Source organism: Microtus oregoni, unplaced genomic scaffold (genome assembly GCF_018167655.1).
Source record: "Microtus oregoni isolate MIOR12 unplaced genomic scaffold, Mior012 000034F_ref0000314, whole genome shotgun sequence".
NCBI classification, from domain to species: Eukaryota; Metazoa; Chordata; class Mammalia; order Rodentia; family Cricetidae; genus Microtus; species Microtus oregoni.
In genome coordinates this window covers 21,473,335-21,545,423 of record NW_024543093.1, presented here as the reverse complement: position 1 = coordinate 21,545,423, position 72,089 = coordinate 21,473,335, and the positions used below count along the sequence as shown (strand labels likewise).

The 72,089-nt window shown below is 39.3% G+C and overlaps 2 protein-coding genes across 7 annotated transcripts in view; one reads left to right on the top strand and one right to left on the bottom strand.

The window, feature by feature from the left end:
• The window catches only part of Rbis (ribosomal biogenesis factor), a 4,340-nt gene extending 4,104 nt beyond the window's left edge, over positions 1 to 236 (bottom strand). Inside the window, exon 1 of one of the 4 annotated variants that reach the window (XM_041630476.1) lies at positions 99 to 236. The gene's annotated coding sequence lies outside the window, so the exon portion shown is untranslated. The other 3 variants (XM_041630478.1, XM_041630477.1, XM_041630475.1) reach the window with 3 other exon arrangements.
• A 25,940-nt stretch (positions 237 to 26,176) lies between these two features.
• Ca13 (carbonic anhydrase 13) lies at positions 26,177 to 59,288 on the top strand. 3 transcript variants are annotated; one of them, XM_041630410.1, is made up of 8 exons: positions 26,177 to 26,237; positions 29,346 to 29,543; positions 36,550 to 36,668; positions 48,451 to 48,546; positions 49,835 to 49,897; positions 50,506 to 50,661; positions 57,084 to 57,182; positions 58,402 to 59,288. In XM_041630410.1, the coding sequence occupies exons 1-8, from the start codon at positions 26,201 to 26,203 to the stop codon at positions 58,468 to 58,470; spliced, it is 837 nt and encodes a 278-aa protein (XP_041486344.1). In that variant the 5' UTR covers positions 26,177 to 26,200; the 3' UTR covers positions 58,471 to 59,288. The 3 variants fall into 3 exon arrangements, with proteins under 3 accessions (XP_041486344.1, XP_041486346.1, XP_041486345.1); XM_041630412.1 differs by lacking the exon at positions 57,084 to 57,182; XM_041630411.1 differs by having other exon boundaries at positions 57,084 to 59,288.
• Positions 59,289 to 72,089: the final 12,801 nt, after the last annotated feature.

Genomic DNA, 72,089 nt, shown 5'->3' with positions numbered 1-72,089 from the left:
CACAGCCCCGAGGAACAGGCATCTGCGGAGGAGGCAGAACAGAGCCGTCGGCGCCGCTGCAGCCGGGCCCAAAGCTTTCGCCCCAGCCGCGGACAAACCTCGTAGGCGTCTCACCAAACCCCCAAATTCCACGCGGCCGCTCAGGCTCCCAGGGACGCCACTCACAAACTCAGGACACAGGAAGTTCCCTGAAGAAGCCGTAACCCCGCCCACTGCAAGGGCCACGCCGAGCGGGGCTACGCCCAGCACGTACAATCCGCGCTCCTCTTAGCCCAGCCCTTCACGCTGGGCCCTCAGCGATAGCCCCGCCCCTTTCCCGAGGCCCCGCCCACCTTGAGGGGCCGCCCTGGAAGGGAGCCCGGAGCCGTGGGGGATGGGGGTCGTCGGTTGTGTGCGGGCGCCTTTTTTCCCAGGTTTGAGCTGGTACCTGGTGAGGCCTCATAGCAGTGAGGTCCCACGCACCGTGAGAGCCCCATCGGTAGTCTCACCGGCATTTGACCGGGAGGCGAGCCGGGGCGAGACCGACGAAGCCGAAGTCGGGCAGTCGCGCCTGAGAAACCTGAGGTCACCAGCCGGCTGCGGGCTCGGGGATGTCCGGCAAGTGGCGCTGCGACACTGAAGAAAAAGTTCACATCCTTTTCACGTTCTTACTTCAATGTTCCAAAAAGAAAATTTCTTACAAGATATCTTTCATAATAATATATTGTGCAAAATGAATTCATTAGAAACCTTTGAGAAAACTCTGGAGAAGCCCCTTCACCTTCCGTCTTTGTGCGTCTGCTCGTTTCACATAAGCGCATTTCAGAAAAGTCTATTCACATTTTTCAAGCAACTACTCACATAATTGTTTCCACATGTTTCTACTTGTTTCCCAGACGTCGCGGGGAAAGTTTTCAAATGAATGAAATGTTGGCATGTATATGCAAATTTTGTATCTTAGAAGCATCCTGACTACTGGTTGCTCTGCACCAAAATAAAGCAGTGATACCACTGCCTTCTGTAGGAGAGGGCACCACTGAGGCCCAGGGCAGAACCGCTTCTAAGGTCCACCACAGCTGGCATCCTCTCAAGTCCTCTATGCACCTAATCAGTCCTTCATCTGCTTGTAGAATGATGATCAATTCTGCTGCAATGAATCATTATATTATACCCGTCACAGAAAATGATGGAATAAATTCCGTAAGGAAACATAATTGCCTGTTAACACACATTTATTTTTTAATTTTCTGAAGATCCACCTTTAAAGTACATTAAAATGAAGGAAAATTCGAAATACCTGTGAAGCTCACATATGTGATAATGTCCTTGGAGCAGTGCTCTCTTGTCCCACGCAAGGGAAAAAATAAAAATAAAAAGTCTGCATTGTGTCGTTTGGGGGATGACATCAAAACTAAAGCAAAGCTACAAAAAAACATTAAATTTTGCAAAACCAGAATTATAAATACTGATACAAAGAAGAGAGACATAATTATGTTCCTTAAATGTGAAATCGTTGACAAGTTTGTACAAGACAAAGCAATATATGCAAAAGAATGTCATTAAGGTGGTAAAATCTGTGGAGGGTAGCTTTTAGTCTAAAATTATGATATAAGGCTACATCCACCAAGGACCAAGGAAATAGCATAGTTATACAAGTGAAAACAAAACCTTCTACAAGACAAAAAGACATTAGTTTCTGTTTTATTTTCTATATCCAACAATGCAACCTTCATTTATTTCCCTGTGCCTCCTTTGTAGAAGGCTATTGTCCCTTTCAGACATTTTTTTTTTCTCAGTATCCCTTTCTGGATAACCACTTGTTAAATCAAGTGGTCCTAGCCAGGTAATGAAGTTCTTCTCTAAGGCCTTCCCAACTAGAGCCAGGGGAAATGTTGCCATTTGGACTTAATGATGTTTCTTTGGAATGCTGCAAAACTGGGGCTTCAAACCACTGACCATCTCATTCAGGAACTGGGAAGAAATGAAGGTGCCACAAAGGGAAAACAACTAGGTGTTTGAAAAATGGTCTGGTAGTACAGCTGGTAGTATAACCGGAGAATTCATGATATCATTTGATTCCCTGGATTCAGTAATGGCTAGAACAATCTTCCTCTTCTCAATTATCAAAGATAAAAGATTACATTGGAGAGACCAGACCTAACTTGGACCATTTTTTCCTTGTACTGAAAAGAGTTTTGACTCGCCTACTTACTTCACAGAATTATTGTACAGAGTTCATGAAGTCTAAAACAAGAATAAGATATTACTCTGATAAAGATAAGGCACATGTTAACTTTACAAATGCCATTTTATTCTGTGAACTACATGACCTGTTAAGTATAGAAAAAAGCATGCATGGTGACGTTTGAAAGCCTTTAAAAACATTTACAAAGATCATATTACCAGGGTTTGTTGTCACCCAGGTTGGCTCAAATTTCAGGCTTATTGATTTTGGTCTCCTCACTTGTTGGGATTAGAGGCATACACCACACCACCTGGCTGGCCTGCACTTTTACTGGCAATCTTGGAAATGAATAAAATCATCTTAAAATGCATGTCTGTTTTAGTTATTTGTCTTGTTGTTTCAACACAATACCTGAGAAATGAAACTCAAGGAAGGGGCTATTTTGGCTCGCAGACCAGTGTGGTGAGAAGTCTCCACAGCAGGACCGTGAAGCCGCTGGTCATGCTGCATCTACAGTAAGAAATCAGAGAGAGGGGAATGTACCCCCTCAACTCCTTTTCCCCGTACTCAGTCTGAGACTCTAGGTCAGGGAATGCTATCTTTCACATTCATGGTGGGTCTCAACTTCCCCCATTAACCAAATATAAAATTGTTGCAGGGAGAGGGCTGCTTGTTCATTCCAGCCTCCCAGAAACCAAAATAATCACACAAAACTGAATGAATTAAATCACCACTTGGCCCATTAGCTCTAACTTCTTATTGGCTAAATTTTACATATTAATTTAACCCATGTATTGACACATGACAGTGGCTTACCAGGTAAAGTTCTAACCGGCATTCATCTCAGGCTGAGGATTCATGGCATCCCCCTGACTCTGCCTCCTTTCTCCCAGCATCTCATTTAGTTTTCCCCACCTACCTACGTTCTGCCCTATCAATAGGCCAAGGCAGTTTCTTTAATCATTAACCAAGAAAAGCAACACACAGAGACAGAAGACCCTCCCATATCATTTCCCCTTTTCTGTTTAAACATAAAAGAAGGCTTTAATAGAGTAAAATTACATATAACAAAGCAAATATCAAGCAAGAACTACAGTTACAATATTTATATCTGCTTTATCTTTTATCATAACTAAGGAAAACTATAACTATCTATTCTTTAACTCCATCAAAGAATCTAGAAGGATATGATATTACCTAAGTAAACAGGAAGTACATTGCAAGCAACTTCTAAAGCTCCATTCTAAAACTTGGAAGCACATCCAGGGTTAAATAAGAATAATAAGGAAAAAGAGAGCACACATAATTAAAAACCACCTATAACTGTCTTAGTTAGGTTTCTATTGCTGTGAAGAGACACCATGACTGCAGCAACTAAAACATTAAATTGGAGTGGCTTTCTAACAGTTCAGAGGTATAGTTCATGGCAGGAAGCAAGGCAACTTGCAGGCATACATGGTGTTGGAGCAGAGAGTCCTTACAACTTGATCAGGCAAAGCAAGTTGTCTCTGAGACACTTGAGCATATATGAGACCTCACAGCCTACCTCCAGTGACACACTTCCTCCAGCAAGACCACACCTACTCTAAAAAGGACACACCTCCTAATAGTGCCTTTCCCATTGGGGGGCATTTTCTTTCAAACCACCACAGGAACAAAGCCAGATTTATACTGAGTATAATGTAAGATAAATCCATTAATCTACTCAGTCTTATTCTCCCCACCAGCTTCATTCTCCTCACATAGTCTGAGCATCCAGGCTATGGGACCTCAAAGGAATGTAAGGACACTTTTACTCCCTTCAAGAGGTCACTATAACTTAGATTATGGATGCACAAGAAAAATTATTCTTAGTAATATCTGTAAAAACTATAATGAATTACAAAAGTATGTCATTTATGGAAGAAATTCCAGAAACCTGTTAATGTTTTGATCTGATTATGTTCAAGCAGAAATCTACAAACTGCGGCAAGAGGGACAGATCTAGACTAGTGTTCACATTTATACAGTCCACACACTAAAAATAATTTTGCTTTTTTTAGTGGAGAAGAGTGAAAGTGAGAACAACATGCTGTATCATGTGAGTGTTCTGTTAAACTCATGTGCCTTTGAATGTTGTTTCATGGCACACAGCTAAGCTCACTGTACTATTACCTGCTGTCACTGCCCAGTGATAAAGCCAAGTTCCATCAGGACCACACAGCATGAATACCCTAAAAAAAATATTGTTTTTCTCCCTTCACCAACTTTAAAGCTTTTCAAACCTCCATCCACTACCATAGTAGAGAATGAACAGCTGGTTAATATAATTGGCTGAATTAATCTTCTGTTGACTGAGGATTCTGTCCCACCCAGTCCTGCAGTCATTCAGTTCCAAAGAAATCACACAGAGGTCTACATTAGTTATAAGATGATTTACCTAGTATCTCAGGCTTCTTATTAACTCTTATAACTTATATTAGCCCGTAATTCTTGTCTGTGTTAGCCATGTGGCTTGGTATATTTTTCAGCAAGGCAGTCACATCTCACTTGCTCTGTGTCTGGCTCTGTCTGTGTCTGGGTGACAACTGCAGACTGAAACTTCCCTCCTCCTGGAATTCTCATTGTCCTGCCTTTACTTCCTGCCAGGCTGCCCCATCTATACTTCCTGCCCAGCTACTGGCCAATCAGCGTTTATTTAAAACACAAGTGACAGGTTACAGACCATTGTCCCACAGCTATCTTCCTGTCTTCAAATGAATATAAACTATGATGAGTTAATTATGACAATCCTTCTATATTCTATATTTCATTGCAACTAAAAGTTTTCTCTACCAATTTATGTATTCATCTCTTTTTGATTATATTAGTATGGGATTGTGGCTTCCTCTCTTATGCAGTATCGGGCACCAACTTTGACAAAAATACCTCTGGCCAGAGTAGATGTGATCATGCTGGTATCCTGAGGCTGGCCCCGTGAGAAGCAGTGGTGGGTCACCTGAGGCTTCAGTTGGTCCCCTAGTGGGTGATCCAAGGCTTATGCAGGAGACAGACAGATATGCCATGCAGAGAGAGTTTATGTATAGAGTTTATTTAATGGGTTATGAGGAAAGAGAAGAGGGAGAGACAGAGGAGAGAAAAGCAGCTTCTCAGAAGAAGGGCAGACAGACAAAGAGAGAGGGTGGCAGATCATCTTGACTTGGCAGAAAGGGGAGGTTAAGAGTGGGCAAGACTTGTCTCTTAAAAGGACAGGGTACCCAGGTGACAGACCAGGCTAGCAGATTACATTCCCATCTATTTTCTTATAATAAAAAAGTGGAAGTTAGGCAAAGCAGGTTAAAGGAAATGGGATGGCAGATTCTCAAGACTGCTTCCTGCTTATTTGTGTGCATTGAAGTCTTGAGGGTACCAGAGATACCTGGATGCTGGTTACATCCTAGGCTAGCTGGTCGCTTTACTTCTATCCATGATTTGTGGTATGTAACTGTCCCATGTCTCTTGAACCTGGCAAGTTGTTGGCAGAGCAGAGGACAAAGTTAAGTTTAGGAAGAAAACATTTTTAGGATCAGGGGATTGAGAGGGGGTGTATCTGACCTTTTTAAGGTGAATCATTCAATTTGGCTCCCTAGAATGCACAAAAATTTTTTGAGTTTGTAAAAATATAAGCTTTAGACACAAAAATTGTATAAACAGCAGAATATTTATGTCAGAATGACTGTGACAGATGTTTTTACACAATGAAAAGTATCTTTAAGACCATGAAAAACAGCAAGAAAGAGAAATTTGAAAACTTGTATTTGTCCTCACACATTTATAACTTGCAGATACACATTTTAATAACTTGCATTTGTATATCTTAAGACTATGAAATTTGTTTGGTGAGGCTGTTTTTTTAAACTGACAAAATCTCTCAACTATCAAACTTCATCAGAGATCTTTGAGAAAGATAAAATTTTATGTAAGTTATTGATTTAAAAAATGACAGAGGACTTTCTCAATTGGCTACCTACAGCCACTCCTCAGTGTCCTCCATGGTCATTGAGGGCAAGGGCATGAGGAATGTATTTGTCTTCTGTTGTTAGAAGCAAGGCTTGTCAGGCTCCAGAAGATCTGGTGGGTTAGAAAATCTGTAGGAAGACAAGCCTACCTTGGCCTGAGCAGCTGGCAAGTTGATTCCATTTGATTTTTTGTCCATGTTTGGAGATCCCCAGATATATAAAAGCAGTTTACCTAGTGGTTAGTGCTTTCACTTGCTGAAGTGAATTGTGGATGGACATTGTTCTGTGCCCATCGGTGTCCTGTCTTCTGTCTTCTTTGGAGGGCCTCTCTGTTCTGAATAGTCTTTCAATAATTAAACATTTAAATGCCATATTCCCCAAATCTCTGAGCATTTGAGGGCTCTTTATAGGGTATAGATAAGTTATGATTACAGTATAGAATCTGCCTGGAGAGCTGGGTCCAAACTTGACTGTTCTGTTTTTTCACAGGAAAGATTTATACTTGTGAAAGACAAAGAAGAAAAAACTGTTTACAATAGAAGCTTAATGGTAGAATTGACAATAATGGATAACAGCCTAATTTATCTTAAAGCAGTGTTGAATAACATATACAGTATTTTTGTAAGAGAGTTAAGAGTACATGCCATTTTAAAACATGAGACTTATTGTTTTCTTAGTCTGGAATGAGATACAATGAACAGACTATTATAACATTTAACAGTAAGTATATGTACATTTACACCCAGTTGAATTTAAGTCTTATACACATATACACACAGAGTTAAAGCTAGCTTATGTTATACATAAAGTTAACTCAAAAGTCACATGCACACACACACACACACACACACACACACACACATATAAAACAGGAGTTGGATGAAGTGGATGCCTTGGTGTGCCCTACCAAAAGCATGGCACTCAGTAAAGCACTTATGTAACAGAGTTAGTAAGAGGAATTTAGAGACAAAACATAAGAAAACTGGGAGATAGGGAAGAACTATCTCAGTAAAGATGGCGACTTGGTTGCCTAACCTGCCCTTCGTCAAGGTGGTGGTACTTAGTCACTGACCTGCCCTAAGTCAAGACGTTGGTGAGGTCATCTGACCTGACCTCAGTCAAAATTTTGGTGGTCATGTGTTGTACGGAGAAACTATGTTTTCACAACCATAGAGGGAATTTTATTCTGTATTTTTTGTTATTGATTTTCGAGACAGGGTTTCTCCATAGATTTTTGGTTCCTGTCCTGGAACTAGCTCTTGTAGACCAAGCTGGCCTCAAATTCACAGAGATCCGCCTGTCTCTGCCTCCCGAGTGCTGGGATTAAACGACTGTGCCATCACCGCCCGGCTTATAGAGTGAATTTTAAACAGATACAAATAACCAGAGAGACATAGAGACCGTGTAGAACATGCTGTTAAAAACAGAATTACATCCCTGTGGCCACACTATTCACACATTCTTTCATACATGAAGTAGACAGGAAAATTACTTAGCACTGCCAGCCACTGTGAGGAGTGAGGGCTGGGAGTGGAACAGCCACCTTCGATCTGACCAGTCTTGCCAGTTACTGTGGAACCAGCAACTGTAGTGGTGGCAGAGACAGAATAGGAACAGGAAAAGAAATAGAAGTGAGAAAAAGAGCATTTACAGGCAGGTGGACTGGGGCTGCCCAGTGAAAGGAAAAGAGGATGGATGTGAGACACTGGCAGGACACCAGCAGTGCACAGCAGGGCTGGATGGAAACTTTTTTTAATCTTCCTGTCTGCTGGTAGAAATTAGAAATCCCAGCCTGTTTCCCACAGGTGAGGCAGAAAAATAAACTGGATCAGGCCATTATCCATTCGTCCATAAGATAACAGGGTCCGAGAAAGGGCAGTTACCTGAGGGATACTAGGGTGGAAGGGAATAGTATCCTGGAAAGGATCCACAGATCTGAGGGGCCCTGGACCCGAAAAATGAATGCATGCCTCAATGATTGCAGTACTAGGGGAGAACCTGAGAAAGGGCAGTTGCCTGAGAGGCACTAGAGCAGATGGGAACAGTATCACAAAAAGTTTCCATAGACCCATAGATCCGTGGGGCCCTGGCAGTGCTAAGGCAGAGCCCGAGAACTTTGCTCATGAGATGTGTCAGAGGTGATCTTGTCAATTGTCCCAGAGGACTGATGGAAAGTTGGGAAGTGGGCTGGTAGAAGGTCCAGGTTTAGGATTTTCACTCACTGTGCAGCAGTGGCAGAAAAAAGGCCCATGAATAGACGAGAGACAGATTCCACCGCTGCAGTGGGAGGCAGCATGGGGTATGCTGGCAAAACAGTGTGCCCATTTTGCCATTAAGCAGGGAGACAGAGTCACGCCCACAAGACAGAGTGGAACCCGGCAATGGTTTTATATTGGAAAGACATTGGTGTAGTCTTCATGAGTAATATAAAAAGATACAGAGACTGAACTCCAGCATCGTGGAAACTCAGCATAGTCCATGGCTCAAGCTGACTTTGGGTTGTCATTCAAAGTCCAGGGGCTGTGAGAATGGGTAGACACAATCTGAACCCCTATGTCATCATGTGGAGTTGGAGGCCCAAGCAAGGGGCTTTAAGGCTGGTGGCCAAATGGTTGATCAGTACTGGGCTGTTTTGACGAATGGGAACCACTGCTGAGCAATTGCAATATTATGAAGACATGGCCAGATGTGTGGGAAGAACCTATCGTTTGATGTTGGGTGTAGAATTCCTGCGATTTTAAGTTGGAAAAGCAACCATATAGAAGAAGAGTTAGAAGATTACAGGATTCCTAGCAGTCCTCAGCTGCAAGGGATAACATGCTGAGTTTACAGCACCAATGTTATCATTCATAAAGAACAGGTGAGAAACTGATCCCATGATTGGTGGCGGTGGGTCACCTGAGATCTCCATGGGTCCTCTGGCAGGTGGCCTGAGGCCTCAGCAGGAGAGAGATAGATAGATATACCATGCAGAGAGCTGGGGTATAGAATTTATTTAGTGTCTTGTAGAGGGGGAAGGGAAGGGGAGAATGCTGTGGGGCAGAGGAGAAGGAGAGGAGGAGAAGGCAGAGAGAGGCAGAAGCTGCTTCTCCAGAGAAATGGTGGAGGACAAGGGGAGAGAGAGAGAGAGAGAGAGAGAGAGAGAGAGAGAGAGAGAGAGGTCATCTTGCCTTGGTGGAAGGGAGAAGTTGGGAGTGGGCAGGGCTTGTCTCTTAAAGGAACAGATTACCCATGTGACAGACCAAGCCAGCAGATTATAGAAGGGGCAGAGGGGTTTTAGAAATATTAGTAAAGAATACAAAGACTCATAAAAATAATAGGACAGAAACTATAGAAAGTATCAGGAGAGCATTCCAGTGAGTATTGAAATCACCCGTGTTTAAGTTCCGATTGCTTCAAATACCCTGGACCCAAAAAGATAGAAGTAAGACAAAAAAAAAAAAAACTGCATTAACTTGGTACAAAGAAATGAACAGACCAGTTGAAGGTTTTAGGCTACATCCATAGTTAAACATTCTGTTGCTAGTACAAAACAAGTTACTCTCACACCCTTGACCAAAACATTCTGAAGGTCAACCACTCCCTGGGTGGAATCTAATGCCAACTCCGTGAAGGAGCTGGAACCTTAGTAGGACCCTTAGTCTTTTGTTTGAGATAGGAACATATCTACTTCTCTATTCCTGAAAAGCAAGCTCTGGCTATTAGCCACATTTTTTGACAATAACCTTGAGAGAGCAGAACTCTCTGATCTAAATCTAGGTGTGACCTTTGAAGTAGAAGCACAATAACCTTGAAGGAATAGAGGTAAGTTCCTTCTCTCTGCCCTTTGGTCAGTGTGGAAATAGACTCACATTTTTGAGCCTCCACAATGCAGTAGATTATGATCTTTTTATTATAATTATTTTAATGCTGCTCAGTTTGATTCAGTGGGAACTGTGTCATTGTGGAGCTCACCTACATTCTTTGACCACATCTTATGCTCTAGGCTCATTGGGGATCTGTGCTTTCCCGGATCTAGAATCAATCATATAGCTGTAGAACCCTGACTTCCTTTAATTAAGAATATTTAGAAGCCAAGAACAGGGGTGTATCACTTCCACATCTCAGTGGATCGATCTGGCCAATATATGCCTATGTGTATATATTACAAGTCTGTTATACCTATTAATAAACACAACACAGCTCAGCTGCTGTCTTTTATACTAAATGATTAAAGCATGAGTTCATACCAAATACCTAAATTTTCAATTGAATTCACAAGGTTTAAACTTCTAATTGATCTACTATTTCCTTCTTCACTGGTAAGTGACTTGGTTTTCACTATACTTCATTTATACACCCACTTGGTTTATTTTCCTTAATTCCCATGTAGTTCCTTTACCACATCCCAAGTAGGTACCTCTTCACCTCTCTTTGGCTCCCATCACTCTCCTGGGATTCTGTTATCAGCATATGATGACACCAGTACAGGTGATTTCCATGCACTGTTCAGACTTTATCTTGCCCTTGACTGTTGCCTTTTTATTCTCTTCCTAATCTAAGAATAATGTTTTGTAGACTGAGTTGGGAAGGAAGGAGAGAAGGGAGGGAAGGAAGAAACAGGAAGAGGAGCACAGATTGAGATTTTACATTGTGGTTGCAGAGAAGTCTATGGCTTAGGACACAAATGATGAACTCTAAGGAGGTAAAGGAGCTCCTTGGATGACTATGCACTAACTATGGCTTCTCTTAGTATCCACTGTATGAAAAACAATCGGTATAAATTGTATTTAATCTGAATCTCTATAGTTTTGCTGTTTTATGTTTTGTTTTGGTTTTAGAGTTTAGTTTAGCTTTGTTTTGGGGTGGCATGAGATAAATAAACAGTAAAATTACCTGCCCAGTGAATTCGGCCTTCCTCTTACAAATCTGAAATTGGAGCATGAAAAGGTTCATTATTGGTTGAGGAAATGATGAATCTTGTTTTAAACCCTCATTGACATAGATATTTATTTCTATTAAATGAATGAAGATTTATTATATAATTTCCGCAGAATCCTCAAGCTTGTATTCTAGATCAACTTTCTAGAAATATATGGAGGTAAAAGACAAATTAATGAAAAGAGATGGCTAACTCTTTGTAGCCAAATGTAAAATGACTTTAGCTGACTGATAGAAAGTTATAGAAAGCAGATCATAGACTTTACTCTTAGTTGTGGGCTTCCTATTTTATCTATTTATCTATCTACTGTTTTCTTTTTTCATTTTTTGAGACAGGGTTTCCCTGTGTAGCCTTCGCTATCCTGGAACTTTCTTTGTAGACCAGGCTGGTCTTGAATTCACAGAGATATATCTGCTTGTCTCTACATCTTAAGTGTTGGAATTTAAGATGTGCATCACCACCATTGGGCTCATGTTTCCTATTTTTTTTTTAAATGTACCACATTTTCTTTATTCTTTATTCAGTTGAGGGCCATCTAGGTTGTTAACAGTTTCTGGCTATTACAAATAAAGCTGCTATGAACATAATTGAGCAAGTGTTTTTGTGGTATGATTAAGTATCTTTTGGGTATATGTCTAAGATTGGGATAGTTAGGTCCTAAGGGAGATTGATTTCTAATTTTCTGAGAAACCACCATATTGATTTCCAAAGTGGCTGTACAAGTTCGCACTTTTACCAGCAATGGAGAAGTGTTTCCTATTTTAAAACACCATATTACTTGTGTTTATTTCTCTCATGCACTCTACTTTTAGATTCCCACTCAGATTACTGTATCTTCATCACATAACATGAGCCTTTGTTCAATGAAATAAAATCCTCTCTATTGTGAAAAGCAAAGGAATATGAGCAACAACGGATTACACATTATTTTAAAGCACTTTCATTATTATCATGTGAAAGGCATATCTAGAAGAAAATTGTATCTTCTTTTAGTACCACTGTAGCACAACTATAGCACACAGAAATAAAAAATGTGCTACAACATTTCTAATTTAACCAAGAAATGCTATCCAGAACAGCTTGCCAACCAAATGCCCAGAAATCTTGACCCTTAACTCACTATAGTGATGAAGAAGGGCTTGATTATAAAATAAGTAAAGATTAAGAATAGCCAAATACATATCACAGGGATGATAGAAAATATCCAAGAGGAATATGAAGTCCTTTCATATTTTTGTGGTACTGAAATAAAATTCAGGTAATGGTTTAAAATTAGAGGAATTGTCCAGTGTTTGGCAGATACATATTGTGAACAGAAAGCTGTCAAAAGCAAAGACGGCAGTGTATTGTCAAATTACATTTTGACATCTTAAATTTTAGGATAAAAAAAGGTTTTTAAAAGGGGGATTGTGCAGAGCTTTGTAATTTCCAAGCTTAGTTGAGAACGTAAACTCTCAAGCTAATACTCAATAATATTTGACTCATTGAAAATTTCAGAGGAATATGAAGATGAGCAACCAATCCTAACCACATTATAACTTAGTCTACACTTCTCTCTCTGGCTTTATTAAATCTCTTCCTAACTGGTCTGCTCAGTTTAGTAGATGGAAGGCTTAGTGCTAAAGTGTTGACCAGACCCATAACTCATCATCCCAAACACAGTGTTCAGAATACAGACAAACCTTTCAGGAGTTATTTTGGCCCCTGCTACTTCCTTATTGCTCATTAATCCACATGATACGTTTCTGGTCTTTGACCTTCTGTCTAGAACACTCCCTTATGGCATAGTTGCAATGCACACCATACCTAAAGCAGCTTAGCAATGAAAGGGTTTATGTTAGCCAATGTTTGCAGTACCAAATGAAGGGAACCCAGGGTAGGAACAAGACAGAATCCAAAGGAAAGACCTGAAGCAAAGGCCATGAAGTAATGATGGATGCTTACTGGCTTGCTCTTTATTGGCTTGCTGTGTTTGCATCTCAGGACTGCCTGCCCAAGGGTGGTACAACCCACAGAAGGCTGCATCCTCTTATATGAATCATTTGTCAAGAAAATGTCCCACAGATTTCCTTACAGGCCAGTTGTACAGAAGCATTTTCTCAAATGAGGTTTTCTCTTTCCAGATGACCCTAGTGGGTGTCAATTTGACCAAACAAACAAACACTTTCACTAGCACACACTGTAATCTATGATGGCCTGGAACACTCTATATAGACCAGAATGGCTTCAAACTCACAGAGATTTGGCTGTCTATCTTTCTTGAATGTTGGAATTAAAGGTGATCATTGCCATGCCTGAATGATTTGTGTTGGTGTCTCTTGCTAGAATGTTTTATACAAGCCTGTCTTCTTGTTTTGTTCGATACTGTTTTAGTTTTTAAAGGCTGAATAGCAAATCAAAAGAAAATATTAGTGGCTCAAAAGACTAATCATTATTTTCTATCTTATAGTCTCTGGGCCTAGAGCGTCTCTGTCAGGAAGGACAAAGTGGGCAGGTGGTGAATAGTCTGTGGAGGGAGGCAAGGAACCCATTTATCGAGATAGTGGCATGAGGATGGCCTGTGTGGAGAGGTGGTTGAGCTGTCCAAGAGTCTTGGGTAGGGCACTGAACCTGCTGATGCTGGTGTGCTGTGGAGAACAGACACTGATAATAGCTCAGAAGGAGCCATGTAACTGTCCTCACAGTAGCAAAGATTTCTGTAAAGAAGCACTTGGGCCCTCCTATTGGCTAGCAGACTATTTAAATAATAGTCCTCAAGGAATTGGAAATTCACCCAAGAATCCCTTGCTAGGGAAAGGAAAGGATGAATCCTGGTGTCAGCTAGAGAAACTTGCCTCGAAGGATGAGATTCCACACAGCTCTAACAACTTACCAGGCCACCAAGCGGGAGAGACTGCAGTTAATAAGATAATGATGAGTCAGTGATTGTCAGGACCACACTTGATGGGACTGTTTAGCTATGTATACTTCTTTCTATCCCTATATTTGTGGCGATGCAAATATTCTGAAAATATCTCTTACACTTTAAGGGACTGGAACTTTTCCTGGACCTCACATTCAAAGTTAATAATACACCTTGAAGTCACTTAAGGCAGCTAGCCTGATGTGTACTCAAACTCTTTGTTTAACATACCTTTAAGGGAACAATGTAACAACCAGCCTTACTTGCTTTGGATTTCCCATGTAATCAACTTTTACTACCTAAGCTAATGCATAGATGCAATTAAGTTATGTACTCTTCCATGTCCCCGACCCAGAATAATGCACATGAATCATTTACTGAAATAAGCAAATACAGAAGTTGAAAGTAGGTTCTTAAAATCTACCACACATTGAATGCAACATTTATGGATATTGGTTGATAAGCAATGATGTTTATCATCTGGGTCAGTTGGAATAAGTTGGAGCCAGTGACATAATCCCTTGTAAGACTCTGTTAAAGATTTCTGTAAAGTATCCCATCCTTTCCCCCATGTGATGCTTTTGTACTATTTAATAAATACAGAGCAAAGTACTTTGTGACAGACAAAAACAACTCACACTCATAGATGCACAGATAGTCACACAAGATAAGACAGGTACACATAGGGATAGACACACACAGACACAGGGACAAGCAAATGAATATGATGGCATTTCGGTGCAGTTTCAGAATGATATGTCTGACAGAGCATGGAAGACACGGGGAGTGAGCATGAAGTAGAGAATTCAAATCTAGACTCACTCTTGGTTAAATAACTGTAAGGGAAAGTGCTTTAACTTCTTTCCTTAATGTGAAGCCAATGCACTGTTGGCGTTAATCACTAATGTGTTATAATCTATGCAGTATTTAAAACTAAACTTTATGGCAGTACCTTGAAGACATTAAGTCATTGGACATTTAGTAAAAGATTTTCTATTATTACTTGTTTCTTTGACTGGTACAATAAAGATGCATCTGTCTTATCAGATCTATTAGGGTCCAGACTTTGATCTTAAAATCTCTGGTAATAACAAGAAGAATATATGAAGCTCGCATTCTACAAGAAGTAAGAGTGGTTCCTTTGGCCTGCAACATCCTCCTACTTAAGAAAGTTCAGCATTTTGCTTTCTGTGAAGAAAACGTCTAAAGTTTTATTATCACCGAGTCACTAGCGTGTGGTGAGGTCAGAGTTGAGCTGAGACATGAGTTGTTAGCTGACACAGCTAGTGTTTTTAAAAGATGGATTCATGTCGAAGTGATAATATTTTGGGTCTATTGGATTAAATACACTTACCATAAAGACTAATTTCACTTGCCTCTTTTTTTAGTTTCAAAATTGTAACTAGTGGAAATTTAAAGATACATACATGTTTTGTATTCATAACACAAGTTATTTCCTTTGGATGTTTCTGGAACAAATGTCAAAGCAAGGGGGATTGTTCATATGGAAATTGTTGGCAGTATTAAAGAAGATGCAGTGAGAAAAAACACCCAACTCTCACCTTCTAAATGCAAAGGTTGGTGTGATGATGAATTTTATTTATCAGTTTGCATGGGACATGAGGTACAGAGAGCTTTGTATGAGTGGCTGGGATGAAATTGGTGTTAGATCCAGTAGAGTAAGTGAATAGGCTGTTCCCCTTAATGTGGATGGCCTCTGCAGTTGAAAGCATGAGGGTTATAAAATGAACGACCTTCTAAGTAGGAGAAAATCCCTTCTCTCGGTTGCTCTAAAGATTGGCTTTGCCATTTTTCTATCCTGGCACTGAACTGAAATCTGGTTCTGCCTGCCTGAGTCTTGAGACTACCAGCCTTATCAAGCCTCCAGTCATCAAACTTACCCTGCATGTGTTGGGACTTATTGGCCTCTGTCATAAGGTGAACTGATACCTTAGATACACACACCCCTCTTTCTCTTCCCCTTTCTCTTCTTCGCACTCCCACTCTTCCTCTTTATCTCTCCCTCCCTCTCTCTTTCCTTTATTTCCCTTCTTTCCTCCTTCCCTTTTCTCCTACTCACACACAGGTTACATTTAGTTTTTGATGTTGCTGTTGAGGCAGGACTTTTCTGTGTAACAGTCCTAGCTGTCTTGTAACTAGCTCTGTAGATCAGGCTGAACTTGAACTCACAGAGATCCACCTACTTCTGCCTTCCATGTTCTGAGATTAAAGGCAAGCATCACCACTGCCTGGGTGCTACATTTCTTTAGGGAACTTCAGCAAATATAATTGAATATAAAAAAATTAACCCCAGAAAAGTCATGGAAAATAGGTAGTTAGCAAACGGGAGATGTATATGTATTTAGGAAGAGATTTCTCCCCTAATGAGAAGAACTTGAAATTTGCCGGTGGGAATGGTAGTGCATAGGGTGATGCAGGCTACCCCAGATAAATAGATGTCTTGATGAGAACTGGGGTCATTGGTAGGTGTTTAGGGTTTGTGCAGTATGTCTTCAGTGCTAGGAAGGACATATCCAACGCCAAGCTTTTTGGAATAAAGACAATATCTCTTTCCTCTAGAAAACAGCCTGCCCTGTCCAAGGGTGTTGACAGAGATTTCTGTCCCACCAGGTCCTGTAGTCATTCAGTCCCAAAGAAACACACAGCGGTCTACAATAATCATAAACTGGTTGGCCTATTAGCTCAGGCTTCTTATTAGCCCTTATTATTATATTAGCACATAATTCTTGTCTGTGTTAGCCACATGACTTGGTATCTTTTTTAGTGAGGCAGTCACATCTTGCTTGCTCTGTGTCTGGCTTCCTCTGTGTCTGGGTGATGACTGCAGATGAGCTTTCCTCTTCCCAGAATTCTCCTGTTCCCATTGCCCCATGTCTATTTTCTGCCTGGTCACCCCACCTATACTTCCTGCCTGTCTACTGGCCAATCAACATTTTATTAAACAAGTACCAGAAACAAATCTTTACAGGGTAAAACCATTGTCCCATAGCACAAGGGGACAGAAACAAATAGATAATATCATATGACTTGATGAGAGAATGCCCAATGTTGCGGGAGGTCCTCCCACTCCTCCAGCCTATAGCCGCTGAGATACCAGCCCATTGGAGCACGGTCTCTCTCCCTTTAAAAAAGCGGTCACTTCCCTCTCCTCTCTCTCTTCACTTCCTACTCCGCCGGCAACTAGACTCCCTTCCTGGTTGCGTAGAGGGCTGTTGTCTTGGACGGTGATCTGTAAGTTTTTTCCCCTTTAAATAAATACCACCCTATTAATCATAATTCCAAACTGGTGTGGCATTGTTTGTGACTTACACCTTCAGCCCAAAGCAACTTTTTTGTGTGTGTTATAGTTAAAAAGAAGATAATAATAAGCAGCACTGATTTACCTGAACTGATTCAAGGGACTTTTATTTATTTTGGTAGCTTATTATTTTGTCCTGAATTACCTGTGCCTCTCAACATTGATTCAACACTTACATGATTTCATTTCAGTTTTTGATTCTCTTAGCTCCCTCTTTTCTCACTTATATTTTACTTACTTCTATAATATATGGTATGAAATATTATAAAATAGAATATGGGTATGTTTCTATTAGAAAGTTTTGTCATTTGATAAATGTCTTAAATTGTTGAATGTAGGGTATAAACATAATCCTTTGACTCCAACTCGTGAAAGCTACAATACTAAATTTGACAACTCGTTGAAGTTACCCTTTCAATTCTGGCTTGAGTATCCTCATATTGGCATAGTATCTAGGTCACTTGAGCAAGTCTTTACACTTTGGGAGACTTATAATTTCCATTGGATAACCGGGTTTTGCAATCCTAAACATAGAATAATTTTAGAAATGCAAATTTAAGTAATTGAAATTCTATACAATACTGAAGTCATAAAATGAACAATATTAATTAATTAGTTAATTCCTAACTGCACAAATAATATGATTTAAAATGAGTGAAGAAAACAAGGTACAAATTGAAGGGTAATTTATGTCACCAGGTTCTTGGTCTAGACTATGCTCTTCTCCTTATTTCTTAAAATCCACTTCAAGTTCATTCAGATGAGACATACAAATATATACTGTAGAATATAGGCAGAATTTATTATGGATTTAAGTAGAAGGCTCCTCTTTATTTTTAATATTTATTCTTATTTCTCATGTATGGATGTTTTATGTATATATGTACAATATGCATGTAGTACTCATAAAGACCAGAAGAGACTAATAGAACTGGAGTTACAGATGATTGTTAGCAGTCATGTGATTCTCGGAGCTGAATCCAGTCTTCTGGAAGACCAACAAGTATCTGTAACTGCTAAGCCACCTCTCCAGGACCTTAGGTAGAGCACTTTCAAGAGATGAGAACACACAACAGCCAAAGGGATTATTCTGTTGGAACCACCTGTAAGTATTCATCCCTGACTTGAAAATATTGTTCGTAGAAAGGGAAGAGTTGTGTTTTAGTTAGTTTTTTTCATCAGCCTGACATAGCTATGGCCTTCTGGACAAAAGGAACTTCTGTTGAGAAAATTCCTCATTATATTGGACTCTAGGCAAGTCTGAAGGAATTGTCTTGACTAATGACTGATGTGGGAGTGCCTAGCTCACTGTTAGTGGTTCCACTCCTGGAAAGGTAGTTTTGGGTTGTACACATCGACAAGCTGAGTAAGCCATGAAAAGCAAATGGGTAAGCAGCATTTTGCCATGGTTTCTGCTTTAGTTTTTTCCTTGAGTTCCTTCCCTGACATACCTCCATGAAAGGCTATAAAGCTTTAAGGTGAAACAAATTCTGTTCCTCCTTAAATTGGATTAGATTAATTAATGCGTTCTAACACAGCAATAGAAAGCAGCTAGAATTAGAAGACAATAAATGAGAAGAGATAAGATTAGGACAGCAGTTAAGTACACAAAGTTTGAAGACTAATAGAATTACTACTAAGATTGCAAAAGGGATAAAACATTTTGCACATGAGCATATTTAAAAGCTAGTGGTGCCTGATGGGATTTGTAAGAGCATATGGTTAGCATCCAACCTCTTTTCTGACCTTCTCTCAGAGATGCTGACAGGCACTTCCTGAAGCATTGTCTGTAAGTCCTGACTCAGCTGGCTTGTCAGTGTCTTGAAATCCCACCTGGGGAGTGAGGTTACAGCAAAAGGGTGCTGTATCTTGCCTGGAAATTAGAGAGCCTGGCTGCAGACTCCTGCTGTAAAGCCCCTGCCCATCCTCAAAAGTTGTAAGAAGACACCCCCTCCTCTGTCATGTATATTCTGATCCCCTTCAGAGACCCGGTCATATTCTCTCTCTGGTGCAGGGCTCTGAATTCTCCTTGGAGCCCTTGCATGCTGTTGCTCCTCTTCTGTCTGCCTATGATATTAATAGTTCTAATAAACTACATAGACTGGGTGATCTGTTTCAATGCCCTGTAGTTAGCTCTTCCATCCAAAACTAACAGGTTTGAATCTGGCTTTGTAGATTGTGTAAACCAGATGAGACATTAGTGAATTTATCTGGAATACACCTTAGCAATAGTAAAAGTGACCTCCAAAGCAGATGTATTTAAAGCTATATGATTCTGTTTAATGTACCATTTTGTTTTTTCTTCACACTTAAGTGAAATTCCCTGGGCTGTGTCATTTAAATTTACTTTTTTTTAGAATATTTAGTTAGAGTTTTAATATGACAACTGAAGCCGTATAATAGTTTTACAAATTACATAAAAATGGAAGCTACATGATCATACCATGAAGAGATTCCATAACAGCTAGACTAATATTCAAAGTCCTTTACAAATTCTAGTTCATTTTGCTTTTTATCACTTTTAATTACTCCAGCTTTTGAATTTTGCTAAAGTTGTGCATTTTGACCAAGTATATAATCAAAAAGTACCTTTATCTTTTTACAGTTCAGCTCAGCTGCACCTCCTGGGGGCTCATTTTAGAGACTTATGAGGAGCTTCTGGGGCCCTTTTCCTGGACCAGTTGTGTCATCTACTGGGAGAGGCCAGGATCTTGCTAACTGTGTGACTTCCATGTAAGCACTGAGGACATTTTTCTTTGCAGAGTGACTAGAGTCCAATTTAGTCTCCATGACCTCTCTCAGGGGTCAATAGCTTTAGTTGTAAGACCTTCTATGGGTGTCCCATCATTTTCTGGGACCTGAATGACTTGAGTAAAAAGCCACAATATTGACTATCCTCTTAGTCTCTTTTTCCGCATTGACTTTATCCTCCAAGAATGACTGTTAAATGAATGCACATAAGGTCAGTTATATCAGACTTGAAGAAGAAACAGTAATTTTAATTTCTATTGTTGATCGTATACACCTAAAACTTAGAAAAAAACTAAAGACTTTAAAAAAAACATCTTGACTTTGTTAAGAATCTGTTTCCTATTTAGTTAGCAGTATGACAAACTAGTAGAAAATCTATTTGTCTTGAGAAAGCAAAAAATCTGTTTTCCAAGCAAGTGTTTTTATTTTTTTTTGTTTGTTTGTTTTTGGCAAATGTCATTAGAGACAGATCAGGATTTTAAGAAAATCCTTATGTAGAAAATTAGGCTTTAATTTTATATTGTTGTACTTAATTTTGACCTTTGTAATTTTTAATAGTTAATATGCAATTTTTAGGTTTTATTTTTCATAAACCTTTATTTCTTTTTACAAACTAACAAATTTTAAGCATATGGCTTTGTTCTTGCCTCTATTTCTAATGTGAGATAATATTTGTACAACACAACTCTATTTTGTCATATAAAATACTTTCTAGTCCAAAAGCCTTCTCTTTTTATCATCTCTGTATATATATATATATATATATATATATATATATATATATGCTACATTTGTTGGGTTTCTGTCTTATTTTCTTTTACAAAATTCTTGATGTAAATTGAGCTTTGTTTTTTTCAGCTATACAAGCCTGTACACAGAACACATCTAATCATTTCTAGTTTTACAAAATTATTACAACTGGAGAGTTGGTATAAAATTTTAAATTTCTGCAAATCAGGACCATTTACTGTATATGACTTGCTAGTTGCTTACAAAAAGTTCCAGGGAGTTAGTTCATAGGTTTTATGTTAATGGAGCTCCTTGTTTTGGTTGTGAGAGTCCTAGAAAATTGTAGGCTTACCGTTGGGAAACAAAAAAGGCAGCGTGTGGCCATGCACACATAGGCCTTGAGTATGGTTCACTGTTATTAAGTGCACTTCTTTGTAATTTCTACAGAAAAGAGATGTCTTTATGTCTTCATGGCAAAGGTTATTAGCTGTGATAGGCCAGCTTCTTCCCTACCAGTCAGAGTACAATCAGACTTCAGAGAGAGAGCCTCCTGCTTTTTACTATGTCCCTTTAATTTTCTGCATGTCTCTGTCTTTCTTTATTTTTAATATCTTCCAGTGAACAGAATTTTCCACATGGATGATCCTTTCTTGGCTTCTACAACTTCACATTTTTAGGAGCCACCATGACCATCACACTTCTGCATCAATATTCTTGCTTATTCTTGTCTTATAAAAAAAATTCTTTTTGGAACACACAACCTATATTTCTACCAAATAGCTGTTCTTGTAGGTGTTCTTAGTGTATTTTATATGGGTGATTTATATTCTCAGAGCTAAACATTGAAACATTTTTTCTATATACTTGTAATCATTTCAATAAATAATCATTTTATCTGTTTCTCTTTTAATCCAATTTTAGAGTTTTAAAATCTCTTTCATTTTATTCATTTAATTTTTACACTTACCTATTTGTGTGTGTGTGTGTGCGTGCGCAGGCACACACCGTGGCATACTTGTGAAGTCAACTTGAGGAAGTCAATTATTTTCTTTATCCAACTGAATTCTGGATCCAACTCTCCAGAGCTGTTGTATTTTTTTTTTCTTTTTTAGGAGGTTACCACCCAGCTCCTAAATAAATTACTCAGAGGCTTATTTTTAATTATGAATGCCAGGCCTTAGCTTGACTTGTTTCTTGAGAGCTTTTCTTAAATTATCCATGCTACCTTTTTGCCTCTAGGCTTTTATCTGTCTCTATTTCTGCATACCTTTCTTTTTCTTTCTCTGTGACTTGCTGTGTAGTCAGGTGGCTGGCCCCTAATGTCCTCTTCTCCTTGCTTTCCTGTTACTGTTCCTCATTCTCCTTCTCCTCCTCATTTTTCCATTTATTCTCTCTGCCTGCCATCCCCACCTATCTGTGATCCTGCCTTTCTATTGGCTATTCATCTCTTTATTAGGACCATCAGGAGTTTTAGACAGACAGAGTCATGGCTTTACAGTTAATCAAATGTAGCATAAACAAAAGCAATACATCTGAAAATAATATTCCCCAAAACAACTCAGATCATCAGTCTTGACAGCAAGTTCCTTTAGCCACTGAAACACCTTATCTGCCTTCATTTTACTTTATATTTTTTATTTTATTGAAGCAAAATGTTGTGATATCTCCAGTGGCCTCAAACTCACTGACTTACAGAGATGTCTTTAAATTTAGAACCCTGCTGCCCAGCCTTCCATAGGCTGAGATTATAGGCTTGTGTTACAATTACTCACTGATTTAACTTTTTTGTTGAAAAATGCAAAACTTAATAAAAATAGAAAGAAGATATATTGGACAGTTTCACTCTTTCTTAAACCATCATCTATTCCACTTATACCTGCCTCATATGAGAAACCAATTTTGCTAATTTGTGTCTTCATCTTTCCAAAAGTTTTTGGTTGGGTCTGCCAAGATGCCTCAGAGTTTATGAGCACTTACTGCTTTTGCAGAAGACCTAAATTCAGTTTTCAGCACCCACATTGCAGCTCAAAACCACCTGTAATTAACATTCCAGGGGATTCAGTATCCTCTTCCAGCTTTCTCAGGCACCATGCATGCGTGTGGTGCACATACGAACATTCATGCAGGCAGTCATACACTCGGAAAAACATAAAATAAAACTATATAAATCCTCTTACAGAGGTTTTTGTCAAAAAGCTGCTAATGTATGAACCTTCCTATTTATCTTTTTCCATTAAACAAATGATGTTTACATTCTTTTGCCTTTTCTTTTCTTTCTCCAAGCTAGTTTGTGCCAGGACTTACTTCATATTGCTCAAGAAGCTGTTGATTCCTTTCCTAGTTGAATGGCTGATGACGATGCAGACACTCTTTGGGATATCTAACCACTCTGCTGTGATTGGTACTTTGAGCTTTTTCCCATTAAACATACTTCAGTTTTGGAAAAGTGAACAGACTTCCAGAAGAATCACAAAAGTTCAAACTTAGATTTTTTCTTGTTTATTCATTGATCCATTCAATAGATAACAATTATCGGGTATTGGAAACTAATATAAGAACACTAGCCATTATGATGTGATAATGAACACTTTGATGTGATAATGAACATGGACTAATTCATAGGGACATTGTCTGCATTAGGCATGAGGCATGGGCAGTTGATGTGAAGTGAAGACACCAGGGTCAGTGTTTCAGTAAACTGAGTTTTTAATCACCTCATTCACTGCACAGACACTGTGCTCATTAATTTTTGACAACTTGATTCAAGCTTAAGTTATTTGGGAAGAAAGAACCTCAACTGAGAAAATGCCTCCCAAAGATTGGTATGTTTTCAAGATTAGTGATTGATGTGGGAGGGCCTAGCCTATTGTGGACACAGTGCTCCTTTTGGGTAGGGGGTGTTGGGCTGCATAAGAAAACAGGCTGAACAGGCCATGCCCAACAAACCAGTAAGCAGCATACTTCTGTGCTCTTTGCTTCAGTTCATGACTCTGTACTCTGGCCTTGAGATCCTTGGTTTCCCTCAATGGTAGGCTGTGTCTGGATGTGTAAGTTATTTATAAATAAATCTTTTCCTCTCTAAGTTGTTTTTAGTTGTGTTTATTACAGCAATAGAAAGCAAACTAGGACAGACATGATGAATAATTATGCCACCAGTGATTAAAATCTGTGCCCACAGGACTGAGGCAGAGCTGGAGGGTTTATTTAGCTGAGTAACCTAGTGCCCTACTTCTTTTTTGGTGTTGTGTAAACACCATGACCAAATCCACTCAAGGAGGAAACTTCAGCACATCATTGAACAAATCCAAAGCAGGAACTTAAAGCTGAATCTTGAAGCAGACATCATGGAGAAATATCATTCCTGGTTTGCTCCTTGCCTTGCGTTGGTACTGCCCACAGTGACCTGGACTTACCTACATCAGTTAGCAATCAAGAAAATGTCCCCACAGACATGGTCAGATCTACAATCTGATGGGAACAATTCTTCACTGAGGTTCCTTCCATCTTCCCAGATATGTCAAGTTAGCAAGCAAGGTCACACCTAGTTTTACTTTTCCATGTTGATAATCTTAAATACATACGGAACAATAATGTATTCACATTCATAATGTATATGTGTGCACATTTAACACACAATCTCTTCTCTTTATCTGTGAGATGTATGAATTTAAACTTCATATATATATATATAAAAATTAATTGTATCTGGACAGAACATGTAAAGATTTGTTTCCTTTTTATTAATCCCTTAAAAATTACCTAAGAACAACTTACAAAATGTTTACATGTATTAGACATTAAAGGGATCTAGAAATGGTAATAAAGTATATAGGAGATTGTGTGTACTTTAAATGAAAATATGAAAATGTGTCTGCTTTAGGTCCTGTACATACTGAGGGAAAATGAATGTATGTTTTTTTAACCTTTTTTAAGATTTTTTATTTTATGTGCATGAATGTTTTTCCTATGTCTATGTATATGCATTATGTGCATGCCTGGTTCTCATAGAAGTCAGGAGGGGTATCAGCTCCCCTGGAACTAGAGTTGTGGATGGTTGTGACCCACCATGTGGATGCTGACAAATGAGCCCAAGTCCTTAACTACTGAGCCATCTCTGGAGCCCTACTGTGTTTTTTATGTGTTTATTATTATTTGAGTGTATGTGTATGTGTGTTGGTACTTGCATGTCAGGGAACAACTTGTGGAACCGATTCTCTACTTCCACATTTGAGTAGATTCAGGAATTGAACTCTAGTAAGCAGGCATGACGGGCAAGTGCTTTTCCTGCTGATCCATTTCACAGGCCCGCACAAACTGTACGCATTTTTCTCTGATGAAAAGGGAGTGTTTTTATATCTTAAACATACATTAATTCCTATAAGAATTAACTTTTATTCTTAAAAATTACACACTAACTGAGTTATTACCATAACTGAACTCAATTCTTCCAGAAAAAGGAGAAAAAAATGAATTCTGCTGACACAGAGCGGGCATCTTAAGCTTAACTAAACTTAAGGCTATATTGAAAAGTTGTTCTGCTGCTTTTTATGCTGAAGGACAGGCTGCGGTGTGTGGTATTTAACTGGGGGTAACAATACGCAATAGCTAAATGAATTATTATTTAGTGGTGTGTATTTTGCAGTGGTTACCACACAGCTCTCCAGTGACTTGGATTCATGCAGCAGTTTTGTGGCTAGCAGGGAAAGAAAGAGATGATATTTAAACAGTCACTCATCTTGTTTTAACGTCAGGCTCCTGTTCATCAAGAAAGTGTTCTTGCGAGTTGGTGCATAAGCAGCGTTAGAAACTGACCACAACTCAAAGCCTCGGACAGCTAGAACACTAATAATTTCGAAGGTCACACAGTTTTTACTGTTCAGCAACAGTTGGAAGGGTAGAAGGATTTGGGAATCAAGAATCCAGTAGGTTTGGTTTCTTCTATGCAGGGTTAAGCCTGCAAGATGCTGAAGTAAGCCAAAAGGAACCAGAGAAATGAGTAATGCAGACTGCAAAAGGATGGGGCTGTGGGGGCAGGGAGGGCTGGCCCAGGAGGTTAGCACTTCATAACTAGTAGTTGTTATTTTAAATGGTAGTTATTACTACTATCAGCATTGATGTCTGTGCCTGTGTAATCACCACTGCCACCTGCATCAAGGCTCCCTGCGTTTCCCAGTCAAGATCTTCACCTCCAGCAAGCAGCTCCTGCTTGGGTGAGTCATTTCCAGAAGAGTCTCTTCGGGGGGTGTCGACTTCCCAGAAAACAGGAAGTCCCCTTGGGGAACCCTTCTGGCTGCTGGGCGCCCCCTGCGGCTGACGATGGTGCCCTCCGGTTTCGGGTTCCCGGGCACGGGTCGGCCCCGCCCTCCACCCGCTTGGACCGCCCAGCTCCCTGGCTCGGGCGCCCAGCCACAGGGTTCGCCGCTCTCCATCGAGGACCATGGCGAGACTGAGCTGGGGATATGGCGAGCACAACGGTGAGCGGGACTTCAGCAGGGGCAGGTGCCGCCTGGTGGGACCTCTGAACCCGGTGGGTGGGTGGGGGCCAGGGGCCTGGTTCCTTGTGTGCTCTTTCAGCGGCTCTCTGGAAAGCCCACCACTGTCCGGGGAAAGCCTGAGAGATCAGAACTCAGATGACACACTTGTGAGGAAAGAAGGACAACTTCAGGGCGGCGTGGGCACTGATCACTAAGTCACGGGACGCCTTCCAGAGACTGTTGAAGAAATCTTAGTAACTTGTAATTTGCATACTGACATGAAGCTTGCTTAGGGCTTGTTCTTCACTCTTCCTTTCCTACCAAAACGATCCTTTCAAGAGACCAAAGCTCAGCAAATGATTACAGAAATCGTAACGTGTCGCTAAGTGTACTTATTGATAAGCGTGGCAATGAGATATGTACTTTTCTTCATATTATAAGACATAAAACATTTTTTCTGCTTAGTCTATTGAATTGAACTGATTGTTTAAAGTTAAAATTGTTAAAAGAATTGCAGAGATCCAAATTATGAATTGCAGAAGTCTATCAAAATGGAGTTAGCGAATACTATTGAAAACTTCAGTTTCATTTACATTATTGGACAGTATTCTACAGTACATTTCATGCAAATTTTAATGAAATTTTTCCTTTCTTTTACTTTATTTTTCTGACTTTGTGGTTTGAGATGGTGTCTCACTCTGTAACTTAGACTGGGCAGAACCCGTGGTCATCCTCTTACCTTAATGGAAAAATTTCATTTTTAATTGCAGCTTGCTTGAGGTTGTCATTACTTTTAAAATGGCACCAGATGAACTTGAGAATTTTAAGAATGAAATTTATGTCACAATGATGATCTTATATATTTCACTATCCTCTAATTTGTGTTTTGGAAAGACAATTTCACACTTTTCATTTTTGTCTTTGATGGAGTAATTTTTATTGTTATATGACAGGTATAAGGTTGTGCTAGTCAATAAGTACTGATTGTTCCCTAATAGGTAGAAAGTGTTGTTTTCAATAAAATTCTTCTCCAGAAAACTTAAAAGTTCCTCATAGAAAGGCATTAACCAGGAGTCATTTTATGACTCTTATTTATTTAGGAATCTTATTCACTTTTTAACTTTAAAAAAATTTATTAATTTTTCTCTTTAAAAAATGTTTGTGAGTATTTGCCTTTCAAGTATGTTTGTACACCACATGCTTGTCTGGTACCTGAGGAAGTTAGTGGATTGCCTGGCACTGGAGTTACAGAGATTGTGAGCTACCATGTGGGTCTGGAAATTGAAGCCAGGTGCTTGGTAAGAGGAAGGTGCTAGCCTTCTCTCCACTCCCCATTTTACATTCTAGCTGTTGAATGATTTTTCTGTTGTAGATACAGTGGTTTTAAGAGGCCCACACCTTAAAGGGAGATTTTGTTAAAATTCTCTTGGGATGTGCCACATCCTAACTAAGCAAGCCTTGTTATTTCTTCTTGTTTGACAAAATTAGTGCCTGGTTAGATTAAGGGGTTCTTGAGCTGAGAGCAGCAGGGATGAAATGAGATGGACGGGGAACTCTAGACAGACTGCTCTGTTCCCAAGCAGCTTGTCACTTCTTCCACTAACCTTTGATCATTTTTAATGGTTTTGGCCATGTGACATCACCAGATATTATATATCAGTACGGATGTTCAAAAATTTGCCAAACTTGAGGAACAGTGTTCCTTCCCTTAAGAACCAACCATGTTGACATGGGTTTAAGTTTGAATGTGCTAGAAAGTGTACAAAGGCAGGCCTCTTCTAAAGGTGCAATAATGCAAGTGACTACATAAATTGGCTATTTGATTCATGTGGCTTTTTTTTTTGTCTTTCATAGATTTGACTTCTCTATAAACAGCTCTGGTTATTAATGGCCAGGAATTGATGAAGAAAGGGATTCAAAAGCGAAAGCAGCCCCTTGACTGTTATAAAAATGTTTGCACATTGTGACAGATGCATTGTATATTCAAAATCTTGTACTCCTTAGCTAACTTATATGTGGTGGCCACAAAAAGGAAAGACTAGACTATGAACAGAAAGAGCACGCACATAGAAAGACAAGTGAAATGATCTAATGAGAAAATGTAATGCCTTGTGTACAGTGTCTTCTGGGAATTTTTATTGTGAAATTGCTATGACCTAAAGTATCTGATTCACAGACTCCTTTTGAGCAGAGTGTGTTGTCATGTATTCATGTTGCAGCTTTTTTCCCCTCCCCAGGAACCCATGTGAGCAGCAATGTTATGTTTATTGGCCATTTTCTTTGGATTATTCTGTGTGAAAGATTTGTGTGTATGTTGGGTATCCTGAGTGCACATCACAGATAGCTGAGCTGAGTGACATTCAAGACATCTGTGAGTGGTGGAACACACAAAAGCTAACAGGAAGTATGATCTTTTCATCTCTCTACTTTATAGACTTCCTGGCCTCTGGAGCAGCCAGGGCACATTCTTGATTTTGAGATGGAATTTCTTTGTTTGCAACAATGAATTGTACTTTTGTTTTAGCTTGGTAGATGGGTACTTTGGGGAATTCTTTATAAAATGTAAATATTCCTTTACCTTTAAGCACATTTTAATTATGTAAACAACTTAAAACAAAATAAATGCTTTCCATTCCCACAAAGTACTAGTCCTGCTTAAAATATAGGTACTGGAGCCTTGAGGATGAGGATATTACTTTTACTAATCTTTTTTAGGGGGTTGTGGGAGACATGCTTGTGTATGCGAGTGCTTTCTTCTGTGTGGGTATACACACATGTGCGTGTGTGTGGAGATCCGAGACTGACCTTGGTTGTCATTCTCATTTGCTCTCCATCACCTTCTGCATCATTGAGTCAGGGTCTCTCCCCGCCTCACTAGCTAGTTTGCCCGAGACACCCTCTGTCTCTGCCTCCTAGGTGTTGCATTCCAAATGAGCTTCCACACCCACCTGCCATTCATGTGGATCATGAGGACCCAAACTATCATCGTCATGTTTGTGCTGCAAGCACTTTATTCATGGAGTCATCATCCTTGTCACCTGTTATCAACTTTAATTTGTTGAGTGAAGAACTTACTTAGTCCTTTTCTTTTGGTCCTATGCATATCAGGCCCTATTCACTGGAATCAATTTTTCCCCATTGCTGATGGTGATCAGCAGTCTCCGATTGAGATTAAAACCAAAGAAGTGAAATATGACTCCTCCCTCCGACCTCTCAGTATCAAGTATGATCCCGCCTCAGCTAAAATCATCAGCAATAGTGGCCATTCCTTCAACGTTGACTTCGACGACACAGAGGACAAATCAGGTTAGCTCTGTTGGTTTATTTGTTCTTTTAAGACTTTGGGTAGTTAGACTTATTCTCCTATCTTTCATTCTGGAATTTTCAAAATTGAAGCATATTTTTTCATGTGAATTTAAATGCTATCTATTTGGATCTTAAGATAATGTTACCATAAAATAGAGAAAATTTGTAGGAAAAAGTGTGCTGGATAATATTTAAAAATTGGTTTTAGCTTATTATTACTTAACAGTTAAAATATTGAAGTTTAATAGTATTTCATAAAAGATTTTAATCTTTCTTTTTCCTGGAAACTTTAATTATCTTTTTGGATTTATTTATTTTACATGTATGAATGTGTGGATGTCTAGAAGTTATGATGGTCGTGAGCTCCCATGTGGGTGTGCGGAATTGAACCCAGGTCCTCTGTACAACAGCAACAAATACTCTTAACTTCAACTGTTGAGCCATTTCTCTAGTCCCATGTTTTTGGAAAGTGTTTAGTCATAATTATTTTACTAGTTATGGTAAGCATACAGTACTAACAGATTTGCTTTTTAAATAAATTTTTTTTTGCTTACAATCACAATACGTATGTGTAGTAAAAAAATAGAGAAATGTAGGACAAAAATTACCTATATCCTTACAGTTTATTATTATGTAATCAGTGTGGTGCTTTTCCTTAATATTTAAATTGATATATATATATTTAGATATATATGTATATATATTTAAAGTCACACACACATATATATACATGCCATGTTAGTATTTTACATATACTTTTTAAGTTATGTTTAGGCTGATGTTATATTACTCTAAAAATTTTTTCTATTCAAAATATTTAATGGATCTTTTTCATTAAAATGTATAGCTCTAACACCCTTATAATAGATAAGATATATCAATTACTCTTGTATCATAACTTATTATTATGTCCTAATACTGAACATTTAAGGAAGAAGGAAAGTAGGTATTTAATTTAAAAATAGAAATATTTAAAACATCTATCCTTATATTTTTCATTACTTGTATTAAAAATTATATTTAATTTGTTCATGGTTCATATCTTTCACAATGTGAATTGTGGACTCACTAAGTAAAAATTTAATTCACATGTCAGTTTATTACTAAAAGGGAGAATAAAGTAATATTTACTTAAAATGAATATTTAATACTGTTTGAGTCTACCTGCTGCCAAGCATGAATGATACTGTGTTAAAAATGTATATCCAAATGGAAATGTGTGAAAACTTGCTTGTCAGTTGTGTTTCTGTGTCATTGTTTGATGCACTTATGGAGGTTAGTGTAGGTTCCAAGGACTGAACTCAAGTATTAGGCTTGCTGGGCAAGCATGTTTATCCCCTGAGCCATGTCATTATCTTCCTATTTAAGGATTTAACAAATTTCATCATTTGACTCATCAGCTTATAATTGAAATCATAATATTCTACTTTTGTTAAAAAGCATTGTTGTTAGCTTATATTAGTGTCTTCTTTACATTTGTCAGATCATACAGGGCGCCTGTCTATGGACCTGTACAAAGTACATAAAGAAAATGAACGTGATGTTTCTTTTTATGAAAAGCAGAAAGGGAAAACCAGCCTTATTATATGTATCCAGCTGCATTTTCTCCGGGCTTAGAGTTTTGTAAATCTGTTGTTAGGTGGGCTTAGTGTACTTAGAAGTTTGGAAAAACAGTCCGAAGTTTCTAAATATCAAGTTGCTACCATCCACATTTGTAACAGGATATGTTTATAATATTTCAAGAATAAAATATCTAACGTTCTCAAATAAAAAAAAAGTCTGCTTACATCTAATATTAGAATAAAAAGTGTTGAGTTAGTACTTCAAAAAGGATGAATATTAGTATTTTATTTGAAAAAAATTCTTAATTCAATTTGATCTGCAGCAGTCGAGGTCTCTCTCTCTCTCTTTCTCTCTCTCTTCCTGCCTCCCCTCATCTCCTTATATCTCCTCTTCCTTCCTCTCCCCTCCACTCTTTCACTCCTTTGAGACAGGGTCTCTCAATGAACCGGGAACAAGCCTGCAGCCTGCAAGCCCAACAATCCTCCTTGCCTTACCCCACAGGGCTTGCAGGTGCCTCATGGCCACATCTAGATTTTTCTCTTTTGTTTGTGGTTTGTTTGTTTGTTTGTTCTTCTGAGTCATGGTCACTCTGTGAAGTCCCGGCTGACTTAGAACTTTCTATATATACCAGGCTGTCCTTGAACTCAAATAGATCTGCCTAATTCTGCCTCTAGAGTTCTGGGAATAAAGGTAGGAGCCACCATTCCCAGCCCTGGCTTTCAAATACTGGCCCACATGTTTGTATAACAAGTGCTCTTACCCATTGAGCCTCCTCTCCAGCTCCAAGAAGCCATTCTTGACTAGAAGTTAACTCTGAATGTTATCAGTGAACATAGAAGAGGCATAGAGTTGTCCTCAGGATCCTTGAGGGTTTTGCTTGGTTGAAAGATGCTCATGTTCACACTGCCTAACCTACAGGCACTCACTCTTCAGAATGTTAACAGGGGACTAATAGGCATGGGATTCTTTAGGAAGAGTATCTACTGCATATAGAGGACGGTGGCAAGGAAAGAGAAACCTGGCAGTAGAAATGGGCTGCTCTTGCCTGCGATACTTGTCGTTTTAGACTCGGAACTCCCTTTTCTCAGCATCTCATCTGGCTCTGGCTCCCGTAGTGTCCTGGAATGACTCCACCGAGAACTTCCTACAGTGTTATAACTGGCAGGTTGGATTCTCTTTCTTACATTAGTGTTTTGTTTGGAAGAGATTTCTTTTTGGAAATTCTAAATGAAGGTAAACAATAGCACATGTGACTTTGGAGAAATTATTACTTTTTTAAAAGAATAAAGTGGAGAAAATAGTTTATTATTTACTCAACAGGGATGGTGGCCCACCATTTGCAACACACCTGTAATTCCTTCCCTTGTCAGGTATTTACCAGTCTAGTTGTAACACCCGATTTTGTGTTACACCCTCGGTACAGTTCGCGCGCCCCTGTACTATATGCCAGTCGGGCAAGGGCCTGGAGATTGAAAAGAACACACAGAGAGACCAGGGTCATTCGAAAGGAGATCAGCAGAAAGCCAGTTTATTCAGAGTTGGGGAAATCCTTCTGTATCTAACTGCTGCACAAGGATCTCGGCCCAGGCAGTTGGGAAATTACCATATTAACAATGGAGTAAATGCCCTGCAGCTAACCACCAGGTGGGGCAGGGAGAACGTGGAAACACACAGGAAGCTTAGTTAGCTGATCATAAACTGTCCCCGTGAATGCACCCCAGGAATAAGGGAGACCAGGGCCCTACAGGCGTGGGACCCTGGAGAGTGGAACCTATAAATGAGGTAGACTAAAATCTCATGCAATAGCCAACTTTATTCAAAGCTCCAGACAGTTTATTCTCTAAAGGTTAAGTGAACCACATGAGTAAAATGTCCAATCACAAGGGCAAACAGGCAAGCCTCACTTAGCAAAAACGTCTTTCCATAGAGGCATATGGACGTTGTAATGGTATGCTCTGTCCCATTAAGAGACAAGCCACACCTACTTGTGTGTGGGATCCGTGTCTGCCAAGGCAAGCTGATCTTCAGCTTCCAGCCTGAGTTCCTTCCTTTATCCATCTCCCTCATGAAGAGGCAGCTCCTCTCTCTCTCTCTCTCTCTCTCTCTCTCTCTCTCTCTCTTTCTCTCTCTCTCTCTCTTTCTCTCTTTCTCTGTCTCTCTCTCTGCTCTTCTCCCTTTCTCCCCTTCCCTTTCATAACCCACTAAATAAATATCCAGCCTCACTCTGCATGGCACATCTATCTGTCTGTCTCTTGCCCACTGAGTGGCTCCCTGCCTGGGACCAGCCACCTTCAGAGACCTGCACTATGGTCTTTTGGTGTGCCCATCTGTCTGTCTTTCCTCGTGAGACTCTCACCCACCACATGGCTCCTGCTTGGGATTCATGGCCTGCTGCAGCCACTTGGGGAACTGTGCTGTCCCTACCTGGGACTGGCTGCTCTCAGGACCCACTGTCCACTGCTGCTGCTTGGGGACCTGCAGCATTTCTGCCACTGTAGCCACTTGGGGATCCACAGCATTTTATTTTTACCATTACAACGGTAGCAAGCAATAATGAGTAATCTGAGGTAAACTCACTTCTACATGCTACACAACTGAGAGGAACACAAATGTATATTCCAATGCAAATTTCATGTTTTTGAAAAAACTGAGATCACAAGACTCATCTTGTGTTCTTAGAGTTTTCTCACAAGAACTTAGACTTGTACCACATATTACCTGTTTTGTTAAGACACCAATAACCTAAATTTTTTTTATGACAGGGGTTTCTTTGTGTAGCTGTGGCTGTCCTGGAACTCCCTCTGTAGACCAGGCTGGCCTTGAACTCAGAGATCCATCTGCCTCTGTCTCCCAGTGCTAGGATTAAAGACATGCTTGCACTACCATCACCTGGCTAAACAGATATTTTAAACTCACTTTTCTTGGACCTGACCCCATTCAAAAGAATAGTCTTCTCCACAATTAGGCATTCGCTTATCATAAACTCACTTGGCTATTTTACTGAAATACTGACCTGTACAGTCTGAATGTGTAACCTGTAAAACAATCCACATAGTTTAGCCAGGCTAAGCTGGCTAACCTGACTTTAACTGTAGGATGTCTCTCTAACAATGTGTGTTTTTTGTATCACTTTCTTTCTCCAGACCCAGCTTGCCTGAGTCTTCTCCCAAAGTCAATTCCACATTGATTACCTAAGCTCTCTAATCTCCTTTCTATACGCAAGGGACAGACTTTTTGGCCAGCTCAGATTTTGTTATGCAACAGCAAGAAAGAAAGGCACAATAGAGCACTTGGCTACTTTCCTTCAGGCGCCATTCCAGCTGCAGTCAGTGTAGGCCTGAGTAATGAATATATGACTGGCGTCACTCAGGGGACTCGTGGTGAATCTATTTAAAGGCAAATCAAATATCTTATCCATTTATTCATCAGACATTTGTGCATCTCCTCTGATAGGTACCAAAGTAGGCAGTGGGATTAGCAGGATCGCAGTCTCTGCTTTCATGTGTGCAGCGCAGTACAAGGAGAAGCAATAAAAGTACTGTGTTTCTCAGGGGAAAGCAAGAGCAAACTCACACTCTGGCCTCAATGGTGATGGTGATCTCTTCTTTTTTATTGTTCAGAGTGCTTTGAAATAGCCTTCTTTGGGTACTATCATTTTTAATGTGTGTGTGTGTGTGTGTGTGTGTGTGTGTGTGTGTGTGTGTGTGTGCCATATACATGTGGCTGCTAGGGAGGCCAGAAAAGGACATTTGATCCTCTGGAAATGTCTGCCCACCACCTGACATTGGTCCTCTGGAAGAGCAGCAAGCAGTCTTAACTGCTGAGTCTTCCTTCCCACCCTCACCCTTACAGATGGCAAAAATATCTATACCGAAATGCTTTTTTATATGAGGTATATAGGTTTTGAAACTTAAGCCTGTGTTTTTGTTTGTGTGTGTGCATGCATATGTGTGTGTAGTGTGTGAACACACAGCACTGGTATACTTTCTAAAGAGTAATTTAAATATATGTTGTTATTATCTATGTTTCTCCAGTCTAACATTTCTGTTGTATTCTGGTTGTTAGGAGAAAGTCCTAAGACAAGCTGCTTAAGAAATCCAATCAGGCCAAATTAAACCAAATTAACATACCCATGTTTTATTAAATGCAATACTCTGAGGTTGTTAAGAGCGTGGCAGGAGAGACAGAAAACTGGGGAGCACATGCAAAATCCAGGACCATGTGTTCCTCCTCTGGGCGCTCACTTAAATACCCTGTGAGAATGGTCCTGACTCTCCCCCAGGGAGGGGTCAGGGCCTGGCATGCTGGGATTTGGAGTCCAGTCAAATGCAACTCCCGGGACGGGGGCTAGGATGGATGCCAGGAGCTGGGGTGTCACTCACAACTTGACATTACATTGGTGGAGTTTCGTGTATTCAGCATACAAAGTTCCCTTTCTGTCCCTATGTCTGCAGCATACAACAGAATTAGGCAGAAGTGGTTTAGGACTCTCTTCTGTTTCCCTTCCTTCCCCTCCCTTTCACTCCTCTCTCCTTTCTTTCCTCCTTTTTCTTTGTCTTCAATTTGTTATACAGGCTAGCTTCAAACTCACTGGATAACTCAGAGTGCCAAGATTACATGTGTGTGCTCCTTCACCTAGTTTAGGACTGCTTTGCATTAAAGTGTGTTTCTATGTATTTATGATATACTTTTATTATCATAATCTTAGAGATAATATTTACTGGAGGAAAATAATGAAATATACTTCATCAAAGTGACAAAGACATCTTGAGTTTTAAAAATATTTTAAATTCTTTTTATATTTTATGGTGCACCAGTCCTTACGGTCATAGCAAAAGCCATACCATGGTAGCAGTGGGTAGCATGTTTACAGTGCTGTTGTGTACTGTGCATTGGAAAGTCTCTCGCTTACCATGTTTCTTCTATTTGCACAATAGTCGTAGGGAGACTGTGTCTCTCTCCAGTGGTTAGGTGTATAAGTGGCAGCTTAGAAGGTAGGTTTTATCCAAGACCATGCAGATAGAGAAAGTCCAGACCCTTGTCATCCAGACATCCTGCACAGCCTGCTCTAATCATACAAGCTATTTGGCTCTCTCAAGCTCACAATGAACCCTTTTTGCCCTTCATATTCTTACTCAGGGAATCTGGTTTGCTCTCAGTTAAATAGAGTGGATTTTCACTTTTGAGAATTCCGTTCCTTTTCCTTTGCTGTCTGTGGGTGTACTGTGACTCGCCAAGTATTCTGTAAAGATCTACTTGGCGGACTCTGTTTCCAGTGGTGTTTTTTTTTTCTCACTCTTCATATATGTAAAGTTGTATCTATACCCACAAACAAAACTTATTTGTAAGGACAAGAACATATTTAGTGGTTCAGGGAGAAGTTTTCATGAGATGGATAAATGTGATTTTTCTTGCTAACCATTTAAAATGTGTTGGTGTTTAGTTCTGCGTGGAGGTCCTCTCACTGGAAGCTATAGGTTGCGGCAGTTCCACCTACACTGGGGCTCAGCAGATGACCATGGCTCTGAACATATGGTAGACGGAGTGAGATATGCTGCAGAGGTAAGCTGCACACACAGCCTACTCCATAGCAGAAGCCTTCCATAGTCCCAATAGATCCTCAGCTACTTAGACACCTCAGTGTCTGAGACAACATCATTCATCTAACAGGAAAGCTCCACATGTGGCCGTTCATACCCTTAAACCAACTCTGAGAGCGCAGTGTTGCTTATATGTTTGGAAATGGATGAAGCTTAACATGGTGTCACATGCCTGTAATCCTTGCACTGGAGAGGACTAGGCAGGAGGATCACGACTTCCAGGCCAGCAGCCTAGGATATATGACAAGATTCTATGTGATAAAACAAGACCAAACAGGAATAACAATAAAATAATAAGTGTATTTGTTGGTGAGAGAAGGTGTAAATCAGAGAGTAACTGGAAAAGAACAAGTTGTTTATCCAGTGAGGCATTATGATTCATTTATTTAAAACCAAAGGCATGTGGCATTATACTTCCTCTGTTGGATTTCAAAGGCCAGAGAGAAGAGAAACATTTGTATTATGTTCAACTCTGTGCATGTTTGATCCAAACACAAATAATCAGACATAAGCAAAGCTCACATTCCATACATGACAACATTTTGTGCTTTAAACATGAAATTCAGACTGCATTTGCAAGAATCCTATGTACTCTGCTACTATTCAGAGCATAGATAAATAGCACTGAAGGGACTCTGGGAGCGTGGGCAAACTTGGCTTTGGCAGGCCTTGCCCTTCTCCCTGGTTCCTTTGCCTTGCTAAAACCATTAGATTACATTCCTAATGCTAGCCACTTTCTCCTCCTGAGGCTGACTACCAAAATTCAGCTATCAAAGTATTAAAGTCTAGCAATCAAAGGCTCCCTTTAACTCCCTAATTAGCATGACCAATTGAAATGGAATGCTTCATCCTAACACAGGGTTTCCCCTTTTACCCTTATAAACTCATTATCTTATGGGCTGCATCTGTCTCCTCTCTATCCAAAGAGTCCTTTGTCCCTCCAGGATAGGTATCCTTTCTCCTTCTCTCTTGTTCCCACCCCCTCCACTTTCATCCTCTATCTCCTGTCTTTGTCTCCTAGTCCCTTCCCTTTGGCCCTCTGGGGAAAATAAATCTCCTTTGTGCTGATCACTTGGTCTGGGTGTCCTGAGATGATGCCATTTCTGTTAAGTCCAAAATTAATGCTCCATTGTCTTGTTCCCTTTTCTTTGGTAAGGTAGTCCTTTTTGTTATAACTACATTTACTAGGAATACTCTGGATCTTCTAATCCTCTACTTAAAATATAGAGTGCCATATGCCTCATTTTTTTTTTTTGCCATACTGCAAATGACCTAAGTTCTTCCCACAGTGCCCTTCTTCTTTTTTTTTTTCCATTTTTTTATTGAGAAAAGGAGAAAAAAAAAAACAAAACAAGTTTCCACCTCCTCCCAGCCTCCCATTTCCCTCCCCCTCCTCCCAACCTTCTCCCCCTCCCCCCACTCCTCTCCCCCTCCCTCTCCAGTCCAAAGAGCAGTCAGGGTTCCCTGCCCTGTGGTAAGTCCTAGGTCCTCCCCTCTCCGTCCATTCCTAGGAAGGTGAACATCCAAACTGGCTAGGCTCCCACAAAGCCAGCACATGACGTAAGTCCAAAACCCAGTGCCATTGTCCTTGGCTTCTCATCAGCCCTCATTGTTCGCCATGCTCAGAGAGTCCAGTTTTATCCCATGCTTTTTCAGTCACAGTCCAGCTGGCCTTGGTGAGCTCCCAATAGATCAGCTCCACTGTCTCAGTGGGTGGGTGCTCCCCTCGTGGTCCCGACTTCTTTGCTCATGTTCTCCCTCCTTCTGCTCCTCATTGGGACCTTGGGAGCTCAGTCCAGTGCTCCAGTGTGGGTCTCTGTCTCTATCTCCATCCATCACCAGATGAAGGTTCTTCTTACTTAGCTTCTTTGGGATCACCAATTGTAGACTCCGTAACCCTTGTTTATGGCTAGAAATCAATTATGAGTGAGTACATCCCAGATTCATCTTTTTGGGTCTGGGTTACCTCACTCAGGATAGTGTTTTCTATTTCCATCCATTTGCATGAAAAATTTGAGAAGTCATTGTTTTTTACCGCAGCGTAGTACTCTAATGTGTAGATATTCCACACTTTCTTCATCCATTCTTCCATTGAAGGGCATCTAGGTTGTTTCCAGGTTCTGGCTATTACAAATAATACTGCTATGAACATAGTTGAACAAATGCTCTTGTCACATGATAGGGCATCTCTTGGGTATATTCCCAAGAGTGGTATTGCTGGGTCCAGGGGTAGGTTGATCCCGAATTTCCTGAGAAACCGAAACACCGATTTCCAAAGTGGTTGCACAAGATTGCATTCCCACCAGCAATGGATGAGGGTACCCCTTCCTCCACAGCCTCTCCAGCAAAGGCTTCATTGGAGTTTATTATTTTAGCCGTTCTGACAGGTGTAAGATGATATCTCAAAGTTGTTTTGATTTGCATTTCCCTGATCGCTAAGGAGGTTGAGCATGACCTTAAGTGTCTTTTGGCCATTTGAACTTCCTCTGCTGAGAATTCTCTGTTCAGTTCAGTGCCCCATTTTTTTTAATTGGGTTAATTAGCATTTTAAAGTCTAGTTTCCTAAGTTCTCTATATATTTTGGAGATCAGACCTTTGTCTGTTGCGGGGTTGGTGAAGATCTTCTCCCAGTCAGTAGGTTGCCATTTTGTCTTGGGGACAGTGTCCTTTGCTTTACAGAATCTTCTCAGTTTTAGTAGGTCCCATTTATTTTATGTTGCCCTTAATGTCTGTGCTGTTGGGGTTACACATAGGAAGCAATCTCCTGTGCCCATCTCCTGTAGGGTACTTCCCACTTTCTCTTCTATCAGGTTCAATGTGTTGTGACTGATAGTGAGGTCTTTATTCCATTTGGACTTGAGTTTTGTGCATGGTGATAGATATGGGTCTATTTTCATTCTTCTACAGGTTGACATCCAGTTATGCCAGCACCATTTGTTGAAATGCTTTCTTTCTTGCATTGTATACTTTTGGCTCCTTTATCAAAAATGAGGTGTTCATAGGTTTGTGGGTTAAAATTCGGGTCTTCTATACGATTCCATTGGTCGACTTCTCTGTTTTTATGCCAGGACCACACTGTTTTCATCACTGTAGCTCTGTAATAGAGTTTGAAGTCAGGGATGGTAATGCCTCCAGACAATCCTTTATTGTATAGGATTGTTTTGGTTATCCTGGGTTTTTTGTTTTTCCATATAAAATTGATTATTGTCCTCTCAAGATCTGTGAAGAATTTTGATGGGACCTTGATGGGGATTGCATTGAATCTATAAATTGCCTTTGGTAGAATTGCCATTTTTACTATGTTGATCCTCCCAATCCAAGAGCAAGGGAGGTCCTTCCATTTTCTGGTATACTCCTCAGTTTCTTTCTTCAATGCCTTAAAGTTCTTGTCAAATAGATCTTTCACTTCCTTGGTTAGAGTTACCCCAAGATATTTTATGCTGTTTGTGGCTATCGTGAAAGGTGATGCTTCTCTGATTTCCCTCTCTGCTTCCATATCCTTTGTGTATAAGAGAGCGACTGATTTTTTGGAGTTGATCTTGTATCCTACCACATTACTAAAGGTGTTTATCAGCTGTAAAAGTTCTTTGTTTGAGTTTTGGGGGTCGCTTATGTACACTATCATATCATCTGCAAATAACGAAAGTTTCACTTCTTCCTTTCCAATTCGAATCCCCTTGATCCCATTATGTTGTCTTATTGCTATTGCTAGAACTTCAAGCACTATATTGAAGAGGTATGGCGAGAGTGGACAGCCTTGTCGTGTTCCTGAGTTTAGTGGGATGGCTTTAAGTTTCTCTCCGTTTAATTTGATGTTAGCTGTCGGCTTGCTGTATATAGCTTTTATTATATTTAGGTATGACCTTTGTATCCCTATTCTCTCCAATACTTTTATCATAAATGGATGTTGAATTTTGTCAAATGCTTTTTCAGCATCTAATGAAATGGTCATATGGTTTTTTTCTTTCAGTTTATTTATATGCTGGATTACATTGATAGATTTTCATTGTTGAACCAGCCCTGCATCCCTGGGATGAAGCCTACTTGATCATAATGGATAATTTTTCTAATGTGTTCTTGGATTCGGTTTGCCAGTATTTTGTTGAGGATTTTTGCATCGATGTTCATGAGTGAGATTGGTCTATAATTTTCTTTTTTGGTTGAGTCTTTGTGCGGTTTTGGTATCAGAGTAACTGTAGCTTCATAAAAGGAATTTGGCAATGCCTCTTCTGTTTCTATATTGTGAAGTACATTAAGGAGTATAGGTATTAGGTCTTCTTGGAAGTTCTGGTAGAATTCCACATTGAAACCATCTGGTCCTGGGCTTTTTTTGGTAGGGAGGTTTTTGATAACCTCTTCTAATTCTTCGCGACTAACAGGTCTATTTAGATTGTTCACCTGGTCTTGGTTTAACTTTGGTATATGGTATTTATCTAAAAAAGTGTCCATTTCCTTTACATTTTCCAGTTTTGTGGCATATAGGCTTCTGTAGTAAGATCTAATGATTCTCTGAATTTCCTCTGTGTCTGTGGTTATGTCCCCCTTTTCATTTCTGATCTTGTTAATTTGCAAATTCTCTCGCTGCCGTTTGATTAGTTTGGATAGGGGTTTGTCAATCTTGTTGATTTTCTCCAGGAACCAGCTTTTTGTTTCATTGATTCTTTGTATTGTTTTCTGTGTTTCTATTTTGTTGATTTCAGCCCTCAGTTTGATTATTTCCAGTCTTCTACTCCTCCTAGGTGAGTCTGCTTCTTTTTTTTCTAGAGCTTTCAGGTGGGGTGTTAAGTCTCTAATGTGAGCTTTCTCTGTTTTCTTTAAGTGGGCACTTAATGCTATGAACTTTCCTCTTAGGACTGCTTTCATATATCCCATAAGTTTAAGTATGTTGTTTCTTTATTTTCATTGAATTCCAGGAAGACTTTAATTTCTTTCTTAATTTCTTCCTTAATCCAGGTATGGTTCAGTAGTTGACTGTTCAGTTTCCATGAATTTGTAGGCTTTCTGGGGGTAGGATTGTTGGTGAATTCTAACTTTAATCCATGGTGATCTGATAAGACACAGGTGGTTACTAATATTTTTTTGTAACTGTGGATGTTTGCTTTGTTACCGACTATGTGGTCGATTTTTGAGAAGGTTCCATGAGCTGCAGAGAAGAAGGTTTATTCTTTCCTATTTAGGTGGAATGTTCTATAGATGTCTGTTAAGTCCATTTGATTCATTCCCTCCATTAATTCTCTTTTTTCTCTGTTAGATTTCTGTCTGATTGACCTGTCCATTGGTGAGAGAGGAGTGTTGAAGTCTCCTACTATTAGTGTGGGCGGTTTGATGGCTGCCTTGAGTTTTAGCAATGTTTCTTTTATGTACGTGGATGCTTTTATATTAGGGGCATAGATATTCAGGATTGAGACTTCATCCTGATGAATTGTTCCTGTTATGAGTATAAAATGCCCTCTCCATTTCTTCTGATTGATTTAAGTTTGAAGTCTACTTTGTTTGAGATTAGTATGGCCACACCTGCTTGTTTCTTAGGTCCATTTGCTTGATAAGCCTTTTCCCAGCCCTTTACTCTGAGTAGGTGCCTGTCTTTGTGGTTAAGGTGTGTTTCTTGTAAACCGCAGAATGTTGGATCCTGTTTTCGTATCCAATCTCTTAGCCTGTGCCTTTTTATAGGTTAGTTGAGTCCATTGACATTAAGTGATATTAATGACCAGTGGTTGTTAACTCCAGTCATTTTTTCAGTCGTAGAGTTTGTGTGTTTCCCTTCTTTGTTTTGTGTTGGTGAAGGGTCTCTAGTTGTCTGACTTATTGTGGTCATTGTTGGACTCCTTGGTTAGTGATTTTCCTACTATTACTTTCTGTAAGGCTGGATTTGTGGCTGCGTATTGTTTAAATTTGTTTTTATCCTGGAAAATTTTATTTTCTCCCTTTATAGTTAACGAAAGCTTGGCTGGGTATAGTAATCTAGGCTTGCATCCATGGTCTCTCAGTTTCTGCAGTACATCTATCCAGGACCTTCTGGCTTTCATGGTTTCCATGGAGAAGTCAGGTGTAAGTCTGATAGGTTTGCCTTTATAAGTAATTTGGCCTTTTTCTTTTGCAGCCCTTCATATTCTTTCCTTATTCTGTATGCTTTGTGTTTTCATTATTATATGGCGAGGGGATGTTTTTTTTTTGATCCAGCCTATTCGGTGTTCTGTATGCTTCTTGAACCTTCATAGGTATATCTTTCTTTAGGTTGGGAAAGTTTTCTTCTATAATTTTATTAAATATTTTTTCTGGATCATTGAGCTGCCCTTCTTCTCCTTCTTCTACTCCTATTATTCTTAGGTTTGGTCTTTTTATTGTGTCCCATATTTCCTGAATGTTTTGAGATGAGAGTTTGTTGGACTTGCTGTTTTCTTTGATCAGTGTGTTTATTTTCTCTATGGTATCTTCAGAATCTGAGATTCTTTCTTCTAACTCTTGTATTCTGTTGGTTATGCTTGTTTCTGTAGACTCTGTTTGTTTACTTAAATTTTCCATGTCCAGCCGGCCCTCTGTTTGTGTTTTCTTCTTTGCCTCCATTTCAGTTTTCAAGTCTTAAACTGTTTCCATTATCTGTTTGATTGTTTTTCCTTGGTTTTCTAGGGTATCATTCACTGGTTTATTCAATTCTTCACACTTTCTGTTATATTTCTCATCCATTTCTATAAGGGCATTTTTTACATACTGTTTAAGGGCACCAATCACTTTCATGAAGTCAATCATTTCTACTTCTTCTTGATTAAGGTGTTAATGTCCTCCCGTTGTGAGGTCGCTGGTTTCTGGTGGCTTCATGTTGCTTTTCAGCTTGTTGGGCGAATTCTTGCCTTGGCGTCTGCCCATCTCTTCTTCCAAATGCTCCCTTATGGATCTTCTTTTACCGGATCAGGTCTCCTTGCCTACCCAATCCTGGCTCTCCCCAACGTTGGCTCTCCTGGCGCTGAGAGATCAGGTCTCCGTGCAGGTTGGGCAGGTCGCAAACAAAGCGCCTACCCTGCTTGGTGCAGGCAGGCCATAGAAACAAAGGGACTCCTGCCCGCTTGGGTGCCCCGAGGATTTGGACCCAGTGCCCAGACAGGCTGGGCTGGGTGATGTTATGTGCCAAAAGTGGGCGGTGGTGCCGAAGTGGGGAGGGTTCTGGATGGGAGCTGGGTGGGCTAGGAAGAAAGAGGCGGTATGCCCATATACCTCATTTTAATACCATTAAATAGCACTGAACTTTACCAAGAGATGAAAGCCAAGTCTGTCCTGACTCAACAAAGATATCTGAGTGGAGCACGTTTGGCCTATGATTTATCTAGGCAAGACTGAGCAGTTAGTTATCAGATGCTACGGATTCTCTTCAGCTTTCCATTTTCGGAGATGTAGTTAGACCCCCAGGATAATGCTGTTCAGAAAATGGAACTTTTTTTCCAGTTTCCTTGTTTCCTATGTACCTGGCCTTTTAGGCTGCCGTCTAACACACCCATTTTGCCAGAGTTTTATGTTGCAATACTTACTCTGTCCTCAGGGGAGAGGAGTGAAGTGATAGGTGTTTGGTTCTCTGGCAACACTGATAGCATGTGATCTGAAGAGTGACTGTGGGTTAGGAAAGGCCTTTTTGAGATAGCATGTAAGGTGAGACAAAAGGACAAGGAGAAAGCACTGTGAGCAAAACCTTGACTCAGTGTTTTCCAGGTAAAGGCAATAACAAAGAGAAGTGCTGTGTATTAGGAATGCAGTAGATTCAACATGCTGAGGAAGAGAAAAATTTCACATTATAGGACTGAAACTGGTGAGAGGAAAAGGGGAGGCCCCTGTCCTGCAGAGCACTGACCTGCTCTGCTTTCTATTTCCTAAAATGCATTTGACTGCCAAGTGGAGAAGAAGTTGTTGTGGGGCGAATGTTGGAGGAGGGAGACAACGCAGAAGACTACGAAAGAGTTGAGGCAAACAGCGGTGATTTGAGTAAGAGTGTAAAGACACTGTAGAAGTTCTTGATATACTTGGAAGGCGATGCCAGTGGGTCTTGCCTATAACAGGGACACTAGCTTCAGCAGGCTGTAGATACAAACCTGGATTCTTAAAGGATGTCAGCGCTGGAAATTCTAATGTCACATTTGGCCCAAAGTTCAGAAAAATCAGAGCTTTGTGCGCAGCTCTAGAGATGGTTCCAGTATGTGAATTAGCTTTTCTGGATACCTTTGCTTAAGAACATAGCTGTAATCATGTTGTTTCCCATCATGAAATTGAAACAAAAAAGAAAACAAAGACATTTTAAGTTGCAGCACATGAAAATGTAATGTTTCAACTATGATTTGTGGTATTATAGAGAGGTTAGAGAAATCTCATCATGAAAAAGTTTGTGCCAAGATGTGCAATGGTTGTTGAAATGGGAATGCCCCATAGGCTCGTGTGTGTGAGCATGTGGTCCCCTATGGGTGATGCTATCTGGGGAGGTTTAGGAGACATGGTCTTCACTGAGGGCAGGCTCTGAGGTTTCAAGGCTTCTTGCTATATTTAGCATTTACTCTCTCTGTTTTGTGCCTGTGGTTCGAGATACAAGCTCTCAGCCACCATGCCTGATGCCTGCTTGCCTGTTTCCCTACCATCATGGATTCTAACCCTTTGGATCCCTTGGTCCAAATAAACTTTTTTTTTTTCTGTAAGGAGCTTTTGTCATAGATCACAGCAACAGAAAAGTAAGTGATTCATATGGATATGTAATGAATAGTGTAATGAAAAGGTTAATAGTCTATATTGGAAACTGTATTTGTTTACGGTTTATCCATCATTGTTATATGTTTAATCTGAACTATCTCCCACAAGACCCCTTACTGAAAGGTTTCCTCCCAAGGTTATTGTTATTGGGAAGTTGATGAACCTTTGAGAGGAGTGGCCTCAGAGGAAGTCCTTGGGTCATTTCCAGTGCGCCCTTGAGGGTTATAGTGGGACCTTGCCCCTTCACCTGTTATTTTTTGCTACCTGGTGATGAGGTGACCAGTTTGCTCTGTCAGGTACTCCAACTGAGACATGCTACGTTGTCACCTACCGAAAAGGTGGGGGCTAGCTGATCATGTACTGAGACCACTGAAACTGTGAGCCTGAATAAAACTTTTCTCTTTATAAATCGATGATCTCAGGACAGATGAAAAACTAACACATTAATGTAAGAAAAGCATAAATCAGATTTCCACATTCATGGTAGATTTTTGCTATAGTACTTGGCAGCATATTTTGCATATCACAATCATTTATCTTAAAAGCACTAAAGTTAAATAAATACTATATTTAGAAATGATTTTACTAACAAGTAAGAATCTTTTTTGTTTTGTTCTTAAACAGTCTTACAAAGTAACTCTGGTTGGCCTGGGACTCACTGTATAGACTAGGATGATCTCAAACTCAGAGAAACCTACCTACCTCTGCTGGTGCTCAAAATCTGGTGTGTTAAAGGTGTTTGCTACTCTGCCCTGTAGGAACAATCTTAATCTGATTATTGTGGGGGCTAATTACCTGTCATTCATCTCTAATTGATGACCCTGTTAGTCAGGAAATAGGAAGTTGCTAATTTGTTTATTTTTAATACAAAAAGAGACTATAATATATGTTCCTCTGTGAAGGTGTTATATGAGGGAGAAGAAGACTTTTTAATTAACAGATTTTTTTGATCTGGTTTCTCATCATATTTCAAGCAATTGTTGCTTAGCTAACAGGAAGATGTCTACACAGGAGATTTCTTTCTCTGTACTTACACACCCATTTTCTAACCAGTTGTGTTCCTGACCCTTTGATGCCATTTCTCCCTAAGCAAGCTATTTAAGGAGTTGTTGTAATTGGCACAGTGCCATTTGAAACTTTGCCACCCTCATCGGCCCATCCTCACAGTGGAACGTTTTGTATCTCTCCTGAGCTCCGTGAGCCTTCTTTCATCATGCAGTGTTTGGAGGATTCTTTCCTCCCCCTACTATCTCACATGAACTAGGAATGCGGCGCAGAATCCACCTTTGTATGCTTCTGTCTGGATATCCCTTTGTTTCCTTTGATTACATGTGGTTGTTGCACTGTTACAGTTCTCTTCATATTAGTTGCCTCTAAGTTGTGCAGTTTGATCTGAAGCATGGCGATGAAAGTGCGTATTTGGATATGTCAGATTTTCTCTGTGACAGTTGGCTATGAGGGTGATTTGGCCATGAAGACTGAATGAGTGCTCTCTTACTGAATTGCCAAGAAGATCCCTAAGGCTCTTATCTGAGGTGATCCTTGGTATCATCAGGTCATTGCTTATAACAACATGGCATGGCCTTCAGCATTTATGATAGGAACTAAATCTTCTGGGCATGGCATGTTGCCCTTTGGCTCCTCTCTGTCCTTCTTTCAAGCAGAACTGAAGTGGTAGTCAGCTTGGCCGTTCTGAAATTTTTCATATTCCTCTGTATTAAGGGTACTCTGTGGCTCTCATGTACTCTCATGTTCTCACATGTACTCACATGGAGGTTTCTGTTGGTTTTTACAAATGTCTGCTTGCCTGAGAACTAAGTTGCAAAATAAGCAGAGACTTTTCAAGAATCTCAAGTTCTCAAACTCCTCTCTCCCTTTCTCCTGGCACCAGCTGCCTCTTTCTTCATGTTCAGGCACCTCCAATTCTTTGACCCAAAGCTTCTTTTCCCCATCAAAACTTGCTCTTGGCAAAGGATCTGAATGTATTTATATAAGGTAGTAAATGTAAACTGCCTCTGTCCGTCAACTCAGTATGATTATGGGAATATTGTACCCTTACATCAGAACATGGTATTCCACAAATGGATGTAACTACCATGTAACAGTACAAATAATCTAATAATGAAAATATGACTAGTTCTAAAACAGTTTATCATAGGGAGAATTTGCATTTCTGAGCTACAGAAATGTGAGACTGCAATGATAAATATGACAGGCCAGTTTCAGAAGCAACCTTATTACCATCAGCAACCACTTTATAGGGGTTGACTTCTTGGACCTTTAGAGCCCAGGCACCTCAGTGAACCCCACGGACAGCTCATATCTGACCCATACCCGCTCATTCGCAGTAACTTCAGTGAGGGGCAGAGGCCCCAGGTCACATGAAAACAATATTGGAGTGTGGTAGGGCTGAAGAAAGTGGGCAAAATGTTCAGGACCTAGGAAATGAGCTTTCAAATAGTTGATCAGAGATAAACTTGGAGCCTGCAATCGTTCTGATCTCATTTTATATGAATAGATTAGAAGGATAAAGTCAAGGTCTACTGAAGGATTCTGTTTTAGGGTTTTATTGCTTTGAAGAAATACCATTACTATGGTACCATTTAATTGAGTTACCTTACAGTTTCAGAGGTTTAGTCCATTATCATCATGGTAGGACATGGTGGTGTACAGGCAGACATGGTGCTGGAGGCGAAGCTGAGAGTTACACATCTTGATCCCCAAGCAACAGGAAGTGAACTGTTTCAGTGGGTGAAACTTGAGCTAAGGCAACCTGAAAGCCCAACCCCACAGTGACACACTTCTTCCAACAAGGCCACACCTACTCCACCAAAGCCACATCTCTTAACTGTGCCACTTTCTATGTGCTTATGGGGGGTGGGTCAATTCCAGTCAAACTACTACAGATTCCCTATACACTGGAGGCCCCAGCACCAGGCAGTTATATCAATGTTTCATTTGCATTTATACTTTTCACCATGCTTATGTAAATGTTTGAATTATGTTGTGTACTTTCTTTTCAGCTCCATGTTGTCCACTGGAATTCAGACAAATACCCCAGCTTTGTTGAGGCAGCTCATGAGTCGGACGGACTGGCTGTCCTGGGAATATTTCTCCAGGTGAGAGTCCACTACTGCATTTTAAATAGTCAGACATTCAACTAAACAGGAAACTAGTCTGAAATTTAGTATTTCCCCTTTGAAGTGTGGAAACTATCTAATTAGTTTTCGCATTGCCACTTGGGCATTTGATGTGAGTAGCAACTGATGCATCAGCAGAAATAGCAGCAGAAGTAACAGCTGAAATCCCAAGATGAAATCTAGGCTTTGCTGGTTCCTGATTTCAACATTTGGAGACTGGAAGAGTGGAAAATTAAAGCTCATGATTCTTAGGCCCTTGCTTGACATATTGGCAAATCATCTCAAACATACTGATCAATTATTTAAACAAAAGCCATAAACTTCTCCTTTTCTGATATTTGCATGTCAACAGACAAGTCCTGTCATCACACCTGGGGACAGTTTCTTTAGGGTGTGCTCTTTTTCCATGCCTCATTATCGTGTGATGTTGTAACTTGTGGAGCTAGGCGGGGTTGAGAGATTGGGAGTGATGTGGGAAGCAGCCAGGACTTTATCTGAGAACTCTAGGTGGTGGCAACAGGATCCAGGTATGGCAAGAGAAGGCACTCTCAGGGTTTTAAACCTTTACGTAGATTGAAAACACTCCTATTAGTGAAATGCATATATTTTATACATTTGTATTTAAAATGCATATGCTCTTCAGGGTAGCCTCTTGATCTGGGACTTGCAGTAACTTTAGCTCGCAAGTAGGAGATCTAAGATTTTATGTAAGCAGCCCAGTCAGTCTGGATCCGAATGTCACAGGTGGCTTACTAGTCAGTCACTTGTCTAAGCAGCGCTTCTCTCAAGTTAACCTGTATTTGAAATGTGGCTCATCAGTTACCAGTTATTGCTGCTCTTCCAGGGAACCAGGGTTCAGACCATAGTCAGATTGCTCACCAGGGCCTATACTCCAGCTCCAGAGAATCTGACACCCTCTTCTAGACTCCATGGGCATCCACATGTACATGATCAATACACATACACAACAATAAATAAATAAAATAAAAACAACTCATTGGTACACCATCTGATACATGTGAAGCTATTACTCCCAACTTTGGAACCAGACTGTAGGTGCAGTCTAGGATCTCCATAATATCTTGTTCAGATTATTTTGGTATAATCAGCTTGTCAGGTAGAAGAGAAAGTTGATTTTAGAACAGTGGCTTTAGGCTTGAGCTGATTCTGGCTTTTAGAACATAATTAAAATTTAAGGATAGAAATGGAGTACTTGCACTAATTTGCTATTATAACTATTTCTTTTTTGAAATTTTACATCTTTTAGATTGGGGAACACAATCCCCAGCTGCAAAAGATCACTGACATTTTGGATTCCATTAAGGAAAAGGTAAAATTAATTACTATTACTATTTGTTAGTGACTAATAGCTTCCTTCTCTCCTAAATTCTTTTATCTTCTTTTGAAATCTTACATATTAGACATGTGTATCCTGCTTTCTTTGAAGCAAGTATCAACTCACCAGACCAAAACTGCAGAACAAATTTCCTGTCACTTTTCTTTCTAAAGGGGCAAAGAACCTGATATTATCTAAAAGAATCACCAATAAATATATGCAGATTTATGTTCTTAATACTGTAATTTTAGAAATAAGACTTAAATTGTAACTTATTTAAAAGACTACTTATGTAAAATAAAATTATTTTTTTCTTGACCTGGGACCTCTCTAAATAGATCATTTAGAGCCCAGGCTGACCTTGAACTCATGATCCCACTGCCTCTATCTCTTGACTGCTAGGATATAGGGATATGCCTGACTCTCTTATTCTTCTTAAATAAATCCATAGAATTTCCTACTTTATCTGGTCTTTTCTTGGAGTAAGACAGAGATTTGTTTTACTAAAATATTAATGAATGATAGTAAGTAATCACACAGAATTTGAATGTGTGTGTGTGTCTGTGTGATTTGTAATCTGTAATATTCTTTTTCTTTCCCAGGGCAAACAAACCCGATTCACAAATTTTGACCCCCTGTCTCTGCTTCCACCATCCTGGGACTACTGGACATACCCTGGTTCCCTGACAGTTCCACCTCTTCTTGAGAGCGTCACGTGGATTGTTTTAAAACAACCTATAAACATCAGCTCTCAACAGGTGGGATAATTCTTCCAAGTTGATTGTGATGTTATCAAAGCAAACTGCTAAGTCATTTTTTAATGCTGTTTTTATTTCTGCCACATTTTGGAGCTTGACATTTTCTTGCATTAATTAGGTGAATGGTTGGACTAGGATTCCTGTCTCCTTTATCCTCTTCCTCTCTCCTTCATTTTTTCTTCCCACCAGGTCTTTCTAAGTAGCCTACCTTAGCCTTGAAATCAGGATCTTTCTGATTCAGCCTCCCATGTACTGGGATTATAGGCATGTGTCACAATTCGAGGCTAAGGGTTTCGAAACTCTATTAATTGACCTTTTGTGTAAGTCTTTAGTCACTGCTCAGAAATATTATGTTCTTAAACTTTAAGCACTTCTTAACCTGTGGGTTGTGATGTTCACAGAGGTCATATATCCGATATTTACATTACTAGTCATAACAGGAACAAAAGTATAGTTTTAAAGTAGCAACAAAAATAATTTTAAGGTTGGGGGTCAACTCAACAAAAGGAACTGTATTAAAGGTTCGAAGATTGAGAGCCACTGTCTTTAAGCTGGTTGAGTGTGAAACATAATTTTGAAGGCTTGTTTATTTGCTTTAGTTAGTTTTGTTTGTTTGTTCTCTCTTTGTTTCAGTTGACATAGAAACAGTCTCAGACAGAAAGGACAGTTAGTACAGAGACACCTCAAGAAAGGCTACCCTCTCCTCTCTCCTCAGTTCCTTGACTACTGCTCCCACATTTTTAGAAGTGAATACTGAGATCAGTATCAGCCAGGCCCCCTGAGACACTTGTATGCCTGATATCTTCAACCTTCAGGAGGCAGCTCTCCTGTCACGTGTTTCCACTGTGGTAACGGCAGCTGAATTTTGGCTTTTGTTGACAGAACTTTTGTGGGGCTGCCTGAGGGAACATTACTAAGAGGTAGCTCTTATCTGTACCCTCCTTGGTAAAGCATTTACCCAGGCATTTCTTTGTATTGTTCTATTTATCTTTCAAAGGGATAGGGGATCCAATTAAGGGCCTTGCTCATGCTTCAGTCCCTCCTTTCTGCCAGAGTAGGTCACAGGGTTGGGAGTCTCAGGATGTCCTAAGTCCTCAGAAATATGTTCCTCAACATTATGTTTCTCAGACAAAATCTTTCGACGGATGTCTGTTTAGCTCTTTTAAGTTAGGCATTGCAGCAGTAGGTACAGTTATTTTTGCAGTGAGTTAGTATGCCTTTCTGCACTAGGCCTGTGTGTCTGCCTGGTTATGTGTTCTCCAGCTTGACTCCATCAGGTTAAGTCTGGTTTAGCTTTCCAAGGTCATCTCAGTTCTCTCTTGGGGGTGAGCACTGAGATTGTATTGAGTGTTTCCCCTTATTGCCTTTGTACTTAGGGTTACAGACAAGAAATGACTTAGTGTATAGTTATTAAAATACTTCTTGAAAGTTTGGATAAAATCCAGGCATGAATGTGATGCATAAACTTTTGTTTGTTTTGGGGGTTTTTGTCCCACACATGGGGGAAACAGCAATTCAGTAGACTGAATTGAGAATGCATTAGAGCCCTACACTTGAAAGAAATATCAGAGAAGATGCTTCTTGGGTGAATTGTGTTTTCAGAGAAAATGCAGAAAAACTTTAGGCTCTTTTGTCTGCCAGCATGACACTCCACGGGACCAGAGGGAGAGCGAACCCAGCAGACTCTGAGGGGACCCTGGAAGCTGCTCCTCCAAGATTAAATGCTGAGAGCATGTTTGAGAGACCCAAACAGACTAACACCATCACCATGATCACTGTTCTGGAAGCAGGGGCCTCTTGGTGACACTGCAGAAACAGAATGGAAGGGGAGATGGGGACTCACATCTGTAATTGTGGTTCTCAGGAGGCAGAGGCAGGAGATCGCCTCTGGTTTGTGACTTCCAGGTCAGCCTGGGCTTCAGGGTGGAACCCTCTCTCAAATGAAACAAACAAAAAAAAGCATGTAAAAGAAAAGAGGAAGGCCGAATTCTCATGGATGCTATGACTATAGACTAACTCAAGCTGAGAAGTGATGGGTAAAATAATTCACTATCAATTATCAATAAACTAAGATGACATAGAAAAAAAAAGAAAAGAAAGTGATGCATAGATACACATGCACACAAACACTCCTATACATTAAACTAACAAGTAAATAAACATTAACAATCCAGGAGTCCTATGAATTTTGTTCATCATCTAATGAAAAAAAAAGACCTGCTTCTGAGTCAGTGGCCTTATAAATGGGGTTACTTTTCTTCCTTTCACTTGCTAAGTTGCTTTTAGTCATTTACTACACTTGAAAAACTTAGTTAAGTATTATAACTTCAAAATGGCTAATGGCAGGTGGATAATGTTTCCCTTCATAGTTCAAGAACATCTATATTCTTTAAAGACACTTGGAAATTAACTTTCTGTTATTTTTGTTTTCTTCAAACCATAAGTGATTTAGACAAGAACATTATAAAAATATTTAATGTAATTATTTAGTCAGAATAAAATGAACCTTACTAACCTTGTAACTCCCTACAAAGTTGCATATTATAACTGCCTCAACTGTGGATTCACTGTAGTGTTATGTTTGAGGTTCATTGAGCTAAAATTGCTAATGTGACTTTTCACAGATGACAGCATGTGAAAGAATAGCTTCATTTTAGAGCTCCCATGATTTGGCAGTTTCCTTCGAAACATTAACTTAAAATAACTACAGCTAGAACGCTATTAGATATTTTAATCTTTACCAGCTGGAAGGAGACATTTAATGACCATTCGAATTACTATTAAGATTTAAGGAATGAAGGAAAAGATATTTTTAAAATCCAGTTTCAACTTATTCATAAGGAAAGCAAATTCTAAGACAGCCCTATTAGGGGCCATTACACAAGCTACTTAATTAGGACTCCTTCCAAAATGCCAAGGTTGTTAAAAGCAAAAGGAGACTGAGAAACTAACAAGAAATTTTGAAACAGTGCCTGTGGATTTGGCTTTGTGACAGAGTTCTTGTCTAGTGTCCTGCAAGACCTTATATTCAATACCCAGTGCTGAAAAAAATAGAAGAAAGTAAATGAAAGTCATTATTCGACAAAACCAAAGGCTGTCTGAGTACAGAAGTTTCTCATCAATGATGCCAAGCTGTTGTCAGAACAATAGATATGGAAAGTGAACCATAGAATGTAATACATAATTAATAGCAAAGTTGAGTCAGGGATATGTGGGAAATATTTATTGTCTCTTTGTAGTAGTTACGTAAATCTAAATTTTTCCTAAAATATAAAGCTTATAAAAATGCAAAAGAGTTCAGTTGCTCAGTGTTTTATATAGACAAATATATTATTGATTTAAAGAATTACTCAGTAAAAATAATTTTTTAAAACATTTACTTTTAAAAAAGTTTTAAAATTTTATTTTTGGTTTACTGTATGTATGTCTTCTAGTCAAGTCTGAATTTTTTGGAATCACCCTAGTCTTGTTATTTAGGTGTTCTGAGATTACCGTCAGCATGGTACCTGCAGATGTAGATCTGTAAAGATCTAGAAAGGTTAGTGGGGTGGCTGTGGTCTAAGACTCAGAAATGATGCTGAAAAGTGTACACTGTGTGCCTATTTTTTTTCAGGTCTACTTATCTCTGTATTATGAAGAAACAAGAAAAAGTATTATAATTTCAGTAAAATATTTAACATAATAACCCTCAATAATAATTTTTAAGATGTTTACTTGTATAGGTTATCCGTTTAGACACAGATATTTTACATATTTACTTTAAAAGCTAGACCGCTTTTGTTCCATGGCATGGCAAGTGTCTCACTAGATGGTGCTCATTTTATATCTAGTTGTTGATAAGCTTGGTCAGTTAAAGACAGAACTTTCAAAGAAATGAGAGGCACATTCTGAAATGTTTAGACTGAAATGAATCAATGTTCAGAATTTGCCTCAAAGTCATCTGGATTGAATTTATCCATATTGGGTTTCATGGTCTAAGTTGATGAGGATAACTGATCAACAGAATCGCCATATATGGACTGCCCATGCATGCTTCAGCATTTGCCAGGCCATAAATTTCAAACTTCATTCAATTCATCTGGATTAAGCAAAGAGAGACCAGGTAGGAGTGTGGATTGTGAACCGAGCATATGTTGGTGGGTGAAACATTCCTGCTACTTTATTAATGTTTACATGATAAAAACTAAGTGAAAGAAGATTAAATTAATTTTTTTAAAAAAATTAATGCAATTTACTTTTGTGATAGTTTATGATTTAGTTGATATTTGTTAGAACATGCTGGTTCCTCTTGAGATTGTCATTACTGAGATGGGGTAACAGGAGATTGTTGATAAGTTTTTGGGGAGATTCAATGAAACAATGTAATATAAAGCACTTAGCATGGTGTCTGAATCTCCATGTTCCAGAAAGGAGGTTATTTTCATTATTACTCACCTTTGGCAGGCAGCAGAGAGTTCTTAAAGATGGCTGAGCACAACTATGGCATAAATGTAGAGGACTTTGTGAAAAAGGATTTCGTCTTGCTGAGGTTGCTACTCATGGAAACGAAGACCTTAGTAGTGAAGCCCAGGAAACCAGCAAAGCAGGTCATACCTACCTCAGCCTCCAGGCTGTATGGAGATGTATCTGCCAAGAATGGGTGGGTGCTGAGTCAGTATAGTGAAAGAGGAGCAAGTTTCCTGCCAGAATGGGCCTGTGCCTACATGGGGGGATAAGATATCTGAGCTAGCCAGCTAGTTCATGAAACCAAAAGAAACTAACCTCAGCAGGGCTTGCCAGGTCTACATAGCTGGGCTAAAGGCTAAAAAGATTTGTTCAAATACTGTGGGTACTTTTTTTTGGGGGGGGGGTGAGGTGTCAAAAGTCAATGGTTTAACATACTTCAGAGTGAGTTTTAAAAGGGTATAAGCATATGAAATAGCACACACACACGAATTCTCAACGCGGGCCATAATGTGTCTTGCAGAAATCATCCTAAGCCTAGGCCAGGCCAGGCAAGCATGTTCTCAGAAACATGATGATGGTGATGAAGAGAGTACTGAGACAGGCGTAGGACTCTCGGCAAATGAGCAAGCTGGCAGAAGAAAGTTCTATCATAACATGCAATTCTATACTGATGAGGTTAAAAGGATGCAGAGGTAGGGATTCATTAACAAGCTTTTAGATGAATTGGTGTGTGTGTGTGTGTGTGTGTGTGTGTGTGTGCGCGCGCGCGCGCGTGTGTGTAAAGCAAAGACAAAGACAGGTCTTCTAAGCAATCAGTGATGTCACTAGGGAGGTGCATTGTCCTAGAAGGCTCATTCATCACTATTTTGAGGTTGAACTGCATTCCCAACACCATCACCTTGACTGGAGTTATGACTAGGATTACATTAGCCTCTGTTACTGAATTTCATCACCGATTCTTTCTTATAAATCTTATCTGTTTTCAACTAGAATGACCCACTCTAACATAAATGACTATTCATAAGTTGTAATAATTTATCTCTTTATTCCCATGTCTGGACTCCTTAAAAAGACATGCTGGAATATCATTTGTAAAGAAAAGATCTGCTTCTAAATGGGTGATCCTGTATCTACAGGCCATACTTATAAGCTACTGTGTTAATGGTGAGAGTTTCTTTCTCCTCTTCTTTCCTCCTGGTTGATACTATACAGGAAATGAGGGGATGGAAGCCTAACTGATGTGGCTCTGAGATCAAGGGACTAAAACTGCATAGAGAATAAAGGCTCTCAGTCTTACAGTTTACCAAATTGTCTTCATCAAAATACAGCAAAAATCAAAACAAACGGCGAACCTTATTCTAATAAGCAGTTCTTTTTGTAGAGCATGAGGTTAGGATTACTCAGGTAATTGATCCAGTCTTTATTTGATCACTGTAGACTTTTGCAAAATCGTGGTAAACAATATTAAACTTCCCCAGATTATTGGAATTTCATATCACATTTATAACAGGCAATGTATATAGAACTCTGAAACAATTGCAAGTACTATGTAAAATTATGTTTATTGATATGCAAAAATGCTTATAGCATGTATTATATGAAAAAACAGATTTTAAAGATTAGGTATGTTTGAGCATATTTTTGTAATAAAATATGCCAGGTGTGTATTAGAGAGTAGAAAGGGGTCATATGGAAAATGGCTCTGTGAATATCAGTCTGTACTATTTAGAGCACTTTTATCCTCAAGTAAAGAATGTTTATATTCTTAATTTCAGATCTATCATTTTTTGTATAGTGAAGGGAACCTAGCAGAACAATTCTTTATGATCTGTAACATGCAACTTAGAAATTTAGCTTTGCAATATTTTTAGATGCTGGTAGAGGACAGATTATAACTCTTTTATCTTTTCCACACAGCTCATTAAGTTCAGTCTGACTTTCTATGGTGAAATTAATTCTGCTCTAATTTTCAACAGCTGGCCAGATTCCGTAGCCTCTTGTGTTCAGCCGAGGGCGAGACGGCAGCTTTTCTGTTGAGCAATCATCGTCCACCACAGCCCTTGAAGGGCCGCAGAGTGAGAGCATCCTTTTACTAACAGACAGAAGCATGGATGCAGCAAACAGAACAGAACAGACTTTCCTACTAACAACTTTTCTAGACTTTTAAGTTTAGGGGTTCCACTTTCCCAGTGGCTTTGGCACCACTGAGAAAACTGGAGCTGAACTAACTTAGCTCATTACTCCTAGATTTACACTAACACATATCCAATTGGTAAATATTGTTTGGTGTATATTGATATCACACAGTTCACCTGCTTCAGACTTCATGTCCATATGGTCAGCCTTACAAATTTCAGACTGTACTAAAAGTTTGTTGTGGCATTTAGCTGATTCTACCACATTTTAAAAGTGTTTGCTAAAAACTTTAAATTCACTTTGAAAATGGTATAATTCCCAAGCAATCAGTTCTTATGGTTTTTATATTTTTCTTATTAATCAAGACTATATATGTTCTTTAATGTATTTTTCTCAAGCTCTCATTGTATGTACTATGATAAAGTATACTACATGAGACACACAGGAATTAAAATAGAATAATGTACTTACTTTTTTTTGATCAAAGTAAATCCTACAGTTTTAGTGAGGAATTCTTCAGGATATAAACAACTATTTAAAACATTATTTCATATAATTCATCCACCTAAGAATGTTAATGACCATCAGGGTGATGACTGAAATATTGTGTGGTAGTGTTGGCTGCCTCATGGCAGTAACCGGTTCAGACTGCCAGGTTACACAATACCGCTGCAGCAGAACTACCCTGAGCTGGTGAACAGGTTCCATATATTTGCCCTGTGTTGTAACAGAGCAGGGAGATATCTTATATCCATTGTTTTTTCTGTCAGTGGTGAAAAAACAAACCGAGTTTCACATAGATGCCAAAGCCATCCAATGCATTTTTCTAGCAAAGCTCATTTCTCATTTGTTACTAAGTCTCTTAATGATTGAATAAGATGCCATTTGGTAATAATTTTAACCTGTTCTATCTGGAGAGGTTTCTGTTTGTATTTGGTGAAGAGGATGGGTGCCATGTTTCTTTTTCTTTTTCATTATGAAGTGACCCTATCATTAATTCAATAATCATAGTTAAGACTTGAATATTTGTTACACTTTTGCTATTTTCTGAGAAAATGTTGCTGGGTTTCTTAATTTCAATGATTTTTTTTCAGATCTCTCTCATCTTCTAAATATAAAGCTAATTTTTGAAAATGTTCTTTGTATTCTTCTTGGTAGAATAACTTCATTTTAAGAAAATTGTATGATGGAGTCTACTGTCATATAAGACAAGAGTCTGAAGATTAGACTGGACACCTCAGCCATTGTTTTTTTCCTTTCAGGGTCTAACTTAAGACTTTAAGGAAGACCCTTCTGCCATACATATTTAATGAGTTTCATAGTTATAGGATTTTTGATAATTTGGTAGCTGTCAATCTACCTGAGATAAATACAGCCAAATAAATTAACAATTAAAATGGGATACCTCTTGAAAGTTTTTTAAAGGTAATATTTATTACTCCACTTTTTATAGTCCTATGCCCTAATAGTACCAGGGTTGGGTGGGAAGATGTTTCTTTAGTTGAGAAACACGTGTTGGGGAGAGTTCTGTCAGAGAAAGAGTCTGTTTTATCATGTTTTGGACTGTGAAGGTGGGAGCTCCAATGGCATCCAAGAGTCATATTTACACTGCAGCATGGTGTCTGCTCTGTGATGTACATTTCACCACAGTGGGCTAAAACTAACCACATAGCACTGGTTTCCTTGGAGATCATCTGCTTCTGTATATCTCTTGGAGGTATATGGTTGGTGCTTTCAAACTGTCATAGTAGGTTCTTTCAATAGAATTGCAGGTTACTCGTGTGGATCCCTTGTTTCCCACATCAACTATTTTTGCTTGTTAAGAATTTTGTTTTATAATTTAATTTAAATCAACTTTAATAAAGAAAACAAGAAAAACACTTCTGAGTAGCAAGGCTTTGTATATGCAACAGATGGAAATGGATTGTATATTTTAAACTACTTATAAAAGGAAATAATCTCAAATTACAAAAACATTTCAAACACAATGCAAAGCAAAACAAAACCATGTCCCCTGAAATGTTTTAAAAGTAAAATGTTATCCCAAGTCCATACAGTTTCAGTGTATGCACAATGATAACCTCATGCTTTGCAATGGGAGGGAAGAACACAAAATCCTCAATGTTGATCAACATAAAATATTCTTCATTGTATTGAATTAAATGGATATTTCTCTGGAGTGGCTGGAAACTCACCTTTGACTCCCTGAAAAGGAATTATACTAACATGGAATCCTCTACTCCTGTCATGGGTTGAGAGAACTCTTCCTGACAGAGCCTCATATTTCCTTGCTGTGCTCCCATTAGAGCAAATCACCCAGTAGGAATGTGTGGGTTTATTAAACATTCTTTTTCAGGAGTTTGTTTTTAGTACAAGTTATTCTGAGTAGAGACTGTGCTCACAGCAGGGGAATCAAAGAAAGTCTTGGGGAGTATATGTCTTCCCAAATTCAGAAGGACTCAGCCCTAAGGTTCTGATGGAAGACGTGACTTATTAGAAAAAATCAATGAAGGTTTGTCTTTTGATGAGGGCCTCTGGAAATAACTACCTTTATGCTCCCAATTCTAATCATCTGTGGTTGACTGGTGATGGAAGTAGTTGGAGGCATAGGGAGCCGCTGCGGGCCTCAGCTATACATACATAATAACTTAGCATTGAAACAATATGACATGATGACCATTTCCCTACACAAACATACACATTACTCAATATTTCAAATATAACATGATAATGATTGGAATTAATGCCAAAATTGATGAAAAGTGCAAAACCAAATCCAAACAAACAAAATCACAGCATAGGAGAAAAACGAGATTACTAAGATCAGTAAACCTCCACATTTCCTACTGGAAGTCAGTATTCCCTGTGGTAGTCTAGGAGCAACGGCCACACATGAAGTTAGGTAGGCTTGAAGACCATCATCATCGTTACTATCTTCCTCCTAACCACAACCTTCTGTTTACAGAGGTTTCATTCCCTCCTGATCCTGCAGCTGTTTAGTCCCAAAGAAATACACAGACACCTACATTAATAATAAACTGGTTGGTCTATTAGCTCAGGCTTCTTATTAATTAACTCTTCTTTCATTAACCCATAATTCTTGTCTATGATAGCCACATGGATTGGTACCTTTATCAGCGAGACATTCTCATCTGGTGTTCTCTGCATCTGAGTGATGGCTGTAGATTGAGCCTTTCCTCTTCCCAGAATCTCCTGCTCTGGTGACCTTGCCTATACTTCCTGCCTATATACTGGCCAATCAGCATTTTATTAAACCAATATAAGTGACAGATCTTTACAGGGTACAAGACCTTTGTCCCTCATCAACCTCTATTTTTATTTATTGAGAGGTCCAGCTCCTCTCTGGAATCTTGTTTGAGGCACAGAAATATGGAAAGCACTTTAGATTTCCCCAGTGGTGGCACCTGTTGGAGTGGTCCTTTTTTATGTCGGATTGGAAATCTGAAGAGGTCTTCAGACTTTGTCACATACCTAACCCATTGGAAATTCAACAACGACTTTACTGGATGTCTTATGTACTAATTACTGTGCTAGATATAAAGATGACTGAGAGGTGATTGCTGCTCTTTGACAGTTCAGATCTTCCAAGCTCTAAGGACAGATATAATCAATATAAGATACTAAGTTTCTTAATTTGGTGTACTTATGTGGAGAAGATGGATCTAAGACTGGAAAAGTCAGGAAAGTTTTCAGGTAGAATGAATTTTGAATCATTCATTTTCTTCTCTTGAGACTTTAAAAACTGGTACATAGTATGGACACATCAAGATTATTTTGAGATTGATGGAAATTTCAAAGTAACTAGACTAATGGTGGTGTTTACTGACTCACACAATAAAAGAGAGAAAAAATCCAGAGGTTGGGCCTGGAGAGGATGCTCAGTGTATAAGAGCACTTGTAGCTCTTGCAGAGGACCTGGGTTCACTTCCCAGCAAATTTATGGTTGTTCACAACCACCTGTAATTCCAGTTCCAGGAGAGCTGATGCCTTATTCTGAATTCTGGGTCACAAGGCACACACGCAGTTCACAGATACATGTAAGCAAAATATTCATACACATAAAATAAAAATAAATATATTAATTTTTTAAAAAAATTAAACATTAATCTGGCTTATGTAATGGCCAAGCAAAGGCCAAGTCCAAGCCACAGTCTAACTACACGCTTGGGAGTTCAGTTAGCCATCATTGTACAATCATTCCCCACTCTGTGAACCAAACTAGTGCCAAAGGACAGGTTCTATGTCCACAAATATTAAAACGTGTCTGGCCCAAATTTTTCTTCTCAATATGAACCAAATCACCAAAACCAAGGGAAGACACAGCTCAGGAGAAGAGATGTCTGTCTAATCTTATCCCACTCTTTCTTAGCTGCCTTTGAACTTTTTCAGTAAACAGCATAGATTGCTAACCACCGTAGTCTATGGATATATCACTCAAAAAATCACTAATGTAGTTCCAACAGGCAAGAAGCTGAGGCAGAGAACCATTACATGTTTGAAGACAGCCTGGCCCTACATGAGGAGTTTTCAGGGAGAATTGGCAGGGAAGGAAGAAGGGTAAGAAAAAGGAGGAGCAGAAAGAGATAGGATGAGAAGGAGAGGACGATGGAAGGAAGAGAAGCAGGGAGGGATGTAAGGAAGGAAACAAATATTTGTTGACTACCAGTGAATGAACACATGGATGAAAATAAATGCTTGGATTAGGTGAAAGCCTAGCATAGTTTGCAGTGTATCCACCCCTCACCCATGAAATACCAGGTGCTCCAGATTATTCCACTGAGAACAGAAGCTATTTGCTATCTTGGTGATTATGAAATCATTCCAAAAGAAAGCTTTGCTCCCGCCTAGGCCGCCGATCTTGAAATCAAGCCTACTACTACCCTCTGGACAATGAGGAAAGTGCCACGGACCAGCAGTTTGAGTTGTTTGCTGACCTCTGGGAGCATCCTCTGAAAGCAGGCTCTCAAGTCAACATTACAATAATGACAAAATATTGTTTTGTGTTTAATTGTTTGATATGTGTGCTTCTAGTTAAAGAAATGTTGGCAAAGAATGCTGATTTTTCAGTACAAATCAGAACTGCAGAAACAAACACTTTTGTATATTATTATTCACCAGTATAAAGTCAGTCTCAAAACACCAGGTGCTCCTTTTTATGTTATGTTTATTATCTTTATGACCAAAGTGAAATAATATTTACCTTACTCTAAATGGATAACTATGAAGATTTTCAGAAAATAAAATACAAATGATAAATGTAAACATTTGATTGCCTTTTTTAATTTATTCTATCTCTGTATTTAACTAAGAATACGAAGCCCTGAATGATGAAATACTATTAAGATGAGAACATTATATTATGAGAAATAATATTAAGATGTTATTAAAATGTACATGCATTCCAAGGTTCCACAGGTAGGTGTTAAGACTAGTTTAACAGGAGTTGGGTAAGTGGTTCAGAGATTGTTAAGAGCACTGGTTGTTCTTCAAAAGGACCTGGGTTCAACCTCAACACCCACAGGGTGGCTTATATTGATTATATTATCCAGTATCAGGGATTAGACATTCTGGCCCCTGTGCTCACCTCCCAAGCATGCATTTGGTGCACAAACATATTTATAGACCAAACATCCATATACATAATTAGACAAGCAAACAAACGCAATAAATTCAACAGTGATTTGACACCATTATGTAATAGAGCATAAAGAACACAAATCATTACTGTGACATTTGCCCACAGAGTAAGTCATAAAGAAGCACAATTGTGATCCCTAAACCAAACTTCAGAAGCAGACACTATGTCTGCCCTTTCTTACAACTTTCCAGAGGCAATAATAATTCAAAGCCCCAGTTTTTGTATTTTTCTAGCGAAAATAATCAGTTCCTTGATAAATAATAAGATATTTCTAAAAATCTACTTCCTAAGTTTGTTTACTAAAGGTTTTCTGAAAAAATCAACTAACACAAATAGTTTTTATTGTTCTATAAATTTACATACTAGATTGGAAAATTAAAATCTGCAGGAAAGAGAGGAAATAGACATCCTAACCCCAACATGCTGCAATTATTAAAATCAATACATACATGCATTCTAAACAAGTTTTCTCAAAAAAGATCCAAACTACAAAAGGAGAAACTTTTTATTTACTAAAAGCAAAATGTTTTATGGCTGCCATAATAATCAAGATAGTGTGAAGCCTAAACTCAATAACTACTACTGTAACCAAAATTTTTAAAGTGACCATGAAAATTAAATTGCCTTACTGCATATTTTCGAGCTACTAATTGAAATATATTTTAAAGGTCAAAATTGACTTCCAAGAAGCTGGGACAGAAGTTATCAAGGCTACATATGAGCAGTATTCACAGAAGCCATCAGTAATTAGTCTTCTTTGTAAAAAACTTCTTCACAACTTTGTTAAAACTTAAAAATATCTTTGTTTCTGTTTGTTTGTTTGTTGTTTTTGGTTTTCCCATTCTTCACATAAGCTGATACTGGGTCTTGCTGATGAAGATGAGTCTGCATGATCATCTCCAAACTTTCTCTGAGCTTGGCATACCTGCCACTCCTCTTTCCCTGTCAAGACATCATTCCATGTAGGTCCCATTATTACAGAAAAGAATGCAACAGACCAAGAGATGTCCCTGCCTTCCATCCATTTCTTGGAAACATCGTCAGTGAGTGTAGAAGTAAGTATCTGTCCTGCCCAATCCTGCAGCTATGCAGTCCCAAAGAAATACACAGAAGCTTATATTAATTATAAACTATTTGTCCTATTAGCTCAGACTTATTATTAACTACCTCTTACAACTTAAATTAACCCATAATTCTTGTTTATGTTTAGCCATGTGACTTGTACATTTTTTCAGTGCAGCATCCTCATCTTGACTCCTCTGCATCTGACTGGTGACTGCATCTCTGCCTTTCCTCGTCTCAGAATTCTCCTAATCTGGGAGCCCCACAAATACTTTTTCCCTGGCTACTGGCCAATTAGTGTTTTATTAAACTAATGTGAGTGACAAATCTTTCAGTGTACAGGAACATTATCCCACAGCAAGTGAGAATTTACTTTTTTGAACCTTGGTAACCATTACACAATCCATTTCCCCTTTTAGTAAACTGATGGTCACTTCCAGTGACTTAGCCTTTCCTTCCCCAATGTGCTTTCCAAGAAATTCATCCGTCTGTTTTTCTGGAGTAAAAACGAAATTGAAATCTCAAGCTGTAACTAACCATTTTTGAATGTCAGTGTGACACAAGTGTGGCGTTTACATGAAGAACTCCTATGTTCTGAAGTTCAGCAACTATCTTTAGAGAAAGCCTTGGTGAACTGAGTTGGTAGATGAACTACATTTTTCCCCTCATGAAGCATTATTTCTGACAACAGCTGTCAAACTCTGGATATCCAAATATTTTCTTAGAAATGAAAAAACTAATACTGCTTCTTTAAGGTAGACAACAAAGTGTTGATTGATTGATAGAGTCTGAGCTCTCCAAAGAAAACAGCTTGTTTCCACCTTTTTAAGCTTCTTAATCATTAATAATACTTTTCACAATCAACTTCCCTTAATTGACACTTCCTTAATTGCACACTTGAACACATCCACTCAAAGTTTTCAAATTTGAAGGTCATTTTTACTTATGGAAAATTTCTTAGTTCCACTCTTATACATAATATAAATAGTAATGTCTAATTCTTAATGCTATTTTACTCTTATACATGATTGCTACACTTACGTGTAATGGGTCATGATGTTTCATTATGGTATTCAAGGATTGAAAACAATATTGCTTATTCAATTTATTGAGTGAGTGAAAAAACTAATACTAGAGTTCATTAGTCAGCATTCTCTAGAGAAACAGGACTTATTATGAATCTCTCTCTCTCTCATATATGTACACATATATGCATATATATGAGAGTGATTGAAAGAGGGAGAATTTATCATAATGGCTTACAGGCTGTGATTCAGCTAATACAACAATGACTTGAATAGAAAGTCTCAGACTCCAGAAATTTCTCACTCCATGACACTGAATATCTCAGCTAGTCTTCAGTAGATGCTGTTGCAGGGGGCTGCTTGTTATAGTCCCAGCCACCCAGAACCAAAATAAAACAGAAACAATATTATTTAAAACATTGCTTGGCCCATTAGCTCTAACTTCTTACTGGCTAACTCTTATATCTTAGTTAAATCCGTTTCTAGTAACTGATGTATTGCCATGAGGCTGTGGCTTACCAGGTAAAGTTCTGGGAGTCTGTTTCTGGCAGGCCGCATGGCTTTCTCTATGACTGTGCCTTCTTTCTCCTAACATTCTGTTTCATTTTTCCCACCTAGTTATGTTTCCCTATGGCTCTGTTAAAGACCCAAAACAGTTCCCTTATTAATCAATGGTATTCACAGCATACAGAGGGAAATGCCACATAAAGATGCTGGAATCCTGAAGAGTAGACTCTAATAGAAGGAATGGACTTGTAAACAAGGTGAGGCAAACAGGCAAAGAACAAACGCTTCCATCTTTCATGTCCTTATATAAGCTTCCAGCCGAAGATGTGGTTCAGATTAAAAGTGTATCTTCCTGCCTCAAGATCAGGGTAAAGGCAAGTATCCTCTTACCTTAAAGGTCTATACCAGAAATAAACCCACCCACTTGAAATTAAGCAAAAATTCTCTCTCAGGTGTGCCCTCCATTTCTAAACTTCAGTTAGTTTCCAATATAGTCAGGAGGACAACCAAGAATAATAACCATCTCAGAGAGAATGAACTAGTGTGTTAAAAAGTTTCCATACAGACAGATTCATCATTTCTTCCTCTAAATTCATTCTGTTCTCAGCCAGGCGGGATGTAGATGAGAGACACCCACTGTGAAAATCACAAGCCAGCACATCATATTCTGTGACTAAATGGAGATTTTACAGACATGATGAATTTTGCAGACAGATTTCATGGTTGATATACTACATCCTTAGATCCATGAAAATCTTGCAGCCTTAGTCCCAAGTGGTCTCCATGCATGTACCTAACAGTGTTCTTTTATTAAGGCAGAGTGTGTACATTTATCTCTCTGTCACTCATCACACTGAGACTCAGACTTCTTTCCTCGCATACATTGCCACTCTATTTACTATGAAGTAGATGCTTTTATGTGCTCTCAGTAGAAATGACAAGCTATATTGGTTCTGTCCTCACAATGAAAGGTTCTGCTAATGCCATGCCACAACACAGAAGCACATGCATAGAGCTGTTTGCTTGCTAGCCACAAGAATTCTAGGTGTGAGCCCTGGTGATTCTTTTCCTTAAGGCTTCCTTACCAGTTATGAGGCAAAGGAATATAATCTCTCTTTTTTTTTTTTACTGTGAAGATCCACTTCATGTGTTAATCCCACTGAAAGAAGTAAAGACCATTACCCGATATTTTTTAGTCAAATTAAGCAAGCTTTATTTTCTGTCAGACATGACTGTCTCCATGAAGTGGGGTTTGAAAGAAAAGCACTGAACATAGAAGAAAGTGGGGTTTATATAGCTAACACCCCTTCTAATCTCCCCTCCCCCCAAAAAACCCAAAACTGCATGGCTAGTGGGTTTTCAGAGGAATTATGGTTACATAGAAACTTGGCAGAGCATCTCAAAATTATTTTGCAGACTACTTTATCTTATCAGGGTGAGTGTAGGTCAAGACTCAGGTATGAACCAAGTCCAATTCCAGGAAGGTTGAAGTTACAGTCAGCTAAAAATCTCAGACATGCAAACTTAAATTTTATATAAAACAGAAATGAACTTATTTTGACCTTGCAACAAGATAGCTACTGATTTTAGGATGGAATCAGGCTGGTTCATCACATGTCCATCTGAGCAAAAGTTCCTTGTCATGTACATCGCCAGAAGAGTTCCCTTGCTAAAATTCAGTGAGATTGAAAAGTTAAGCCATAAGTAATCCTCAGAAATAGCTATTTCAATAAGCTAATATTGAATATCTCAGAATTCTTGAATTAATCCTCATAGCTTAGTTAATGTTTATTACAAAGGCATCATTTTATAGGAAAACCGTCTTAAATGACTTGTACATACCTCATAGATATATAAGTGTTTCTGTGTCTTCATGTGTTATCTGAGATAGATCTTCTAGTTGCTTTTTATCTACTCCTTTCCAGCCTGTTCTCTCTCCTCCCTCCCTCCCCCTCCCCTCTCTCTCTCTGTTTGTCTCTCTCTCTCTCTCTCTCTCTCTCTCTCTCTCTCTTCTCATTCTCTGGCTTTTTTTCTTTCTCTAGTGCCACAACTCTATGTATTATTTATGTAAGCAGGTAACACCTATTTTTTTTATCTCTTTTCCTTGAAATTTGAACACATACCCACTTACCTATGGGATGGCCCCCAAGATCTTTGATAATGTCTGTACTCCTAGCTCCTCTCTGGAAATGTCTCACAGTCTTCTTCCCCGTTTTCTCTCAAACCTGTGTAGACTGCTCTAGCAAGCTCTGTTGATGCTGCCTAATGTGCTGCTGCTGCAGTCTCCACACAGCAGCCAGCAGGTCAAAGTTCTTCACACTGTGGAGCACCATGCTGTGACTTCCTGCCAGAGAAAGTCTTGATGATGACTTGGTGAATTCTTCATGATTTGAGCACCATCTGCCTCGAATCCACCCCCCACCCCCCAGCCCTATTCACTGTGTTTCTTCATCAACATTTCTTGTTTTTAGAATGTCCCTTTTCCTATTCCCTTGGAGCATTTTTCTCCACACAACTTATCTAGACCACTTTCTCATTCTTTCTAATACTACTTCCTCAAATGACTTTTTCCCAGACATGGACCCTGCTCCTGAAGATATATTTTTGCCTTTTTCTTTCATTTTTCTTACCCCACTTTCTTATTTTTCATCATACAATAAAATTAATATCATAATTTAAGTATTTTCCCTTCCTCCTCCCCTTTCTCCCAGTCTCAATGTCTATGTGCTCATTCTCTCACTCCTTTTTCTTCCTCTCCCTGTTAAGAAAAAAACTTTTTATTGATTCCTTATGACTTTCACATCATGTCCCTTCATACTTTCTCTTTGCCCTTGCAACCCTCCCCGCAAAAAGTAAAATTTAAAATACAAACGAGCAGTCCCGGCTGGAAGCTGCAGTGTGACATAGTATACGTTTTAGTTCATCTTAGTTGTAAGTAGTTATATCAATGAATCACTGGTCTGGTTCAAGACTTCTGGCTTCTGCTACACCATTAACCCTGGATCTTCACTGGGAATACTTTTAGGGTATCTTGTTGTTTCATGGCAATCCTGCAGTTTTGGAGCCACAAGTCTGACCCCTTCGCATGTTCTAGCAGTTTATAGATGAGGTGGATGTTGTGGTGAACCAACTCATAGCCCTGGTTCTGGACTGATCAGCCTGCCAGGTTTCCCTCATTGCCAATACCAGGGCAAGTTCTCCGGCACTGCCCCAGCTAGTTCACACAAGACAGCAGACAGCAGGACGTGAGGCCAATTCTCCTGCTCTTACACCCATACCCACATGACCAGGGAGAGATCTACTGTTTTGCTCAGCTGAGGTGCAGGGCCCACTCTCCCGAGTGCTGCAGTTGGTGAGGGGCAAGACCAGCTCTCTCACTCCCAAGCTTCTGAGGCCATCTCTCCCACCTTGCACAGAAGGCAAGGGGTGGGGGCATCTTTCCCCCACATATGCCTTCACATGGCAGACAGGGTGGGGGTGCAGCTCTCCTGCTCTCACACCTTCAGGGCTGACTCACTTGTGCCCCTGCCAACAGAGTCAGCTCTAGTACGCTGCCCAGATGAGATACAGGGCCTGCTCCCCATGTGTTAGCTCTTCTGTTCTTCCTGTCTCTAAACAGGCCAGTGGTTTTATTTTCTTAACTAGTGTTCTAGAATCAAAGTACATGACAAACATTATCAGATTCTTAGTTCAAAGTGTTTCATAGTCATTTGAAATAACATATAGATTGTTGTATAATTAAATTTCTGTTAGTTTTGTTCTTCTATAGATAACTGGATATAGAGCTAAAATTATATGTCAGTTTTGCTTGCTTGTTTGGAACCTGTTTGTTTGGCCTTGAACTCTCTAATGATTCTCCTACCCCTACCAGTCAAGTGCTGGTATGTGAGGTCACCCCCACCTCAAAATATACCACAGGTTTAAGTTGTTATTTCAGCAATCATTAACATAAGTTTACAAACTATTTTCAGTATTTTCATTACTTTGAAATGCTGTGGATGTTTTTTTTACAACATAACAAACACATTATTTCCTGACACGATATCTATCAAAACTGCATCATGATCAGAGACATATTTCGAGAAGGGATCACAGGAGAAGATGAGAGAGTGATAAAGTAACTCTTGCACAAAATGAGAATATGGATGAGAAAATGAAGTCTAGCTGCAATTAAGGTAACATTAACAGAAAAAATATCAGCTTTAAAAGAAAATATCTTTAAAAGAAAAAATAACAGTACATGGACCTCCATGTTCCATCCTCATTTCGACCAGAAGGTGGCACTTTTGGCTTATAAAACTGATAAACTCAGGCTGCTGGACCGGCTAACAAAGAAGGGGAGAAGGCTAATTCACCACTTGGTCAGTTCACATTACTAGCCCCTTCAAGACATTATTTCCTCTTTATTGCTAATAACCCTAAGGAATGTCTCATGTATCCATATTAGTAACTCAGCTCACACTTAGTGTCATAATTTCTTTGTTCTCCTTTCTCTCCCTCCTCCTTCTGCCCCCAGGTGCATCTCCTCACCAACCTCCCCAGGGAGCAGCTTGCCACCTGTTCTAATACCACTCACTCCTCTGGGTGATGTCCAGATCCCTCTGGACTCTATTTCTGCAGCTGCCGGGGAGGAAGGGAGGAGAAGGTTGAAGAATTTATCAACAGTAAACAGCCTGAGCAGCCTCTGCGGGGGGTGGGGTGGGGAGCGTTATTAGGGGAGCAGCCTTGGGTGACGTTAATGTAGGGGGACCCATCATCTGCACCCCTCTTACTTCATAATCGTGTCCCAAGTTTTCTACAAATGGGCATGAGACTTATCTTTGAGCCCTGGGCTGAGGGCCTGTAAGCAGTTCTGTCCTGAATGCCAAAGGCTCATTTATCAAAGGCTTCTTTCTGGCTCTCTCAAGGTCTGCACTCACTGCCATTCTACCGTCTGCCAAACTGCATTCCTGTCCATTCAAGGCAGCAGGCACAGTTAATGCTGGTCACTTTTCTCAGCTCCTGCCTTTCTCTCGCTCAGGACAACAGTTCCTCCGTCAGAGTTCAGAGACTCAGAGACTACTCTTAAGTACCCTTGCTAAGCTTCACTGTTCCCCCGGGGTCCCATCTACACACTCATCTATCCATCCACACAGTACTCTTCCTTAAAAGACATTTCGAGAATTAGATAAAGCAAACACGCACATTTTCTGGGAACCTGATTATGATTGTGTAGTACAGAACCCCAAGAACCCAAAAATGTCTTTCACATGATTTGGGGGACCTTTGAGTTGACCTAACTTCCCCTCAAATGAGACATCTGAGGCCATCTGTTAGCACCATTGATGGAGCTTTTGAAAATTTATTTATTTTCTTTCTTAGTAAGTAAATAGTTTCTTTTTTTAATGTGTAGGGGTGTCTTGCCTTCATATATGTTTGTGTATCACTGTGTGCCTGGTGCTATTGGAACACAGAAGAGGGTGTTGTAGTCCTGTAAAAGGAGTTACAGATGATTGTGAGCCATCCTGTGGGTTTTTGGAATTAAACTGAAGTCCTCTTCAAGATCAGTCAGTGCTCTTAACCACTAAGTTCCATCTCCAGTTCTCTGATTGAATATATTTAAACAAAGTTAATAAGTGTCTGTGACAGAAATACTGATTCTTTTTTGTATTACTTAAAAAAAAAGTACCAATGCAAATCCCCTCCCCACCTCCCAGTTTTCTGAGAAATCGCCACACTGATTTCCATAGTGGTTGCATGAGTTTGCATTCCCACCAGCAATGGATGAGTGTTCCCTTTACTCCACATCCTCTGCAGCATAAGCTATCATTAGTGTTTTTGATCTTAGCCATTCTGATAGGTAGAAGATGGTATCTCAGAGCTGTTTTGATTTGCATTACCTTGATAGCTAAGTAAGTTGAACATGTCCTTAAGTATCTTTTGGCCATTTGAAATTCTTCTGTTGAAAATAATTTTTTAATTAGGTTATCTATAATTTTAATGTCTAATTTCTTGAGTTCTTTATATCATAATTGTAGATCAGTCCTTTATCTGATGTGGGGTTGGTGAAGATTTTTTCCCATTCAGTAGGCTTCCTTTTTGTCTTATTGACTGTGTCCTTTGTTATACAGAAGCTTCTCAGTTTCAAGAGGTCCCATTTATTTATTGTTTCTCGTATTGTCTGTGCTACTGGGGTTATATTTAGGAAGTTGTCTCCTGTGTCTATGCATTGAAGGGTACTTCCCATTTTCTCCTTTATAGGTTTTTGATGACAGTTTTTATCTCCTCACGGCTTATAGGTTTATTTAAATTGCTCACTTGGTCTTGATTTAATTTTGGTAGATACCATTATCTATCTAAAAAAATGTCCATTTCTTTTACATTTTCCAATTTTGTGGAGTACAGGTTTTGGTAGTAGGAGCTAATAATTCTCTGAATTTCCTTTTTTCTTTTATTTCTTTTTCTTTCTTTTCTTTTTTTTTTTTTTTTTTTTTTTTTGATTTTCGAGACAGGGTTTCTCTGTGGCTTTGGAGCCTGTCCTGGAACTAGCTCTGTAGACCAGGCTGGTCTCGAACTCACAGAGATCCGCCTGCCTCTGCCTCCCGAGTGCTGGG

What these genes read in the sequence shown, in the direction of transcription:
- Ca13 (XM_041630410.1), top strand. Translation starts at nt 26,201, where the DNA reads ATGGCGAGACTGAGCTGGGGATATGGCGAGCACAACG. An exon ending in CGACACAGAGGACAAATCAG is followed by an intron (nt 29,544 to 36,549) that starts GTTAGCTCTGTT and finishes GTTGGTGTTTAG; the next exon opens with TTCTGCGTGGAGGTCCTCTC. An exon ending in TGGATTCCATTAAGGAAAAG is followed by an intron (nt 49,898 to 50,505) that starts GTAAAATTAATT and finishes TTTCTTTCCCAG; the next exon opens with GGCAAACAAACCCGATTCAC.